Source organism: Somniosus microcephalus, chromosome 15 (assembly GCF_052327205.1).
Source record: "Somniosus microcephalus isolate GS21.2 chromosome 15, FLI_Smic_1.0, whole genome shotgun sequence".
Classification (NCBI taxonomy): domain Eukaryota; kingdom Metazoa; phylum Chordata; class Chondrichthyes; order Squaliformes; family Somniosidae; genus Somniosus; species Somniosus microcephalus.
Genome location: NC_141001.1, coordinates 101,880,645 through 101,952,733, shown reverse-complemented (window position 1 = coordinate 101,952,733; position 72,089 = coordinate 101,880,645). Strand labels below are relative to the sequence as shown.

The window sequence follows — 72,089 nt, the reverse complement described above, 5'->3', positions numbered from 1 at the left end:
GTCATGGTGGAGTAGTTCATATGTTGTGTGTAAGATGTAAGGTGTGGAGAAGTGAGGGTTGCAATAGTGATGAGAGTAGGAAGTGCAATGTGTGTGAGTAGGAGGGGAAGGATGTGGAGTGAAGTGTGGTGCAGTGATTGCAGGAGAGTGAAGGGAATTGGGTGAGGTGAGTGTTATGAGAGGTGAGGCTGTAGGTGGTACAGGTATGAACAAAGAGTTAGGGGGAAAATTGGGTCACGCCCCCTTTTGGGCGCTAACTTTGCCGGTTTAGCCCCCCGAAAAAATGAGTGCCCCCACGGGCGGAATTCACCGGTAACGCCCCAAGAGGGAGGTAGGGCGCTACTGGAAGCATCCCACCTCCCTCTTGGGGCACTGCGAGTGAATATCGTGGCACTACATGCCACAGCACCATACTCTACAGCATGTCGTGCCGCGGTATTGCAGGCCTTCCTCCCTTTTAATAAGGGGAGGGGTCTAGCGCAGCGCAACCCGGGGCTCAGCTGGTCCACCAGGGATTGGAGTGCTGGCAAAAGAGCCCAGCACTCAAGAGAAGTGCCAGGCTCACGGAGCGCAGCCGGCACTCCGCGGGGGAGCAGGCACCAAGCAACAAAAATGGCCGCCCGGCACCTCCCCTTTAATTTGCACCGCACCGGCCGCAAGTAGGCCCCCCTGACCCTGTTGGACATAGCGTCCGGCGGTAAGTCAGGGGGCATTACTGAAGATCGTGGCCGGGGCGCGAGCGGGGCACTGCGCACGGCAATGATGTCATCGCAGGCGGCACAGCACCGCGGGGCACTAACGGTTACTGCTGCTGCTAACCTACCGCTGAATTTCACGGGAGGCGTTGGCGGCGCCGCACCCAGGCGCTAGTTGCTTTGCGCCCCGTTAGCACCCTCTTAGGCCGTTAACGGGAGGTGCAAAGCAACTGAATTTTTAGGCCCAATGTTTCTTACCTTGATAACCCCTGTGAGCTCATTAAACTTTTTTCTTCATTGCAGCCTTATCCTGGGAGCTAAGATCCTAGCATTAACTACCTCAGCAACGTCTTCTGACTGGCGGACATGTTGCCTGGAGGGCTTTCTGGCCCGGGTGGGGGGGTGGCGGGGATGGTGGGAACAGGGGCCGCTTCCTGCTGTCTACCACCTGGACCAGGGCCTCCAAAGTTGCATCAGAAAAAACTGGGTGGCCTCTCTGGACCTCTTGAAGCCATTTTTCCACTTGTGAGGTTTCCCTGCCGTCTGCCGCTCGAGTGCACCTCCCCTTTAAGAAGTGCTGGCTGCCTTTAGGTGACGTCAGTCAAGCCCGATTTCCCGTAAACTGACCCCCCTCCAAACAGGCGCGCAGCCAATGAGTAACGCGGGAAGCATTGGCTGCATGCCTGAGTCATGATAATGAGCTGACAGCACCAATTTACTTCAGCTTCAAGTGCAATCGCATTTCTCGGCCCTGGTCTTGCTCCAGCACTGATCACTCTTCTCCTGACTGCAATTCCTCTCTCCCTGGCTGCGATGCAAAAATAATCTCCAGCCTTCGAAACCTTCCAGGCCTGTGACAAACAAACTCTCTTTTGTCTACGTCATCGGCAGTAGGTCGAAGCCTCACAATTTCCAACTCACATTTCTTTTCAAGAGACCTCCCATCACCTCCTAATACTGTAAAATCTGCTTGACTTCTGTTGGCTTTTTAACTTGTCTTTCGAGTGAATATTCTCGCTTGACTGACATTTTTTTTTGAAGGGGTGCAATTTCTCCTGTCAATAACTGCAGCAAAAAAGTTGGCCTGAGTACAAAAGAGGGCTTCCCATTTTGTACTCATGCTGACATTCTTTATAAAATTTTCGACAGGAGGAATTTCATTACCTAGGTTCCTGGAATAGGCCATTCTTAAAATGCAGCTCAAACCTCCGCTCCGCACTCCGGGATATAGAAACATAGCGAAATAGGAATAGGAGTAGGCCATTCAGCCCCTCGAGCCTCTTCCGTCATTTCATGAGATCATGGCTGATCTGTATCCTTTTTGTAATGCAGCGATATTACATTCTCTGCCCTGTTCACTTTTTGCGTTGCGGTTTCTTTCTCCCTGTTGTTTGAAATGAAACTTTATTCGCAACACAAACCTGCAATGGAGCAATTGCATTGTGTCTATGATAATACGTTAAAATAACCTTGAAAAAAGCTTTACAAGTCACTTCACCCTCCCTCTCAATTTTCTCCCCTTACTCATGCTGCTTTTCCCCTGCGATCACATCCCACATTTATTCCCTCAGCTCATCTGCTGCTGAAACCTTCATCTAGGCCTTGGTCATCTAAAGATTTGACTATTCCAATGCTCTTCTGGCCAGCCTCCCATCATCACCTTCCACATACTGTTAAATCTGTGAATCTTGAGGTATGGTGTCCGTTAGTAAATAAATGTAAGAAGTCACACAACACCAGGTTATAGTCCAACAGCTTTATTTGAAATCACAAGCTTTCGGAGCGCTGCTCCTTCTTCAGGTGAAGAAGGAGCAGCGCTCCGAAAGCTTGTGATTTCAAATAAAGCTGTTGGACTATAACCTGGTGTTGTGTGACTTCTTACATTTGTCCACCCCAGTCCAACTCCGGCATCTCCACACCATCGTTAGTAAATAGACAGAGACTGTGGAGGAACAATCAACAGGTGTTTACTGGATGAGGGTTGCTCGAAAACTAACAGTACAGATCCCTACTCAGGGTTTATATACAGGTGTGGTCACTGCCGGTACTACAGTATACAGTAGCTGTAAAAGTAGTTCTCCCCTTAAGGTATATACACAACAATTCCTCCCCTTTTAGATTAACAGTAACATAGCATTCATTTAACAATTAAATATCAACTAATTACAATTAACACTTTTAACATGCAACATTAACTGAAAATAGTCCATTTATAAATTCAGTCTTTGGGGCGGCTTCCTGATCCTTTCTGGATAGCGCCTTTCCTGAGTGTCTTGCTCTTGGTGCGGAGGCGATTCTGGCCCTCTGTCGTCGGTTGGTTCATCACCAGGTACACGAGACATGGGGTTGACTCGTTCCTGTGACTCTAGGATCTGGTCGACATGGCGCCTCACAATGTTCTCCCCAAACATCCACTGTGTACATTAGTGGCCCCTGCCGTGTGCATATCGTTCCTGGTTGCCATGGATAGGAGGGCCACTCCCATGGGTGTAGAGGGGCAAGTGGTGGTGCATTTTGGACCTTCTGGCATCCTGAACAGCTCTTTGTCAGGTCCTTGATTTGCTGATCAATCCCCGGCCACCACACATAAGCCCTAGCAAGGCTTTTCATTTTCACCCCTCCCAGATGGCCTTCGTGAAGCTCATTGAGCACTCTCTCCCTTAACTTGGGTGGAATTACCACTCGGGATCCACACATCAAGGTCCCCTGGCATACTGACAGCTGTTCTCTTCTGGATGAGAATGCTGGCAACAGTGAGTCACCATGTGTTGGCCATCCCTTCACCGTCAAATCATATACCCGAGACAGTGTCGGGTCATTTCGGGTCTCCTTCTCTATATCCGCGTTAGTTACTGGCAAGCATTCAATTATAGTCGAATAAAATATTTCGACAGGGTCCACTGCTGGTGCTTCCTCCCTTTGTAGCCGTTGCGCAGTCACCACCGGAACGCCCTTCTTTGGATTAAATATGGAGACAAGTGGTTGGTGGTCAGTCAGCAAGGTGAACTTCTGCCCGTGTAGATAGTGGTTGAACTTTTTCACTCCCCAGACTTGGCTGAGGGCCTCTTTGTCAATCTGGGCGTAGCTACGCTCGGCTGAGGTTAGTGACCGAGACGCAAAGGTTACTGGCCTCTCCGAGCCGTCCGGGAATTTGTGCGACAGCACCGCTCCAATACCATAGGGTGATGCATCACACGCCAACCGAATTGGTAGTGCTGGATTGAAATAAGCCAACACCTCTTTTGATGTGATCAATTCTTTGCATTTCTGGAAAGCTCGTTTACCTTTGTCATTCCACTTCCATGGTACCCCCGTTTGCAGTCGGGTGTTCAGTAGGTGTAGTACTGTAGACAAATTCGGCAAGAACTTATGGTAGTAGTTCACCAGCCCGAGGAACGACCTCTTCATTACAGGAACGACGGGTGTAGCCCACTCGCTCCCGTCCACTTTGGACAGTACTCCAGAACGTTCCAAACCTTCCAGCTCTGCTTCGACGGCTGGGCTCGCATTTTCCTCTATTTTGATTGTCGCTGTTATGCCTTTTTGTGTTCCGAGTCCCTCCTGGCACACTTCTTGTGCGTCAGTTAGCGTTTTTGACAGTCGCCCAGGTGTGACGTCGTCACCCTTTTTGGCATCTACCGTCAGTGCTTGTATGGAATGCCAATCTAATGGTATCTTCGGGATCCATTCACGTCCTAGTAGTGGTGGTCCACCAGCTGGCAATACATATATGTCCATTTTTGGTGTTTCCTTGCCGTTGTATATCACGTCCACCCTTATTTTTCCTTTGGGGTAGACTTTTTCCCCGTGTACGTCTTCAAGACAATCTCTGTATCTCTCAAGGGTATATGTGAGAATAGCCGCTTGTAGTCCCTTCGGTTTATGACTGTTAGGGCTGATCCTGTATCCAATTCCATTTTCACTTGGACTCCGTCTATCTTGAGCGTGACCCAGATAGTTTGGTGATCCTCCATTTTGGTTACATTATGTAGTTCCAGAGAACCCAGCTCCTTGCTTCCGGAGTCTGTATCACTTTTCTGTTCGTCTGAACTACTCTCCATCACCCTATGTACCTTTTTGTACTTCTCCTGTGGAGATTTCTTGCTGCTGGTTTCCTTTTCTGACCTGCAGACTCCTGCTCTGTGTCCTACTTTTCCACACTGTCTGCACACTTGGTCCTTGAACCAACAATCCTTATGGCCATGTGTTGTTCTGCCGCAGCGATAGCACTTTACTGTTCCGTATGACATTTCATTTGTGCCATATTCTTGCAGTCTCCGTTGTATCTCTGCAGCGCCCCGTGCGGCTGCTTCGTGTGATACTGCCATGCTGAAAGCCTTGTCCAGCGTAAGATCCTTTTCTGATAGAAGCCGTTTCTGGGTTCCTTCACTTTGAAGCCCACACACAAACTGGTCCCTTAACTTACTTGCTAGTTCCGTTCCAAACTGGCAGTGTTTTGATAGCTTGCGCAGTTCCGTTAAATACTCAGCATTACTTTTGTCTTTATGTTGGTTCCTTTTGTGAAACTTAAATCTTTCTGCTATCAGGAGCGGTGTGGGGTTTAAGTGGTCCTGTAGGATTGCCACTATGCTTTCAAAATCCTTTTCCACTGGCTTCTCTGGGGTTACTAGGTTTCGCAGTAAACCATACGTTTTTGCACCCATGGAATTCAACAATACCAGTGCTTTCCTGGCATCAGGCACTTCATTCGCCCTGCAGTGCACCTCTATGCGTTCTACATATGTCGCCCAATCTTTGACTTCATTGTCGAACGCTGTGACACTGCCACTCTTCTGCACCCCTGGGTGTGGTTAGACTGGCAAAGAAAAATGGCATCTCCCGTGCTCTCCCTTCTTCTCCGCCAGCTCAAAATGGCGTCTCCCATGCATCCCTTTCTTCTCCGCTGCGGCTCCAAAAGAAAATGGCGTCTCCCGCGCTTCCCCTTCTTCTCCGCTGTGGCTCAGCCTCTGAACAGCGGCTGCGCACTCTGCGCACTTCTTCTCCGCTGGGGCTCAGCCTCTGAACACCGGCTGCGCGCTCTGCTCGCCCCTCCCGTGCGCCTCTCTCTCCGACGCCGTTCGGGCCTGAACACCGGTGTTCTCCACTGGGGCTCAGCCTCTGAACACCGGCTGCGCGCTCTGCTCGCCCCTCCCGTGTGCCTCTCTCTCTGACGCCGTTCGGGCCTGAACACCAGCTGCACTCTGTGCGCTCCACCCTCTCTCTCTCTTCTTTTCTCCCTTTTTCTTCTTTCTTTTTTTTTCCCGGCCGCTCGGTCCTCAACCCTGGCTGCGCGCTGTGCGCTTCACCCTCTTTCTTACCCCGTCGACGCTGTTCAGCCTTTTTCCCAAGCCCAGCTCTCCACAGCCTCCTCTGCGATGTTGAAGTCTTCTCCGGATGGCCGACGCCCGTATTCCTGGAATCGGCCTTCTTCTACAGAGTTGCAGGTAGGTTTGAATCCACTCGTCATCGCCACTGTTAAATCTGTGAATCTTGAGGTATGGTGTCCGTTAGTATATAGACAGAGACTGTGGAGGAACAATCAACAGGTGTTTACTGGATGAGGGTTGCTCGAAAACTAACAGTACAGATCCCTACTCAGGGTTTATATACAGGTGTGGTCACTGCCGGTACTACAGTATACAGGAGCTGTAAAAGTAGTTCTCCCCTTAAGGTACATACACAACACATACTTCAGTTCATCCAAAGGTTTGCCGCCCGTATCGCATCCCACACCATGTCCCGCTCACTCATCACCCCTGCTCCTCGTTGACCTACATTGGCTTCAGTCCTCCAATGCCTCAAATATAAAATCTTCATCCTCGTGTTTCAATCACTTCATGGCCTCACCCCTCCCCTCCCTACCTCTAACTTCCTCCTACCCTACAAACCCCCTCCAAACTCCCCGTTCCTCCAGCACAGGTCTCTGTGCATTCCTTCACCCCACCGTTAGCAGCCATGCCTTCGACCGTCTAGGCCCCATGCTCTGGAATTCCCTTCCTAATCCCCTTTACCTCTCCACCTCTCTCTCCTCCTTTAAGACCCTCCTTAAAACCCACCTCTTTGACCAATACATTTGGTCACTCCTAACATCTTCTTCTTAGGCTTGGCATCCATTTTATTGATTATGCCTCTATGAAGCACGTTGAGACATTTTTCTACAGGTAATATATAAATTCCTGTTGTTATTGCTTGTCAAGCACCAGGGGGTCCTCCTGTTATACATCGAAGCAGCAAAGCTTAACCTGTGAACCTGGATAATGAGAGCCCTTTAACACAGCGCAATTCTTTAGAAACAATTGCAGATTGTAACTTGCTTTTGGTTGTGAGAATTTGGTTTCCTCATCTTTTACATTAATGGATCTTTCATTGCATTGCTTTGTATTGTTATCTCTCATTGCATTGCATTGTATTGTGATCTCTCATTGCATTGCATTGTATTGTGATCTCTCATTGCATCGCATTGTATTGTGATCTTTCATTGCATTGCATTGTATTGTGATCTCTCATTGCATTGCATTGTGATCTCTCATTGCATTGCATTGTATTGTGACCTCTCATTGCATTGCATTGTATTGTGATCTCTCATTGCATTGTATTGTGACCTCTCATTGCATTGCATTGTATTGTGATCTTTCATTGCATTGCATTGTATTGTGATCTCTCATTGCATCGCATTGTATTGTGATCTCTCATTGCATTGTATTGTATTGTGATCTCTCATTGCATCGCATTGTATTGTGATCTCTGCATTGCATTGTATTGTGATCTCTCATTGCATTGCATTGTATTGTGATCTCTGCATTGCATTGTATTGTGATCTCTCATTGCATTGCATTGTATTGTGATCTCTCATTGCATTGTATTGTGATCTTTCATTGCATCGCATTGTATTGTGATCTCTCATTGCATCGCATTGTATTGTGATCTCTCATTGCATTGTATTGTGATCTTTCATTGCATTGCATTGTATTGTGATCTTTCATTGCATTGCATTGTATTGTGATCTCTCATTGCATTGCATTGTATTGTGATCTCTCATTGCATTGTATTGTGATCTCTCATTGCATTGTATTGTGATCTCATTGCATTGCATTGTATTGTGATCTTTCATTGCATTGCATTGTATTGTGATCTCTCATTGCATTGCATTGTATTGTGATCTCTCATGGCATTGCATTGTATTGTGATCTCTCATTGCATTGTATTGTGATCTCTCATTGCATTGCATTGTATTGTGATCTCTCATTGCATTGTATTGTGATCTCTCATTGCATTGCATTGTATTGTGATCTCTCATTGCATTGCATTGTATTGTGATCTTTCATTGCATTGCATTGTATTGTGATCTCTCATGGCATTGCATTGTATTGTGATCTCTCATTGCATTGTATTGTGATCTCTCATTGCATTGCATTGTATTGTGATCTCTCATTGCATTGTATTGTGATCTCTCATTGCATTGCATTGTATTGTGATCTCTCATTGCATCGCATTGTATTGTGATCACTCATTGCATCGCATTGTATTGTGATCTCTCATTGCATCGCATTGTATTGTGATCTCTCATTGCATTGCATTGTATTGCGATCTCTCATTGCATTGCATTGTATTGTGATCACTCATTGCAGTGCATTGTATTGTGATCTCTCATTGCATTGCATTGTATTGTGATCTCTCATTGCATGGCATTGTATTGTGGTCTCTCATTGCATCGCATTGTATTGTGATCTCTCATTGCATCGCATTGTATTGTGATCTCTCATTGCATTGCTGAGAAACTTGTCTTTATTGTAAGTACTACATTTTATTTGTGTCTCTTCAAATATAATTTCTTACCTGCTACCTCCTTTGGTTTCTGCTTTTCCTTCCTTTTTTCCCTCTACTGAGGTCATTTGCATTTTTTGGTATGTTTTATTTTTCTTCGGGTTTTATTGAACCTTTCTTCACTGTTTTGTTTTGGTTCTTCATGTCTTTTTCGGGGGGTCGTCTATTGTGCTAAGGCCATGGTTGCGGGCCAACTCTAAATATTGCTTTTAAGGATATAGAGACACTGGAGAGGGTGCAGAGAAGATTTACAAGGATGATACCAGAAATGCGAGGGTATACTCATCAGGAAAGGATGAACAGGCTGGGTCTCTTTTCTCTTGAAAAAAGAAGGCTGAGGGGTGACCTGATAGAGGTCTATAAAATTATGAAAGGTTTTGATAAGAGTGGATACAGAGAGAAGGTTTCCACTTGTGGGGAAGAGCATAACTAGAGGCCATCAATATAAGATAGTCACCAAGAATTCCAATAGGGAATTCAGAAGAAACTTCTTTACCCAGAGGGTGGTGAGAATGTGGAACTCGCTACCACAGGGAGTGGTTGAAGCGAATAGTATAGACGCATTTAAGGGGTGGTTAGATAAGCACATGAGGGAGAAGGGAATAGAGGGTTATGCTGATAGTTAGATGAGGAAAGACGGGAGGAGGCTCGAGTGGAGCATAAATGCCGGCATGGCCTGTTTCTGTGGTGCATTTCCTATGTATTCCTATGTAAGTCCAGAACTAACCTGGAGCCGACACTGAGTGAGCAGAAACCAACCCATGAAGCCCAGTGGAGGCCAACTCCTAGTGCATAAAATCGGGGAGTGGGAGGTGGCTGTCTGTGGGAGAGGGTGTACAGTAGTAGCCAGCACTTAGTGAGGGAGAGTGTGTGCCGGAGTCAGTGCCTCAGCAACAGTGTGACAACAGGGAAGCAGCAACAGGAGTCAAGGCTATACAACAGGGCAGGAAGTGGTGCCAGGAAGCAGGCCTCAAGTGGAGCCAGGGAGGATGAGCAGTGATGTCACTGGGTACTGCAAACACACAGGCAACAGAGGCCTGAAAAATATTGTGAGCAAAGGGCCAGCAGAAGAAATAAAGCTCCAAGAAAGGAACAAATCACAAGCCCACACCTGAGAGGACAAATTTCCAGCAGAACAAGGGATTACATCAGATATACGGCACAGAAACAGGCCATTCGGCCCAACCAGTCTATGCCAGCATTTATGTTCCACTCAAGTCTCCTCCCATCTTTCCTCATCTAAATCTATCAGCGTAACCCTCTATTCCCTTCTCCCTCATGTGCTTATCTAGCCTCCCCTTAAATGCATCTATACTATTCGCTTCAACCACTCCCTGTGGTAGCATTCTTAAACTGTTTTCTTCATCCCCCGAAGGAACCATTCTCTTTGTCATCCCACCCTCTTCTGCTGTGAGGCGTCTCTCGTCCCATGACACACTAACTAAATTGTTGCATTTTATTCTTCCTTTTCTGCTTCCGATGTGGCAGCAGCATGGCAGCCTTTGATGATGATTCATACACTTTTGCTCCTTTTTGCCCCGTGGTCTTTTAATCTTAAAATAAAAGGCAGCGATGACATCGCCTTCTAGAGAAAATAATATCCCTTGTGTTCCCCTACCTGCAGAGCTCTCACCATTCTCTGGATAAAGAAGTTTCTTCTGAATTCCCTATTTGATTTCTTGGTGGCTCTCTTATATTGATGGCCTCTAGTTGTGCTCTTCCCCACAAGTGGAGACACACTCTGTGTCTACTCTATTCCAGTTTCATTGCAAGTAGAAAATGGACACCAATGCCTCCCCACTGCACACTAATATCTGACACCTACGACATACAGTATTTTTACTTATAACTTTTTAAAGATATTCGGTAATCTAAGTGGTTCAATTTGACACTGATCTGATATTTTATTGTACCCTACACCTCTGAAACGTTGCAAGGTCTGAAGTGTTTAGGAACAGGAGTAGGCCATTCAGCCCCTCGAGCCTGTTCCGCCATTCAATTAGCTCATGGCTGGCATGTATCTAAACTCCACTTACCCACCTTGATTCCATATCCCTTCCCTAACAAAAATCTATCAATCTCAGTTTTGAAATTTTCAATTGACCCCCCCACCCCCCAGCCTCAACAGTTGTTTGGGGGAAGAGAGTTCTCCAGATATCCACTACCACTATGTGTGAAGAAGTGCTTCCTGAGTGGCCTAGCTCTGGTTCTCAGGTCAGGAGCCCTTGTTCGGGACTCTCCTCCCCCTCCAACAGAGAAAATAGTTTCTCTCTATTTACTCCTTTAATCATCTTAAAGACCTCAATTAGATCACCCCCTTAACTTCTATACTCAAGGGAATACAAGTTTACCTGCGCTGCGGGTATGCACTGTCAAGCTTCAACAGGACGTAGCTAAATTGTGTTGGGAGAAATCAGCATGGCGTGTTTCCATGTGTAGCCACCGCAGTAAGTGAAGCCCCCCCTGCATCAGCGATATGCGTGAAAAGACTAAGTGATAAAACGTGCGAGGAAAGCATATGGGCTCCATGCACCACCGGTTAAAAATAAACAAGACAGTTTCTCGGTGACCGGAGCCGTGACTATCCTGAAACAATTACCGAGGCGAGAGAAGTTCAAAAAAATTTGCTCGGGAAGAGGCAGCCCCTGGGAGAGAGAGAGAGAGAGAGAGGGGGGAAAAATACAAGCACTGAAAAATTTGTCAATGAAATTGCAGTCAGACTTCCTGATTTCACAGGCGCGTTCCTGTTCAGCTGACCATGCTGAACCAGCGGGGAGAGTGAGTGCGAGAAACAATTCTGAGAATGAAACTGTGAGTCATGTCGAAACATGGGTCAGTAAATGGTATATCCCAAACAGTTGTGGCGAGAAAGCTAGTGTCTGACCTGAGTTTTTTGTGCATGCTGTCAGCTGGGCTCTGTAGGATATGAAACCACACAAAAAAAACCGACTGTTGCACACAGTATACAGCAAGATCTCCATAAGCAGGCAGCTTGCAGATAGATTCCTTTCAGCTATGTCAAACTCGAGAGCACCATCGTGTTTCACATATCGCTGGCGCTGCCAAGATTTTTTTTAAAATTACTAACCTTACTTTGCAGGTAGGGGAACACAAGGGGTGTTATTTTCTCTAGAAGGCGATGTCATCGCTGCCTGTTATTTTAAGAGTAAAAGACCACGAGGCAAAAAGGAGCAAAAGTGTATGAATCATCATCAAAGGCTGCCACATCGGAAGCAGAAAAGGAAGAATAAAATGCAACTATTTAGTTAGTGTGTCATGGGACGAGAGACGCCACACAGCAGAAGAGGGTGGGACGACAAAGAGAATGATTCCTTCGGGGGATGAAGAAAACAGTTCAAGAACCCTGAGTAGGAACACATAGCCATAGCACTGTACCCACAAAGCTTTTCAAATCGCATCGTTAAAGCCTCCTCACTAAGTTCTATCTTACATATAATAAATGGTCTGAAAGACTAAGGAAACAGTGCTCATCTCAGGCCACTTTAAATACTGTCAGCCCAGTGGGTAGCACACTTGCCTCTGAGTCAAGGTTGTGGGTTCAAGTCTCACTCCAGTGACTTGAGCACATAAATCTAGGCTGACACTCCAGTGCAGTGCTGAGGGAGTGCTGCACTGTCGGAGGTGCCGTCTTTCAGATGCGATGTTAAACTGAGGCCCTGTCTGCTCTCTCAGGTGGACGTAAAAGATCCCACGGCACTATTTTCAAAGAAGAGCAGGGGCGTTATCCCCGGTGTCCTGGCCAATATTTCTCCCTCAACCAACATGACAAAAACATTTTCACATTGCTGTTTGTGGGAGCTTGCTGTGTGTAAATTGGCTGCAGCGTTTCCCACATTACAACAGTGATTCCACTTCAAAAAGTACTTAATTGACTGTAAAGCACTTTGAGACATCCAGTGGTCGTGAAAGTCGCTATATAAATGTAAGTCTTTTCTTTCTTTTAAAATGCCGGCACTGACCCTTTCACTCACATTCTGCAGAGGAGCTTGATTAGAATGGTAATGAGGGACTTCCATTATATGGAGAGATTAGAGAAGCTGCATTGTTCTTCTTAGAGCAGAGAAGGCTAAGGGGAAATTTAATAGAGATATTCAAAATTATGTAGGGTTTTGATAGAGTAAATAAGGAGAAACTGTTTCCACTGGGGGGGGGGGAGGTAACCAGAGGACACAGTTTTAAAGTAATTGTCAAAACAGCCCGAGGTGAGATGAGGAGAATTTTTTTTCTGCACCAGGTTATGATCTCAAATGCACCACCTAAAAGGATGGTGGAAGCAGATTCAATAGTGGCTTTCAAAAGGAAATTGGATAAATATATGAAGGGGAAAACATTTGCAGGGCTATGGGGAAAGGGCAGAGGAGTGGGACTAATTGAATAGCTCTTTCAAAGAGCCGGCACAGGCCCGATGGGCCGAATGGCCCCTTCTGCGCTATAAGATTCTATGACTCCTTACTGATGGAAAGTTACCTTTGAATCTTTAACAGTTTTTTTTATTGAATTGTGCCTAGTTCATGGAATATTAATTTATAAGATGCTTCATAGATTCAAAGTTACAGTGGCTGCACAGCCACACACTAAAATCCAGCGCATGCTAGTTATGATGACATTCAGAGCACTGCATACCTACGATGCCTTTACTCTGCACCTTAAGTGCTGCAGCTGGGCTCCTGCCATGCAGTGACACTGAGGGTGCAGTGTTAATCTGGAATCCGGGTCTGCTCAACTCCAGGGAGAAGTAGTGCGAAACTTCCTGGATGAATGAGCCACTGCCTAATTCCAGCACGGTGTCAAACTAGGTTGAAAATAGAGGGCGGGAGATTGATTGAATACCCTGGGCGCATTTGAAACCTACCTGGAGTTGATTTGAATGTTTAGAGAGTGTAGCCACCTCCGCCTGTACCCCTTAAACTTGATCTGCTGGGAGAGAAGCACACTGTGAATATGTGGAACTGGAGCTTTAAGGCCAGTGGCCGCAGTGTTGATGCAACATGTATCTTTAAAAAAAAAGAAATAAAGATTTTATATCCTGCCTTTCATGATGTCCCAATGAAGTGTAGTCATTATTATAATATAGGAAACATGGCAGCCAATTTAGTCCCACAGACCGCTGTGTGATAATGACCAGATAATCTGTTTTATTTGTTGATGTTACACTGGGGATAACTCCCCTGCTCTACCTTCGAAACAGTGCCATGGGATCTTTTACATCACCTGAGTGGGCAGACATCTCAGTTTAACATCTCGTCCAAAAGACAGCACCTCCGATGGTGCAGCACTCCCTCAGTGCTGCATGGAGTTTCAGCCTAGATTTTTGTGCTCAAGTTTCAGGGAATGGGACTTGAACCCACAACATTCTGACTCAGAGGTGAGAGTGCTACCCACTGAGCCACAGCTGACACGTAGATACAACATCACAGTTCTAGACTGATCGCAGTCTAAAGCCTGAAGCGTTCTAGACCATGCAATGTGTTTGTAAGCATTCTGTTTGAACGGAAACTCCAGACTGTGTTTACATAAAATCTGTTTAAACGCAGAAGTTCAGTTGCAATATTCTTTGACCAAGCATGTACTTGTGTTGCCTGTGGGATTAGGAAGGAGTTAAATGTATGTGGAAACGAAGAGTGCATAGGTTTAATTTTTCTTGGTTTTCAAGCCAGGTCTATCAAACAAAAGGATTGCTGACACACTTTATTTGAGTGAAAATTTCACCATCAAGCAAATTACAATCAAGACCAGAAGACATGCAGCAATTTGTCTGCTGATCAAAATAATGATTCCCATAAAGCTGTTAAAACCGCCTCTGTGAATGAACATTGTGTTTTCATTATTCTGCTCAAACTAGGAACATTTGAAGAGCATAATCTAACATTTTAAGTGCATTCAGGTACAGGTAACCGTAACAGGAAGAGATTGAGACTGAAATTGTGCATGAATGGTACGCGAGTAAGAATTTTGTTTTGCATCCATTTATAGGCTTTAAGCGCCTGGGGGACATGAGAAATCGGAGCAGGAGTCGGCCATACGGCCCCTCGGGGCCTGCTCCACCATTCAATAAGATCATGGCTGATCTTCGGCCTCAACTCCCGCCTGATCCCCGTTTTACTATGTTAAAGGCACTATATAAAATGCAAGTTGTTGTTAGATGGGCAGCAACTTCCAGAGATCTGAAAACTCTTCATTGTTTGCAAATGATACGTTTCAGCAACTCTTCTGGATTGCGGACTCCAGGAAACGCAACTACTCCTCAGCAGGCTGGGGGGGGCGGGGGGGTGAGTTTAAAGAGAGGCTTAAACAAATATATGGAACATAAATAAGGACACTGTTTGTATTTGGCTTTTTTATGTCGAAGGATATTTCTTGTAGCTGCCGCACTGAGCACTGCGAATGTCACACAAATGAGCTGTCTAATCCTTTTACTGACGTTTGCAAATATCATTAGTTTAAAATCTAACTCGGTAAGGCTCCTCCATCTCCATTCGGCGCCAGCACCATCCCATTCCAGCATTGCTATACTTAGCCACAACAAGGTGCTAATGCTGTTCTGCGTAAGAGGCCCTTATGTCCTGTGCCACAGCCTATGCCTCGTGTCGGCTTCGTACACACGGAAGTGTCGCAGAGCACCTTGTCTTTCATTGCTGGTCAGCTCGCCAGTGAAACTCCTTCTGCATCTGATTAGTAAAAGGAGGCTCTTTTGCACCACCTAGAGACAGGGTTTGTCTCTCAATCTGCTTCACCCATAATCTAAGAGCATGGTGAAACATTGCACCGGGATTTATTTCCCCTCCAGACTGGTGGAGCAGGTAAAAAAAATAAAATGAACAATTCACTCAGCAGGGCATTTTATCTGCCAAGTCACTAATTATAACCTTGACGTTTTTGGCAAATAAATAAAAGGAATGTTTTAACAGTGCTGAAATAACATCTAATTATCTCTGAATCTAAACAATGTCTCATCGTGGAAACTGCAAATATTATTATGGGTTGCGCTCATAATGTATACATTGTGACTGGGTGCATTTGGGACAAGCTACTGTGGAATGTGCAGTATACATTTGTATTTTGTTTAAAAAAAAATATTAAATACGTTTTAAAGAAATGGAAACTTTCTCTCTTTACCACCCGCCCCCCCCAACCCATCCAAAATCTAACACACGTTGCTGTACTTATCCATGACAATACATCAAAATGGGGGCCTTTGTACTCCCCATCACATCCTGTATTTTAGCCTGTGTGTCTGTGTCTGTTTCCTACAGACTGGAGCACATGGCTGCAACCTCATCCCTTGCTGTAGCCCACAGCCTGTCAGCAGGCTCGCTTTTTATACAGTAGTTGACTCGAGATGAGGGCTCCCTTGCGCCACCTAGAGAAAGCAACCGGTTCGCCATCCACTTTCCAAGTCTTCACTGTATCACAGTTCAAGTTCAGTCTCTGGAAGCAGAAAACTACTTTGTCAGAACTATAAAGCACGTAAAAAAAAACAAAAAAATTCAATGATTTACATAGCTGTAGCGTCTTATCTGCAAAGTTGCTAATTGCAACCTTGACATGCTGGCAAGTGAATAAAGTCATTTACCGTAAGTCTTGAGAATGCAATTATCTCAGCATCTGAAAGCAATGCGCCATGGGAACTGCAAATATTATGGGTTGCTATCACTGGGGGGAAAAAAACACATGTCATGTGACAGGGCTACATTTGTCATATTGACTACATTTCCGAAATGAAGGCAGGTACAGGTTCTTACTGAAGATCAATTCATTCTGTGAATGTGTCATCGGTTCTGATAGGCGACGGACTGAAAAGAAGCAGCAAATCTAATTGTACATGAAAGCTGGAGGGAGATAACAGCTTCGATGTATCGATTTCAACAAGCTAGAATTTTCGCAGATGTGTCAGCAATTAAATGCAAAGACTATAATTGGTGGAGGTATTTGCATTACAGTAACAGACCTCCTCCACATCCACCACAAAAACAACATATTAACCTACCCAGGCGTTACACTCATTTGCATAGCTGACATGTATGAACAGGGAGTATGCAAAATGATAACAAATACTGACTCATAACAGGGCTGTAAATGCTAAAACATTATTCTGAGGGTAACAAAAATGACCCAGGCTGCCCATGCCTGCAGCCAATGATTGAGGGCATTGTCCCACACTATTTATTTTAACCGTGAATGATATTTTAACAATAAAGCAACAACCTGCATTTATATAGCACCTTTAATGTAGTAAAATGTCCCAAGGCGCTTCATAGAAGCGTAAGCAGACAAAAGACACCGAGCCAAAGAAGGAGACATTGGGACGAAAGCTTTGTCAAAGAGGTCAGGTTTTAAAGAGCGTCTTAAAGGAGGGGGGAGAGGCGGAGAGGTTTAGGGAGGGAATTCCAGAGCTTAGGGCCCAGAAGGCACGGCTGCCAATGGTGGGATGAAGGAAGTTGGGGGGGGGGGGCGCGGGGATGCACAAGAGGCCAGAAACTGGCTAGAAAATTGCTCTGCCACTGACATAGCTTGTTCCATTCTGCCAGTTACTTATCCAGATACTCAAAACAGAAAATCATCAGTCAAGGTGGCCGGCGCACCACAGAAATTTGTCCATTTTTATTTAGGTCGCACTGCAGTGCAAAAAAAAAGACGCTGCAATTATTTCCAAAATGCCTTTAACATATTCCATCTTTAAAAATAAGCTGATAAGAAATATTCTTAATGCAAGATTAAGCAACCATATGTTGCACCGACCGAAGCTGACCACACCAGCAAGGCTGTTGAATCACTGCCAGTTTGGATGATCGTAATTAGATTCAGCTCTGTGAATCCTTCACATTTTCCGCGGAGGTCCAAGTGATATTTTAGTGGATTTTCTTTTTAGAATAAGCCAACCCAACCACTCCAGTCCAGTAGGGTGCCTGCTTCTAAGTACAGTGCATTCATGTTAAATATGTAACAGATTTCCACAATTTGTTAAATACAGAGGTGCCTACTTAAGAATACTCCATGTAAGTGATGCTATAGTACAAACACTAGCTTGTTCAGCGCAGTGCTGTTTTTTATTTCAAATAATAAGAACCCTTGGTGGTAGGGTAATGGGTTAGAACACTGTGATTTAACCTCTATGGCACAGCAGTGACTGCACTTCAAAAGTAATTCATTGGCTGTGAGGGCACTTTAGGACATCCTGAGGATATAGAATGCACTGTATCAATGTGAGTTCTTTCTTTTCTTTCTCTAGGCCCTGGGCTTGAACCCAAAACCTTACTTGCAGGATAAAGTACCGTGTCGTTGGAGGTGTTCAAAATTATGAGGGGTTTTGATAGAGTAAACGAGGGAGAAGCTGTTTCCACTGGCGGGTGAGTGGATAACCAGAGGAAACCGATTTAAGATCATTGCCAAAAGAACCAGAAGGGGGAGATGAGGAGAATTTTTTTCGACGCAGCGATCTGGAATGCGCTGCCTGAAAGGCTGGTGGAAGCAAACTCAACAGTAATTTTTAAAAGTGAATCGGATAAATACTTGGAAGGAGGAAAGATTTTCAGGGCTATGGGGAAAGAGCGGGGAGAGTGGGACTAATTGGGTGGCTCTTTCAAAGAGCTGGCACAGGCACGATGGGCCAAATGGCCTCATTCTGTGCTGTAAGATTCTATTAGGGCCCCGTGAGCGATGTTCCCTGCGCTCCAGGAAACCTGCGCAGACGGTTTGCCAGCTTTTCAATGTAAAAAAAACGCGCTTGTGTGGTATTTTGGATGGGCCGCGCAGCCCCCTTAAAGGTGCCTCGCAGGGCCAAAATGAATTACAGGGAACATTGCCTGTGGGTTTGAGGCAATCTCGGACCAGTTCCCAGACGCACAAGTTTCCAGCACACTTAGAATTCATAGTTAATTTGCACAAAATGCGTATTATCACAACAGAGAGGCTAGTGTGGGACATGGAAATATCACACTGCTGCAGTAGGGAATGCTCATTTGAAGTTACGGTTATGACACATTGTTCGGGCAGAGCAGCGAGAGTGAGCTAGTCATTGTTATGCCTGATGTAATAGTGGTTTGCAGGGATTTCTTTGAAAATAACCAAAATACTGAATTCCAGCCTTCCTTTCTCTTCCCAAGAGGGGAGCTGTATCAATCAATGCTGCAGAAAGCCATTTTACAATACAGGCATCCCCTGCCTTCACAAGACATCACACTTGCTTTGTTTAATGTCTCATGTGCTCAGTTTTCTTTAAGATCAATACGGACATTTGATCAAAAAAGTGAAAGATGCTCCGTTGACTTTTACTTAAAATTAAACAGTAGGAGTAGGACAAGGGAAACATTTGGCAATTGACTGCCGGGCAGAGTGGTGGAGGCAAAAAAAACCCGGGGGTCATTTAAGAAACAACTAGATGCTGCAATGGGGAGAGTCTAGGCTTGTTCTGGATGAATGAATTAAGATGGGCTGAATGGCCTTCCTCATCCATAAGTATCTTGTGATCAACACTGACAACCCATTGTCCAGAAAGTTACTTCATAACACTACAGTTTGTTCCATGTTCAATTTAGAAATAATTGATTGTGTTGTAGGGAAATGTATTTAACTTGCCATTCATGACCACTAGTTTGTTCTGTTATTAGCCCTCTCAATCTGCCAACTAAATTTGTGTTAGTAGCTAAATGAAGCTATTAAACAGAAAGGATGAACCAAGCAGATATATTGTATAGAGCTAAGATAAGAGCATGAGAACATAAGAAGTAGGAGCAGGAGTAGGCCATTCGGCCCCTCGAGCCTGCCCCGCCATTCAATAAGATCATGGCTGATCCGATCTTGGCCTCAACTCCACTTCCCTGCCCGTTCCCCATAACCCTTGACTCCCCTGTAGTTCAAATGTCTGTCTATCTCCGCCTTGAATATATTCAATGACTCCGCCTCCACAGCTCTCTGGGGTAGAGAATTCCAAAGATTCACGACCCTCAGAGAAGAAATTCCTCCTCATCTCTGTCTTAAATGGGCAACCCCTTATTCTGATACTATGACCCCCTAGTTCTAGATTCCCCCACGAGGGGAAACATCCTCACTGCATTTACCCTGTCAATCCCCTTCAGAATCTTATATGTTTCAATAAGATCACTTCTCATTCTTCTAAACTCCAATGAGTATAGGCCCAACCTTTCCTCATAAGACAACCCCTTCATCCCAGGAATCAACCTAGTGAACCTTCTCTGAACTGCCCCCAATACAAGGATGTTCTTCCTTAAATAAGGAGACCCAAACTGTACACAGTACTCTAGGTGTGGTCTTATCAACACCCTGTACAGTTGTAGCAAGACTTGCCTACTTTTATACTCCATCCCCCTTTGCAATAACGGCCAATATTCCATTTGCCTTCCTAATTACTTGCTGTACCTGCATGCTAACTTTTTGTGTTTCATGTACGAGGATCCCCAGATCCCTGTGTACCGCAGCATTCTGTAATCTCCCTCCATTTAAATAATATTTTGCTTTTCTATTATTCCTACCAAAGTGGATAACCTCACATTTTCCCACATTATACTCCATCTGCCAAATTTTTACCAACTCACTTAACCTATCGATATCCCTTTGCAGACTCTGTGTCCTCCTCACAACTTGCTTTCCCACCTATCTTTGTATCATCAGCAAATTTGACTCCAGCACACACAGTCCCTTCATCCAAGTCATTAATATAAATTGTAAATAGTTGAGGCCCCAGCACTGATCCCTGATGCACCCCGCTTGCCAACCTGAAAATGATCCATTTATCCCGACTCTCTGTTTTCTGTTAGTTAGCCAATCCTTTATCCATGCTAATATATAACCCCTATATAAAAGTGAAAGGTGTTTCTAGAAAAGATAGGAAACAGTTAAATAGGAGCTTAAATTATTATTGGAGGACCTGAAATCAGGTTGGCCCAGCGCTAAGTTCTGAGGAGTGTGGGGCAGGGGAAAATACGCCTATGTGTAACCTCAGAGAACCTCCTTAGATCAACAACGACAACCTCTTGCTCTCTCCCAACCCAGTGCACCAAGTAAGTTCATTGCATTCTCTTCCACTGGATGAGCATGGAATTTGCAAGCATTTCTCTGCCCCCTCTCCCAGGCTTCATCAGCTCTATACCCCCTAACATTCCTAGTTGGGGGTGGGGGGGGGGAGGGAATCAAAAAACAGGAACCTGCAAAGTAATCCCTTCCAGCAGCAGCCCAAATCAGCGAGAGAAAGAGAAGGGGCACTCTTGACATGTTGTTAAAAAAAAAATCAGACTATCTTTGTGCAGAGGATGCTGTACAAAAGGTCAAAGTTCATTTTCTCTTGTTCCTGAACAACCGAATCTTGTCAATTTTGAGACACATTTGGTTTCAGAACTGAGTTTTAAGGATTCATCCTCTGTTAAAGGATTGGCTTTAAAGATCAGGTTAGTCATGCCCAGGTTAGGGGTGGGGGGGCTTTAACCAAGGGGGTGGGTGGAGGGTATTTAATCAAGTAAATAGTTGCATTCAACAGGCCCTTGATGATTTAAACAGGGAGAAGTCCTACAGAAATGAATCAAAGTGGATTTGTGTTTTCGGAGGCATATGACATAAATAAATAATTGAAAATGTAGTTACCATCTCACAAACACAAAATTAAACTTCAATAATTGAGCCTCACGTTACGTTATTAGATGTCGCCAAATGGGAATGCGGTACAATCTTTCGTAAAGGGATCCAAGCAGCAGCAGCGGCAGTGCGGACCTGGGAGGAGTGGCGACGGCGATAAAAGGCGAGCCCGAGGCGCAGGTAGGCCCCACAGTAGCAGCAGCGGCAGCACAGACCTGGGAGGAGTGGCGAGGTGGCGGCGGCGATAAAAGGAGAGCCCGAGGTGCAGGTAGGCCCCACAGCAGCAGCAGTGGCAGCACAGACCTGGGAGGAGCGGCGAGGCGGCGGCGGCGATAGAAGGAGAGCCCAAGGCACAGGTAGGCTTACCAATCTCAGAGCTCCAAGAGTGGGAAAGAGAAGTAAAAAGTAATCGAAGTGTGACGTCACCAGAAAGCAGGTAAGTGATTGGTTGGTGAGTATTTCTCTCTTTCTCCTTTTTTCCAAACTTAAATTTTGTGATTTATAGTTTCTAGGGTCTCTGTTGTGTAGCAGGGACTGCTGTTAAACAAGGGCCCTTGAGTATATCATTTAATTGGAGTGTAATTGGTGGAATTGATTTGATTTAATTTAATTTGAATTAATTAAAGGGTAAGTCATGGCAGGACAGCTCGGCACCGTGGTATGCTCCTCCTGCACTATGTGGGAAATCAGGGACACTTCCTGTGTCCCTGTCGACCATGTGTGCAGTAAGTGTATCCAGCTGCAGCTACTGACAGACCGCATTGTGGCGCTGGAGCTGCGAGTGGATACTTACTGGAGCATTCGCAATGCTGAGGACGTCGTGGATAGCACATTTAGGCAGTTGGTCACACCGCAGGTAAAGGCTGCACAGGCAGGTAGAGAATGGCTGACCACCAGGCAGAGTAGTAGGTGCAGGCAGGTAGTGCAGGGGTCCCCTGTGTCCATCCCCCTCTCAAACAGACATACTGCTTTGGATATTGGTGAGGGAGATGGCTTATCAGGGGAAGGCAGCAGCAGCCAACTTTCTGGCACCATGGGTGGTTCTGCTGCACAGGACAGGAGGAAAAAGAGTGGGAGAGCTATAGTGATGGGGGATTCTATTGTAAGGGGAATAGATAGGCGTTTCTGCAGCCGCAAACAAGACTCCAAGATGGTATGTTGCCTCCCTCGTGCAAGGGTCAAGGATGTCTCGGAGCGGCTACAGAGCATTTTGGAAGGGGAGGGTGAACAGCCAGTTGTCGTGGTACATATAGGTACCAATGATATAGGTAAAAACCGGGATGAGGTCCTAAAAGCTGAATATAGGGAGTTAGGAGGTAAATTAAAAAATAGGACCTCAAAGGTAGTAATCTCAGGATTGCTACCCGTGCCACTTGCTAGTCAGAGTAGAAATAGAAGGATATTTCAGATGAATACGTGGCTAGAGGAATGGTGCAAGGGGAAGGGATTCAAATTCCTGGGACATTGGAACCGGTTCTGGGGGAGGTGGGACCAGTACAAAATGGATGGTTTGGACCTGGGCAGGACCAGGACCGATGCCCTAGGGGGAGTGTTTGCTAGTGCTGTGGGGGAGGGATTATACTAAAATGGCAGGGGGTTGGGAACCTGTGCAGGGAGACAGAGGAAAGGGAAACAAGGATAGAAGCAAAAGACAGGAAGGAGAAAAGCAAAAGTGACAGTCAGAGTAATCAAGGGTTTAAATCAAACATGGCTACAGTAAATAATAATTCTAAAAGGTCTAAGAGTGTCTTAATGCGAGGAGCATTTGTAATAAGGTGGATGAATTAGCTGCGCAAATAGATGTAAATGGATATGATATGATTGGGATTACGGAAACATGTTTCCAGGGTGACCAGGGCTGGGAACTCAACATCCAGGGGTATTCAATATTCAGGAAAGACAGGCAAAAAAGGAAAAGGAGGTGGGGTACCATTGCTGGTTAAAGAGGAGATTAACACAATTGTAAGGAAGGATATTAGCTCTGATGAGGTAGAATCTGTATGGGTAGAGCTGAGAAATACCAAGGGACAGAAAACGTTAGTGGGAGTGGTATACAGACCCCCAAACAGTAATGCGGAGGTTGGGGATGGCATTAAACGGGAAATTAGAGACGCGTGCAATAAGGGCACAGCAGTTATCATGGGTGACTTTAATCTACATATAGATTGGGCTAACCAAATTAGTAACAATACTGTGGAGGAGGGATTCCTGGAGTTTCTATGGGATGGTTTCCTGGACCAATCTGTCGAAGAACCAACTAGAGATCAGGCCATCTTAGACTGGGTATTATGTAATGAGAAAGGATTAATTAGCAATCTTGTTGTGCAAGGCCCCTTGGGGCGGAGCGATCATAATATGATAGAATTCTTCATTAAGATGGAGAGTGAAGTATTTGAATCAGAGACTAGGGTCCTGAATTTAAATAAAGGAAACTACGATGGTATGAGCTGCGAGTTGGGTAGGATTGATTGGGGAATGTTACTCAAAGGGTTGACGGTGGATAGGCAATGGCAAACATTTAAAGATCGCATGGATGAACTACAGAATTTGTTCATCCCTGTTTGGCATAAAAATAAAACAAAAAAGGTGAATCAACCGTGGCTAACAAGGGAAATTAGGGATAGCATAAAATCCAAGGAGAGGACATATAAATAGGCCAGAAAAAGCAGTAAACCTGAGGATTGGGAGCAGTTTAGGATTCAACAAAGGGGGACAAAAGGATTAATTAAGAGGGGGAAAATAGAGTATGAGAGTAAGCTTTCAGGGAACATAAAAACTGACTATAAAAGCTTCTATAGATATGTGAAGAGAAAAAGATTGGTGAAGTCAAGCGTAGGTCCCTTGCAGTCAGAATCAGGGGAATTTATAATGGGGAATAAAGAAATGGCAGACCAATTAAATACATACTTTGGTTCTGTCTTCACAAAGGAGGACACAAATAACCTCCCAGAGATGTCAGGGAATATAGGGTCTGATGAGAAGGAGGAACTGAAAGAAATCAGTATTTGTAGGGAAATGGTTATAGGGAAATTGACAGGATTGAAGGCCGATAAATCCCCAGGGCCTGATAATCTACATAAGGAAGTGGCCCTAGAAATAGTAGATGCATTGCTGGTCATCTTCCAAAATTCTATAGACTCTGGAACAGTATCCACGGATTGGAGGGTAGCTAATGTAACCCCACTATTCAAAAAAAGGTGGTAGAGAGAAAACGGGGAATTATAGACCGGTAAGCCTGACATCGGTAGTGGGGAAAATGCTAGAGCCCATTATAAAAGATGTAATAGCAGAGCACTTGGAAAACAGTGACAGGATCGGACAAAGTCAACATGGATTTACAAAAGGTAAATCGTGCTTGACTAATCTACTATCAGGTGTCACCAGTCTTGTATTTCAGTCTTCCTGTCCTATATTTTATATATGTGTTGCATAATGTTTGATGTGGCAGGTGTTCAAATATTATTCACAATATATATTAATGATCTAGACGAGGGAACTAGATGTAATATCTCCAAGTTTGCAGACGACACAAAGCTGGGTGGGTGTGTGTGCTGTGAGGAGGATGCCGAGAAACTCCAGTATGATTTGGACAGGTTGGGTGATTGGGCAGATGCATGGCAGATGCAGTATAATGTGGATAAATGCGAGGTTATCCACTTTGGTGGCAAAAACAGGAAGGCAGATTATTATCTGAACGGCAATAGATTGGGAGAAGGGGAAGTGCAACGAGACCTGGGTGTCCTTGTGCACCAGTCGCTGAAGGAAAGCATGCAGGTGCAGCAGGCGGTTAAGAAGGCAAATGGTATGTTGGCCTTCATAGAGAGAGGATTCGAGCACAGGAACAAGGATGTCTTGCTGCAGTTGTACAGGGCCTTGGTGAGACCACCTTGAGTATTGTGTGCAGTTTTGGTCGCCTTATCTGAGGAAGGATGTTCTTGCCATGGAGGGAGTGCAGCGAAGATTCACCAGGCTGATACCTGGGATGGCAGGAATGACGTATGAGGAGAGATTGGGTCGATTGGGCTTATACTCGCTGGAGTTTAGAAGAATGAGAGGGGATCTCATTGAAACTTTTAAAATTCGAATAGGACTAGACAGACTAGATGCAGGAAGGATGTTCCTGATGGCGGGGGAGTCCAGAACCAGGGGTCACAGTCTAAAGATAAGGGGTAAGCCATTTAGGACAGAGATGAGGAGGAATTTCTTCACCCAGAGAGTGGTGAACCTGTGGAATTTTCTACCACAGAAGGCAGTTAAGGCCAATTCATTAAATATATTCAAGAAGGAGTTAGATATATTTCTTAAGGCTAAAGGGATCAAGGGATATGGGGAGAAAGCAGGGACAGGGTACTGAATTTGGATGATCAGCCATGATCTCATTAAATGGCGGAGCAGGCTCAAGGGGCCGAATGGCCTACTCCTGCTCCTATCTTATATGTTTCTATGTTTCTATTATTAGCCCTTTCAATCGCCGGCACAGGCATGATGGGCCGAATGGCCTCCTTCTGATTCTATTTTATTCTATTCTATTTATCTTCAATAATGCTTAAAATGGACACCCAACTAGCCGATATATCTAACTAATTATGTTGTGACAGTAGAAGCAATCTTGTTCAAGTCTTATTTCTCCATCAGAATAAGCAATTGGATTCAATTTGTGATTTAGCCTAACTTCAACTTTGGAAGGTCGATCATTTGGGAGTCTGTAATCTTCTAAGCCAAGGCTACACCATCATTAGACCATTTAGGATATGAATACCAGTAACACCAGCGATCATGCTGAGGAATATGATTGCAGTCCCCTGAGCCAACCACAAGGGGATACGCAGTCAATCACATGTACACGCACGGACACGATATTCAGAGAATTCAGATACAAACCTCGGTCTCTTCATCAGACAAAAGAAATGAAGAAGCAGCTGCCATTTGTATTATCTTTGTAGCCATAATTGTAAGATGTGATGGTGAGACACTGTGACAAGATTTTCAAAGTCAATGTTCAATGTCAAAAGGATACTTACTTTCTTTCTTAGATACTTTTAGTGTCATTTTTTTGGATGTCTATGATGACCTAAGCCAAAAGTTCTTCAAGTACGGACAAGCTAGGCTTCATAGAATAGACTTGAAATGGCCTATTCAAAACCCTTCTGGTCTTAATCCTGACTATAGTACTCCTCTTCGGGTCTCTCTTAGAAACACTTGACCAAAACAATGAAAAATAAGAACTTATTAGGTAATCAGGTAAATATTTATTATGCGTCAGCCTTCTGTATAAATAATAGTCATAGTCACTGAAAAGGATTTTTTTTTGCAAAAGATTAGTCTGGAATTCATTAGGTTAAGCTTCATTAATCCATCTTCAGTATAAAATAAATTCTAGCTGCTGAAAACCTGATTTATTTTCAGATCTCAGACCAAAACAAGTTCTTCAAAGTGAATATTTCCATTTACATGATACTTCCTTGTCGGAAACTCACCAAAATTGTTCTCTGAAATTCATGGGATGTGGGCATCGCTAGCAAGGCCAGCATTTATTGCCCATCCCTAATTGCCCTCGAGAAGGTGGTGGTGAGCCGCCTTCTTGAATACAACTGAGTGGCTTGTTAGGCCATTTAAGGGCAGTTAAAAGTCAACCACATTGCTGTGGGTCTGGAGTCACATATAGGCCAGACCGGGTAAGGGCGGCAGATTTCTTTCCCTAAAGGACATTAATGAACCAGATGGGTTTTTATGGCAATCTGGTAGTTTCATGGTCACCATTACTGATACTAGCTTTTTAATTAATTTAATTTAACCAGATTTATTTAATTAATTGAATTTAAATTGCCCAGCAGCCGTGGTGGAATTCGGACTCATGTCTCCGGATCATTAGTCCAGGCCTCTGGATTACTAGTCCAGAAGTTACCGATGTCCTAGGGGGTGTGTTTGCTAGTGCGCTGGTGAAGGGTTTAAACTAAAATGGCAGGGGGTTGGGAACCTGAACAGGGGGACAGAGGAAAGGGAAACAAGGATAAAAGCAAAAGATAGGAAGGAGAAAAACAAAAGTGGCAGTCAGAGAAATCAACGGTTTAAATCAAACATGGCCACAGTAAATAATAATTCTAATAGGTCTAAGAGCATTAAAAAAACAAGCCTGAAGACTTTGTGTCTTAATGCAAGGAGCATTCGGAATAAGGTGGATGAATTAGCTGCACAAATAGAGGTAAACGAATATGATTTGATTGGGATTACGGAAACATGGCTCCAGGGTGGCCAAGGCTGGGAAATCAACATCCAGGGGTATTCAATATTCAGGATAGATAGGCAAAAAGGAAAGGGAGGTGGGGTAGCATTGCTGGTTAAAGAAGGGATTAACACAATTGTAAGGAAGGATATTAGCTCTGATGATGTGGAATCTGTATGGGTAGAACTGAGAAATACCAAGGGGCAGAAAACGTTAGTGGGAGTGGTATACAAACCTCCAAACAGTAATGCGGAGGTTGGGGATGGCATTAAAAGTGAAATTAGAGAAGCGTGCAATAAGGGCACAGCAGTCATCATGGTGACTTTAATCTACATATAGATTGGGCTAACCAAATTAGTAACAATACTGTGGAGGAGGAATTCCTGGAGTGTTTATGGGATGGTTTCCTGGACCAATATGTCGAGGAACCAACCAGAGATCAGGCCATCTTAGACTGGGTATTATGTAATGAGAAAGAATTAATTAGCAATCTTGTTGTACGAGGCCCCTTGGGTCGGAGTGATCATAATATGATAGAATTCTTCATTAAGATGGAGAATGAAGTTGTTGACTCAGAGACTCGGGTCCTGAATTTAAATAAAGGAAACTATGATGGTCTGAGGTGCGAGTTGGGTAGGATTGATTGGGGAATGTCATTCAAAGGGTTGACGGTGGATAGGCAATGGTTGCATTCAAAGACTGCATGGATGAACTACAGAAATTGTTCATCCCAGTTTGGCATAAAAATAAAACAAAAAAGGTGACTCAACCGTGGCTAACAAGGGAAATTAGGGATAGCATAAGATCCAAGGAGAGGACATATAAATTGGCCAGAAAAAGCAGTAAACCTGAGGATTGGGAGCAGTATAGGATTCAAAAAAGGGAGACAAAAGGATTAATTAAGAAGGGGAAAATAGAATATGAGAGTAAGCTTTCAGGGAGCATAAAAACTGACTGTAAAAGCTTTTATAGATATGTGAAGAGAAAAAGATTGGTGAAGTCAAACGTAGGTCCCTTGCAGTCAGAATCAGGGGAATTTATAATGGGTAACAAAGAAATGGCAGACCAATTAAATACATATTTTGGTTCTGTCTTCACAAAGGAGGACACAAATAACCTCCCAGAGATGTCGGGGAACATAGGATCTGATGAAGGGGAGGAACTGAAAGAAATCAGTATTTGTAAGGAAATGGTGTTAAGGAAATTGATGGGACTGAAGGCCGATAAATCCCCAGGGCCTGATAATCTACATCCTAGGGTACTTAAGGAAGTGGCCCTAGAAATAGTAGATGCATTGCTGATCATCTTCCAACATTCAATGGAATCTGGAACAGTACCCATGGATTGGAGGGTAGCTAATATTACCCCACTATTCAAAAAAGGTGGTAGGGAAAAAACGGGGAATTACAGACCGGTAAGCCTGACATCGGTAGTGGGGAAAATGCTAGAGTCCATTATAAAGGATGTAATAGTTGAGCACTTAGAAAACAGTGACAGGATCGGACAAAGTCAACATGGATTTACAAAAGGTAAATCATGCTTGACTAATCTACTGGAATTTTTTGAGGATGTAACTGGCAAAATAGATAAGGGAGAACCAGTGGATGTGGTGTATTTGGATTTTAAAAGGCTTTCGATAAAGTCCCACATAAGAGATTAGCGTGTAAAGTTAAGGCACATGGGATTGGGGGCAAGGTACTGACTTGGATAGAGAACTGGTTGGCAGACAGGAAGCATCGAGTTGGAATAAACGGGTCTTTTTCCGAGTGGCAGGCAGTGACTAGTGGGGTACCGCAGGGATCGGTCCTAGGACCCCAGCTATTCACAATATATATTAATGATCTAGACGAGGGAACTAGATGTAATATCTCCAAGTTTGCAGATGACACAAAGCTGGGTGGGCGTGTGTGCTGTGAGGAGGATGCCGAGAAACTCCAGTATGATTTGGACAGGTTGGGTGATTGGGCAGAAGCATGGCAGATGCAGTATAATGTGGATAAATGCGAGGTTATCCACTTTGGTGTCAAAAACAGGAAGGCAGATTATTATCTGAATGGCAATAGATTGGGAGAAGGGGAAGTGCAACGAGACCTGGGCATCCTTGTGCACCAGTCGCTGAAGGTAAGCATGCAGGTGCAGCAGGCGGTTAAGAAGGCAAATGGTATGTTGGCCTTCGTAGCGAGTGGGTTTGCGTACAGGAACAAGGATGTCTTGCTGCAGTTGTACAGGGCCTTGGTGAGACCACATCTTGAGTATTGTGTGCAGTTTTGGTCGCTTTATCTGAGGAAGGATGTTCTTGCCATGGAGGGAGTGCAGCGAAGATTCACCAGACTGATACCTGGGATGGCAGAAATGACGTATGAGGAGAGATTGGGTCGATTGGGCTTATACTCGCTGGAGTTTAGAAGAATGAGAGGGGATCTAATTGAAACTTATAAAATTCTAACAGGACTAGACAGACTAAATGCAGGAAGGATGTTCCCGATGGCCGGGGAGTCCAGAACCAGGGGTCACAGTCTAAGGATAAGGGGTAAGCCATTTAGGACTGAGATGAGGAGGAATTTCTTCACCCAGAGAGTGGTGAACCTGTGGAATTCTCTACCACAGAAGGCAGTTGAGGCCAATTCATTAAATATATTCAAGAAGGAGTTAGATATATTTCTTAAGGCTAAAGGGATCAAGGGATATGGGGAGAAGGCAGGGACAGGGTACTGAATTTGGATGATCAGTCATGATCTCAATAATTGGCGGAGCCGGCTCGAGGGGCCGAATGACCTACTCCTGCTCCTATCTTCTATGTTTCTATGTTTCTAAGACCAAAATTCCACAGGGAGCTTATGATGGGAGGGGAGAGGAAGTTGATTGTGGTCAATTGGTGTCATCATAGAATTATAGAATGGTACAGCACAGAAGGAGGCCATTCGGCTCTTTGTTAGAGCTATCCAATTAACTCCACTCCCCGCTCTTTCCCCATAGCCCTGTAATTTTTTTGCCCTTCAAGTATTTATCCAATTTATCCAATTCTCTTTTGAATGTTACTATTGAATCTGCTGCCACCACCCTTTCAGGCAGCGCATTCCAGATCACAACAACTCGCTGTGTAAAACAAAAATGCTTCCTCATGTTACCTTAAATCTGTGTCCTCTGGTTACCGACCCTTCTGCTACAGTTTCTCCTTATTTACTCAATCAAAACCATTCATGTTCTCAATAAGTTGAAAAACATAGTTAATTACAAAGTTGATGGAATCTCTGAGCACTGTTCGATCCTGTTGAACAACTTTGTTCAATGTCAGTGGAGTTCTCACTTATGATTCTTGTAAGAAGTGTCTCTTTAATAGGTCAATTGAGACTGTATGTGAAAGTAAATTCTACTGTGATGCATCGATTTTTGCACGTTAGTAAACATTGGTGTCATTGTGTAGGAATGTTACCGTGGAACCGAAAGTGTTATTGCACTGTTTTCCAAAAAATGGGGAAAAAATAGCAATTATTTGCACATATGCCTCAATCCCTGTAGACACTTTCCACAATTAAAAAATGTGATAACCAATATGTCACTTCAGTGAACATTTATTACGATGTAACAGACTACTTCCTGTAGGAAACCAGGCACATGGGGTGTGTGCGGGATTACAATTGGGCCTTATACGATCATGATTTGTTATTCTTCCTTGCAGTTTGGCTATTTTCTCCAGAGGTAATCCTGAGCAAAGGGGCCAACAAAGCGCCCACACACTGCTGACTAAATGAGGCACACGTACCACCCAGGGCACTGAGTGAAGTTATTTAACTTCTTTTTTTCTACTTTACTATGAACCCTTCCGATGCCAGCCCCCAACACATCTAACATGGTTAAGCTCTTGTGTGAAACACAAACACAAACATGCCATGCTGCCCTAAAGAGGGTTTATTGACTAGGCATATTCTAAACATGAACCGGCTAACCTGCAGCACTTGGCTGCAATTAGAAATGTGGGGAAACGGAGTTGTGCTGCAGTGTAATGTGCCTCAGGGTGCGAGTTCAGACCATGATACGGGAGAGGGTTTTAGCTGTTTCCAATCTCAGCTGAAGACCCAATGGTTTTCCACTAAGAGGGGAACTCTGAGGTGAATTGTTGATCATTCAAAAGTAGGATTGGGAAAGGTATGGAAATAGAGTGCCTGGCAATCAAGCGAAGGTTCCTGGCGATCGGGGTTCCAAAGGAGAGGGGTCAGCTGTGGCTCAGTTGATAGCCCTCTCACCTGTGAGTCAGATGGTTGTGGGTTCAAGTCCCACTCCAGGGACTTCAACACAAATATCTAGACTGACACTCCATTGCAGTGCTGAGGGAGTGCTGCACTGTCAGAGGTGCTGTCTTTCAGATGAGATGTTAAACCGAGGCCCCTTCTGCCCTCTCAGGTGGACATGAAAGATCCCATGGCACTATTTTGAAGAAGAGTGGGGGAGTTATCCCCGGTGTCCTGGCCAATATTTATCCTTCAATCAACATCACTAAAACAGATTATCTGGTCATTATCACATTGCTGTTTTTGGGAGCTTGCTGTGTGCAAATTGGCTGCCGCGATTCCAACATTACAAGAGTGATTACACTTCAAAAAATACTTGCGCCATGGGATATTTTACATCCACCTGAGAGGGCCTCGGTTTAACATTTCATCTGAAAGACGGCATCTCTGACAATGCATCACTCCCTCGGCACTGCACTGGGAGTGTCAGCCTAGATTTTGTGCTCAAGTCTCTGGAGTGGGACTTGATGTTTCATATTCGTGTATATATAGCAACATTCACTGAACAAGTGCAGAAATCTGATGGTCTGGTGGACTGCCTGGGATACTATCTCAGACCACCCTAAGGGTCCAGAGACACCAGTTTGAAATCTGTGCTGTAATGTGTACTGTATATAAAGCATCAGTGGCCCCACCCATGCTGGCGCTGGCTGCTCTACATTTCAAATTACCCAAGCACTTTGAATCTGACTTCACTGCTATTGCAATGGCTTAGCAGCCAGCTAGTAACAGCTTTGTAAGGGTATTTAACTGCAGCAGTTCATTTACCAGATATTTTGATGTACCAAAGTGAAAAAGAATACAAATCAAACAATTAATAAAATCAGACTTCAGGAAAAATGGTAAGCAAATGCAGAGCATACTTTCAAAGGTTCAGGACCTCTCAGCCTACATTATTTTAATGCACCCAGGATTCAACCTCTTCTTTCTTATCAAAAAGATTATGGGGGGAGAAATTGGGCACCTTAGCGCCTCCATGGGGTGTTAACGGGGCACTACCGGCTTTGCGACCGGGCGCAGCGATAGTACCAACACCCGTGAAATTAAGGTGGAGATTTGCGGCGGCGGTAACCACTTGCGCCACGATCACCTGCGCCCGGAAATCGTGACTTCATCCGGGTGTGCAGCACTCCGACAGCTCAGAAATTCACGCTCGTCCCCCTGCCTGAGCGCCTGCCGTTCACAACGACAGGTAGAGGCGGAAGGCCCTCGGACACGCGCTGGAGCAGCGCTATATATAGGCGTCAACTTCCGTTTTTTTTTAGTCGGCAAAGATTGCTGCCTTGTCAGTTTGACAAAAGCAAACAGGCGTTTTCAGTGATTTGAGCGTTTTGAACTTGAAGGAGTACTCTGGCTGAGGAAAATTTATCACTTTCATTTGGGTTACATTTGATAGTGCAACATTTCCATCATTTAGTGGGGGCTGTACTGGCACTGGACCTCCCCCTCCAGCATCACCATCGGAGGCAGCGGAGGCAAAGAGAATGGTTGCAAAATGTTGCCCGAAGCAGGAAGCCCAACAGGGCTCTCAACAGGAGGCCTTACCCTCCCAGGGTATTCCGGCAGCATTTCTCCTACATCAATCTCACTGAGGAACAGTGTGTTAGAAGGCTCCGCTTCACCAAGGACGTGGTCACAGAGCTCTGCCTCCTCCTGCAGCCGGACCTCGAGCCTCAGATCAGGAACACGCGTCTCTCTCAGTGGCAGTCAAGGTCACCGTCGCCCTCAATTTCTACACCAGCGGATCCTTCCAGTGTGCAACAGGAGACATATCTAACATCTCGCAGTTCGCCACCCATTGCTGCATCTGCGAGGTCACAGATGCTCTCTACAGAGGAGATTGAACTACATTTCCTTCCCCATGACCAAAGAGAAGCAGCGCGAGCATGCATGTGGCTTTGCCAGGATAGCGGGATTCCCCAGGTGCAGGGCGCCATTGACTGCACCCATGTCACTTTGTGGGCAACTTATAACAATCCTGAGGTATTCCGTAACCGCAAATGCTACCACTCACTTAATGTGCAGTTGGCGTGTGACTATACACAATGCATCCTCACCGTCAATGCCCGCTATCCTGGCAACAGCCATGATGCCTTCATCCTGCGCCAGACCGGTGTGCCAGCTCTGTTGCAGCCACAACATCAAGCTAGCAGACGGCTGCTGGGAGACAAGGGCTATCCGCTCTCCACCTGTCTCATGACTCCCCTCCGCAACCCCAACACTCATACAATGAAAGCCATGCTGCCACCAGGAACATCATTGAGCAGCCCATCAGAGTGCTCAAGCAACGGTTCCGCTGCCTTGACCACTCGGGAGGAGCCCTCCAGTACTCGGCTGAGCGGGTGTCCCTTTCCGTCGTCATCTGCTGCAAGCTGCACAACTTGGCCATCATGAGGGTGCAGCCATTGTCACCAGGCATAGCCGCACCACCTCAGGAGGAGGAACAGGGTGAGGAGAAGAAGGATGAGGAGGAGGAGGAGCAGGAGCACGAACAGCAGCAACGGAGGATCCAGCCACTCCATCGGCCTTGTGGTAGGTCGGTCCGTGACTGCCTCATCAGACTGAAGTTCCAATGAATTCTAGCCAACTTCCCGGTTGCTCATCCATTCCCCATCATTCCATCAATTTCTCATTCCATACCACACCCCAAAGCTGAAATGAGACACATCACCATTTCAGCAACATTCCAATAATACATTTATATACAATCAGTAACTACATATATACAACAATATTAACGAATCACCCTTGTGCAAACCCTTACTTGCCCTCTTTACAGTCCCTTTTCCTAATCTACTGCTCCTACGTAGTGTCTCCGCAGTGGCTGCAGCAGGGCTGGTGGAAGGCTGCTGAGTGTCGGTGCCAGAGACTACAAATGGCCTTGTAGGACACCCTCGACCAGCTCTGGGCCTGGAAGGCCCGGCTGTACACTGCGTCACCTCAGGATGGGCAGCGGCAGTCTGGGCTGGCTGGATGACAGGCAGCGGCAAGGGCAATGGCGGAGTGGCAGTGGTAGGAGCAGGAATGCTGTCATCCTGAGAGAGGACTGCAGGTTCCTGCTCCACTGACACACTGCCACTCCCCCGGGACAGCATTTCAGCATCCCTAGCAATCTGCTGCAGCACAGATTGCTGGGCTGCTGCGACACCGTGAGATCCCTGGTGGACTGTGGTGGACCCAGCAACGATGGTAGCAGTCAGTGCTTTTGTGGCATCAAGCTGAGACTGCATGAGAGCAGTCTGAGACTGGATGGCATCAACCATTGACTGCTTTACAGCACTAAGATGTTGCATAGCTTCCGCCTGTGCTGCAATGGATGCTGCCCATGACATCGCCCATGATATGCAGCATGAGGTCTGGGTCCCCATGGTCTCTCAGGGAGTCCACCATCCTTTGCAGACTGCCAAGGATGGGTTCCATGGTGTGCGCAGAGCTCTGCGCAATGTTGGAAGCAGACTCCTCCATGCTCCTTACTATTGCTGACAGGCTCTCGGGCACCCTTGCCATTGCACCAATCATCTCCGTGTGCATGCCCATCACCATTCTTGTGAATGCCTCCCCATCGAGGTCCTCATTTGAGTCCTGCGCAGCAGAACTCGTGTATGAACTCACCCTCCAGGGAGCTGGCTCCCAAGCTATCCTTTCCCCCGGCCTTGCTGCAACCCACTCATCCCCGGTGCCTCACCCTGTGCAGACTTATGTTCTTATGTTCTTAGACCCGTCTACTAAACTTGCCTCTAAAGATCGCGTAGCGCTTGTATCTGAGTTGGCGCCTGTGGGTGAGGTCCTTCTGATCCTCTGCACTTCTCAGTGTCCTACCATTTATTGTGTATTCCCTTGCCTTGTTAGCCCTCCCCAAATGCATTACCTCACACTTCCCCAGATTGAATTCCATTTGCCACTGTTCTGCCCACCGGACCAGTCCATTGATATCTTCCTGTAGTCTGCAGCTTTCTTCTTCATTATCAACCACACGGCCAATTTTTGTATCATCTGCAAACTTCTTAATCATACTTCCTACATTCAAATCCATATCATTAATATGTACCACATGCCCTCTCTTTGCTTTCCTAATTTCCTTTTTAATTTCCCTCCTGCACTTTCTATACTCCTCTTGGGTTTCTGCAGTATTGAGCCCTCGGTATCTGTCATAAGCTTCCCTTTTTATCTTTTTCCTTCCCTGTAAGCCCTTTGACATCCAGGGAGCTCTAGATTTGTTAGTCCCACACTTTTTCTTTAAGGGAACATACTTGCTCTGAACCCTCACTATCTCCTCCTTGAATGCCTCCCATTGCACTGACACTGATTTACCTTCAAGTTTCTGTCTCCAGTCCACGTCTCAGCTTAGTAAAATTAGCTTTTCCCCCAATTGAGAACTTTTATTCCTGGTCTATCCATGTCCTTTTCCATAACTACGCTAAATCTAACTGAATTATGATCACTACCACCTATATGGTCTCCCACTTCCACCTGCCCAGCTTCATTCCCTAAAACTAGGTCCAGAACCGCCTCCTCTCTTGTTGGGCTTGCTACATACTGGCTAAAAATGACAACTGCCTCCAATGCTTCATCTGTGAAATGACGAGCTCTCTCCCTGGGCATGGGAGATCAGGGGATTGAGTTGTTAGCAGGTTGCCTTCACAGTCAGCACCGCTGATAATGAGGATCTGCACAATGATGCAAACTCCCCTTTATAATGTGGATAAATGTGAAGTTATCCACTTTGGTAGAAAAAACAGGAAGGCAGAGTATTTCCTAAATGGTGAAAGATTGGGGAATGCAGATGCTCAAAGGGACCTGGGTGTCCTTGTACATGAGTCACTGAAAGTGAATGTGCAGGTGCAGCAAGTCATTAGGAAGGCAAATGGTATGCTGGCCTTCATTACAAGAGGATTTGAGTACAGGAGTAAAGAAGTCTTACTCCAATTATATAGGGCCTTGGTGAGACCACACCTGGAGTACTGTGTACAATTTTGGTCTCCTTACCTAAGGAAGTATATACTTGCCATAGAGGGAGTGCAACGAAGGTTCACGAGATTGATTCCTGGGATGGCGGGACTGTCGTATGAGAAGAGATTGAGTAAACTAGTGTTACATTGTTATAGTATCACATCGTTAAATGGAACTACTTTGGTATGGAACTACTTTGGTATGGTGTAGTTATATTGCACAGTGCAGCGTCGGACATCTTGTATCACTCCGCACCATGCGACAGCACTGAAACAAAGCAAATACAGCTAAGTAAAAAAGCACTAACTAAAAATGAACTAAAAGTGTCTGTAATATATATAGTAATAAGAATACAAGGAGACACAACACGGTGGCAGCGGTATAAGTGAGTACAAAATTGTGCTATACGAACTACGAATAAGACGAAAAGTGACTTTATGAGCTGATTGAGAGTGAATCGTACGGGAAACTAAAATGACTGTGCAAATGCAACCCCTCATGAACTGGGAAGCCGACGATATAGTAGAAGCATTCCGCAAGTTCAAACAGAAATGTGAGCTTACATTCAAAAGCTTCCTGAAAGGTGCTACCAACGAGGAAAAGGTTAGTTACATTCTGTTGTGGACAGGAGAAAAAGGTCTAGATTTGTATAATAGCTGGAGTTTGACTGAAGAGGAAAAGGAAAACCCTGCGACAATTTTTGATAAATTCAGCAACCATCTAGAGCCTAAATCCAATCATCGTATACACAGATACAAATTCCAGAGTCTAAGACAGGAACCCGGTGAAACAGCTGACAATTTCCTGACAAGGCTGAGAAATGAAGCCAGCAAGTGTAAATTTAAGGAAATGGAGGAAAGGCTTGTGGACCAGCTAATATGGGGGTCAGCGCATGTAGAGGTACAAAAAGCCCTGATAGGAAAAGAAAAGCTCAGAATAACAGAGGCTATAGATACTGCGAGAGCTCATGAAGCCATGAAGCAGCAAATAAAAACGCTGATTTCTCAAATGGCTGACATGTGGACGGCTTCTGAGACGGACAACAGAGTGGATGCAGTGAGAGAAAAGTACAACACACAAAGACATGCACATGACAACGGGGGAAACGTGCAGAAATTGTGGAAGACCGCACGATTACACAGACAAGAGGAAATGTCCAGCATATGGAACAAGCTGCAATGCATATGGCAAACTAAACCACTGGGAAAAGAGGTGTAGAATGAAGAAAGACGGAACATACATCAAAAACAAAGGCAGACAGCAGAACCAGAGAAAGAAACACAATATCCATTCCATGGATGAGCAGGATGATGATGATGATCACGACAATGCACTAAACATCGAAACCATAAAGATACAGCTTCACGAGATGTCCAGAGTGGAAAATACTCTGAGGAGAGAATTGCACACCATCATCCAAATCAAAAAAAAGGTCAAAGGTCGGCCCACAACCATCAACTTAAAAGTTAAAGCTGGACACAGGGGCTCAGAGCAACATCCTCCCATTGAGACTGTACCAGCAGATCTTTCCCGAAAACCTGAGAGAAGATGGCTACCCGAAAAATGGTTGTTTAAAGGCAAGTAATGTCACACTGACAGCATATGGGGGGAGTGAGATTAAACAACTCGGAATAACCTTTATCAAAGGGACACATAAAAGAAAGAACATCAACTGCATGTTCTATGTCACCGATACTGAGGGACCAGCGATCCTGGGATTAAACAGCTGCGAGAAGTTGAGATTGATCTCAGTGCATCACGAACTGACGGAAACGCCACTGAAGATAGACAGCAACACCCCGCTGGAGAACCGCCCACAAATCAAGAGTAAAAAAGACTTGATAGACATGTATCCAGAATGTTTCGATGATACAGTGGGATGTTTCGGAGATTCCCAATACCACATCACCATCGATCCAGAGGTAAAGCCCATTATCCATGCTCCATGAAAAGTACCCATCGAGCTGAAGACAAAGCTTGAAAGAGAGCTAAAGGAGATGGAAGAAAAGGGAGTGATCGTAAAGGTCACTGAACCCACAGGCTGGGTAAACTCAATTGTGGTACGAGAAAAGCCAAACGGGCGTCTCAGAATATGTTTGGACCCCAAAGATCTAAACCAGGCGATAAAGAGGGACCACTATCCCACCCCAACGCTAGAGGAGATTACGCCATCACTGGCAGGAGCCAAGGTTTTCTCAAAACTAGATGCCAGAAATGGATATTGGAACGTGAAGTTGGATGAGGAATCAACAACACTGACAACATTCAACACACCATTTGGGTGTTACAAATTCCTGTGGCTACCATTCGAGCTAAAGGTCAGTCAAGATATCTTTCAACAGAAAATAGACGAGACATACAGAGGCTGTGAAGGAGCTATAGGAATAGCTGATGATATTCAGATCTATGGAGCAGATGAAAGAGACCATGACATGCACCTACATGAGGCCATGGAGAGTACCAGGACGGCTGGCATCAAGTTAAATGCAGATAAGTGCATAGTTAAAGTCAAAGAATGCCAATTCTTCGGTATGATTTATACACCAGAGGGAGTCAAGCCAAATCCTGAGAAGATTGCGGCGATTGCTGAAATGAAACCACCCAAAGACAAGAAAGAGCTGAGGAGTTACCTCGGCTTGGTCCAATACATTAGTTCTTTCATCCCACACATGTCGGAACATACAACAAATCTCAGAGAGCTATTGAAAGAAGACGCCGAATACCAGTGGTCTGAATCACACGAAAGGAATTTCAAACAACTTAAAGAACTGTTATGCAAAGAAACAAGTCTGTCATATTATGACAGAAGAAAACCAGTCACTCTGCAAGTAGACGCTTCTACCAGAGGACTAGGGGCAGCTCTGGTGCAGGAAGGAAAGCCGATAGCTTTCGCATCAAAGGCCTTGACGTCAGCCGAGACGAGATACGCCAACATAGAAAGAGAACTATTAGCAGTAGTGTACGGATGCGAGAAATTCCATACATACCTATATGGCAGGCGATTTACAATAGAGAGTGACCATCGTCCACTAGAACAGATCTATAAGAAGAACCTGTGCAAAGCGCCTGCAAGACTGCAAAGACTACTTCTAAGGATCCAAAGCTATGACTTCACGCTTAAATATAAGCCAGGAAAGGAAATGGTGCTAGCAGATGCGTTGTCTCGATTGTCACCATATGAGAAACACGAGGTGGAGGGCCTAACAGTAAAAATCCACCACCTAGTGAATGTTACCCCTACAAAGCTCAGTCAAATCAGAGATGAGACTAGCAAAGATGAGGAGTTGCAACTACTCACACAACAAGTAATACAGGGGTGGCCGGAGAGAATCCAGCAGGTACAGGCGACAATTCGTCAATACTGGACGATTAAAGACGATATTGCAGTAGAAGACGGTATTCTCCTTGCTGGATCGAGGATCATCGTGCCAAAGACGATGCAGACACAACTTCTCCATCTCATACATGAAGGCCACATGGGAATGGAGAAATGCAAGCTGAGAGCCAGATCAGCTGTATACTGGATAGGCATGTACAAAAATATCGAACAGATGGTCTCTGCATGTGGTATATGCCAGAAATACAGAAATGCACAACAGAAAGAGGAGATGATACCTAGTGAAATACCGTCAAGACCATGGCACACTGTTGGGGCAGATCTCTTCATGTGCAATCAAGAATGGTATCTCATAGTGGCAGATTACTATTCCAAGTTTCCTTTTGTGAGAAGGATGAAAGACTTGAGAGCCACAACTACCACCAGGATTGCAAAAAGCTTGTTTGCTGAACAAGGAATCCCGGAAAAGGTAATCTGTGACAATGGAACCCAGTTCACATCGAGTGAATTCAGAGCTCTGGCAGAAAAGTATGGGTTCAAAATAGTAACCTCATCCCCACATTTCCCAAGGGGACACGGATTCATCGAAAGACAGATCCAGACTGTCAAGAGAACTCTCATCAAAAGCAGTGAGATGGGGGAAGACCAAGACCTTGCCCTCCTATCACTCAGATCAACACCACTGAAAGCAGACATGAAATCACCTGCGGAATTGCTGAATGGGAGGAAGTTTAAGACTACCCTACCAGCAAAAATACATCCTCCCCAGGACCAGGAGGACTTCAGACAAAAGCTGGCAGAAGCACAAATCGTAGGAAGCAAACATTACGATAAACATGCAAAGACGCTACCAGAATTGCTGAATGGACAATCAGTGCATGTGCAAGACCCGGTGTTGAAAACCTGGAATCCAGCCAAGGTCATTGGAAGAGCTGATACAGGTAGACTACCCTTTATCCGGACTTCCGAAAACCGAAACCCTCTAAAAACCGAAGGTTTTTTCGTTCAGCGTAAGTCGTGCGTACGAACGAAAAAACCTTCGGTTTTTAGAGGGTTCCGGTTTCGGAAGTTCGGATAAAGGGTAAGTCGTGCGCACGACCCCCCGCTGACCACCCCCCCCCGCGGACCCCGCCGGCCCCGACAACCACCGACCCCGCCAGCCCCGACAACCGCCGACCCCCCCGCGGACCCCGCCGGCCCCGACAACCGCCGACTCCCCCGCGGACCCCGCCGGCCCCGACAACCGCCGACCCCGCCAGCCCCGACAACCGCCGACCCCCCCGCGGACCCGCCGGCCCCGACAACCGCCGACCCCGCCAGCCCCGACAACCGCCGACCCCCCCGCGGACCCCGCCGGCCCCGACAACCGCCGACCCCCCCGCGGACCCCGCCGGCCCCGACAACCGCCGACCCCCCCGCGGACCACGCCGGCCCCGACAACCACCGACCCCGCCAGCCCCGACAACCGCTGACCCCCCCGCGGACCTGCCGGCCCCGACAACCGCCGACCCCGCCAGCCCCGACAACCGCCGACCCCCCCGCGGACCCCGCCGGCCCCGACAACCGCCGACCCCCCCGCGGACCCCGCCGGCCCCGACAACCGCCGACCCCCCCGCGGACCCCGCCGGCCCCGACAACCGCCGACCCCGCCAGCCCCGACAACCGCCGACCCCCCCGCGGACCCGCCGGCCCCGACAACCGCCGACCCCGCCAGCCCCGACAACCGCCGACCCCCCTGCGGACCCCGCCGGCCCCGACAACCGCCGACCCCCCCGCGGACCCCGCCGGCCCCGACAACCGCCGACCCCGCCAGCCCCGACAACCGCCGACCCCCCCGCAGACCCCGCCGGCCCCGACAACCGCCGACCCCCCCGCGGACCCCGCCGGCCCCGACAACCGCCGATCCCCCCTGCCGACCCCGACCCCCACCGACCCCGACTGACTTACGCTGAGCGTCAGCGTAAGTTGTGCGCACGACCCCCCGCCGACCCCCCCGCGGACCCCTGCCGACCCACCTTCCGAAATCCGAAATTCTCCTTTATCCGAAACTCGGCTGGTCCCGAGGTTTTCGAATAAAGGATAGTCTACCTGTACTCCAAGATCCTACTTCGTAGAGACTGAACCTGGTAACCAATATAGACGGAACAGACTCCACATCAGACCCTCACCTGAACTGGATAAGCAGCAGACAACACCAGCAACATTGACAACACCAGCTACCACAAGCAGTACAACACCAGAAAGAAGCGCTACAAATCAAACAACCATGAGCATGCACACTCCAACTCCAAAGGCGACAGCAACAACAACAACGAGAGCGGAACACACCAAAACACCGCAGAGAGGAATGGTCACCACCAAATCCACAAGATGGAGGGACAACATCCAACCACCTGAGCGATATTGCGAATAAAAAAAACCTCACGATTCTTAGTAGTTGATAATAATAGCTTAGATATAATATTTGTTAATTTAAATTATTAAATTTTATGTTTTAGTTTTTTGAGAAAGAGGGATGTTACATTGTTATAGTATCACATCGTTAAATGGAACTACTTTGGTATGGAACTACTTTGGTATGGTGTAGTTATATTGCTATGTGGCACACTGTGCACGGGCAGTGCCCAGTGCAGCGTCGGACATCTTGTATCACTCCGCACCATGCGGCAGCACTGAAACAAAACAAATACAGCTAAGTAAAAAAGCACTAACTAAAAATGAACTAAAAGTGTCTGTAATATATATAGTAATAAGAACACAAGGAGACACAACAACTAGGCCTGTATTCTCTTGAATTCAGAAGAATGAGAGGGGATCTCATTGAAGCATACAAAATTATTACAGGGCTTGATAGGGAGAATGCTGGGAGAATGTTTCCCTTGGCTGGGGAGTCTAGAACCAGGGGCCACAGCCTCAGGATAAGGGGTAGGCCATTCAGGACTGAGATGAGAAGACATTTCTTCACACAGAGGGTGGTGAATCTTTGGAATTCTCTACCCCAGAGGGCTGTGGAGGCTAAGTCATTGGGTATATTCAAAACAGAAGTTGATAGATTTCTGACTAGTAAAGGCATCAAGGGATATGGCGATAGGGCCGGTGAATGGAGTTGAGGCAGAAGATCAGCCATGATCTTATTGAATGGCGGAGCAGACTCAAAGGGCCGAATGGCCTACTCCTGCTCCTATTTCTTATGTCTTATATTTTCTTATGTTTAAGAGCTGGAAGGAGCCAGTGTGAAGGATCATTCCCAATTGCATAGCACCTGAAATTCATTATCGCTCTGCTGGTAGCGCCCCTGAAGCACCCTACTGAGGTCATTAGCACTTGATTTAGGGCTCCAGCTCTCTCCTGGAGCGCTAACAGCCAATTTAGGAGAACCTCAGCATTATTAGTGTCTGGCGCTAATTTTTCAAGATTTCAAAATTTAGCGCCCCAAACTGGGCGATACCAAATTTCTCCCCCTATGTATTTTCTTTTGTAGCATGTAACTTTGGCGGATGGCTGATGATCCTATAGTGGTTTGCAGGGATTTCTTTAAAAATAACCAAAGTATCGAATTCCAGCCTACCCTTCTATTCCCATGAGGGGAGCTGTACTAATTAATGTTACAGAAGGCCATTTAACAATACAGGTTCATCCCCTGCATTCGTAGACATTTTAGTTCACTCTAACCTGGCTTTGTTTAACCAGGTTTGCACAGTTTTCTTTAAACGTATGCTTTAAGCAAATGCACCACAATGGGGTAAAGTACGCTGCTGGATGTATCCCATTGATAAATGGTGGTAATTACTGCCTAGAAATGACAGTCAATGATATTAGCAGATGAATGTTTAACACATTCACGTTCCTTTGTCCACTATTCTCTTAAATAGGTTAATGTTACTTTAAAATAGACGGCGGAGGAATATCGTGAATTCCAGTCAAATATTTAATTGCTCATGTTCGAAACAGGCTGAAGTGCTCTTGTGTCATATGTTTTAACAGTTCTTGTAAAATGTTAACTTGAAATATGAAAAGTTTCTGTTTGTCAAGAGCTTTAACCAAAACCCGTGCAACAAGTGCCACTTTTAAGGACTTAAAAAGAATAAAAGTCCTACTACTAAGCTAAACTATTAGCAACTTGTTTCATGTCCGTGCGTAGTTTTCCATCTGACCCCACAGCTTTTACTGACAACTTGTTATACCGTCGTATCCACTAAATTTAAGCATGACTCCCAAATTCCAGGAGACTGGCATTCACCAGCAAGATTGATTTGATGCCAGCTGTAACAATGTCACTTATGACACCACTGTCCAAATACCATGGATTTGCTGAATGCTTTCAAAAGCTGCGAAGTTTTCCCATGGGAATAAAAAGAAACAATAGCCGCTTCCTTTGAGCTGAACTCATCACCGAGCTCCAAGTAAACACTAGCAAGAAGGAATCCTGCTTGGATTTGAAGGCGAGAGGTCCGTTTAATTGTCGTAGGTGCTGAAAGTTAAGCACAGAGGGGGTGACTGCTATGGGTCTAAGAAGGAAGTAATTAAGTTCAGGTATTGAAAAGGAAAAAAGGAAAATTGGAAACAAATAGACCAAGGTATCTGCTGGCATTTTTTTTAATTTTCAGTGCTAAGGGTGCAAAACCATTGAAATTCTTAAGCCTAGCTGGGTGCAATATCCCACTGCAAAATGGCCCCATATATATTGTGCTTCCTCCCATCCACATTCGACTTAGAGGAAACTCAACCATCATTGTAAATGTGGCTCCCTAATTCTAATTCAGAAAGACTTTCACTTTGTTGTTCCTTTGTAGCTATGCAAAGATACTGGAAATTGCACATGGACCAAGATTTGTTCTTTACGTCTCGGATATGTCATTGAAAAGAAGGTTAACTATCATTTTTGCAATCATATGATGTAGTCAGCCAAAAAGCACTGACGTTGTTCCCTGTTGCATTGAAGGAGAAACAATATGATTGTACCTTTAGTGATGTACCAACATCAGTAAAGCAGATTATCTGGCCATTATCGCATTGCTGTTTGTGGGATCTTGCTGTGCACACTTTGACTGCCACGTTTCCTACATTGCAACAGTGACTACGCTGCAAAAGTACTTCATTGGCTGTAAAGCGCTTTGGGACGTCCTGAGGTCATGAAAGGCACTATACGAATACAACTTCTTTCTTTCTTTAGTTCAAAAAATGGAAGTTGAACTTTGACAGCAATAACATGGCAGAATGAGAATCTGACTAAAATGACCATGAAGTGAGTGGGTGTTTAACTCACCTTAGTAATAAAATTAGTTAGGACTACATCCACTTCAGAGACGGCTGCCACCACAGCACAAAGTATAGCTTGTTGCAACAGTTAAAAGAGTTTCTGATCAATATCAAGTCAAAATATCCATAGCAAGTGGATTTAGTATTCAACCTAGAAAAGCAATTCAGCAAATTCAAGGGCATGTAGTATGCCACAAAACAAGGAGGTTCTTAACAACCTGGTTTCCAATGACAATAAGTTGTTTTAGGATGATGACACTAAAAAGCTAGCTTTTAAAAACACATTTGTTCTCTCCATAAAGTTAATTGAAAGGTAGAACAAGGTACATGTCTAATAAGGGAAGTAAAATGTATTAATACTGGCATATCAATAGCAGATTAAACAGTAACAGCCTATTGCTACACCACACTTAATGACTCCTAAATTAATGAACACTTAAATCACTTTATTAGGAAGCTATGTTCAGAGTCTTTTTTTTTTACAACATATAGCAGACCTTCATGATCAGGTATCCCTTCTATGGTTTGCTCATTAATAGAATACTCATGTACACGCGCCACTTATAAAACACATTTTCCTCTGCTTTTAAAAGGCTTTGTAAAGGGGGTCCAGCTCAAGAGAAAACATTGCCTGTATCACCCCTCAAAAAAAGATATACTGTACTAGAACTTTAAATGAAGGAATCCTTAAATACGTCATGTTGCCAAGTGTATGCATCAAGATCTTATTGTTATAAATACATTCATATGAAACTGTACAGAGACATCTTGTATCGCTTCACAATTGGAAATTTTAAATCCATTGGCTACAACGGGCGTTACCTTAAATTTAGAGCTAGGCCGTTCAGGGGTCACGTCAGAAAGCACTTCTTTACACAAAGGGTAGTGGAAATCTGGAACTCCCTCCTCCAAAAAACTAGGTCAATTGAAAATTTCAAAACTGAGATTGATAGATTTTTGTTAGGCAAGGGTATTAAGGGTTACGGAAACAAGGCGGGTTGGTGGATTTAAGATCAGCCATGATCTAATTGAATGGCAGAACAGGTTCGAGGTGCTGAATGGCCTATTCATATTCCCATGTTCCTATGATTATTGGTGGGATCTGATGATGTACTGCATCTTTACACTTAAGTAACCATCTACTGTACTTGCTTTCAAAGCTAGATTCACTGGCCATACAGAAGTATAGTGACAACCACATTTCCCACTTTACAACTGCGACTCCACTTCAAAAGTACTTCATTGGCTGTAAAGCACTTTAAGACGTCTGTTGGTCGTGAAAGGCGCTCTATAAATGCAAGTCTTTCTTTCTTTCTTTCTTTCAACCCTGTCATGATAAACAGAAATCAGTACGATTCAAGCACACACATCTATGAGCAGATCAGACACTGGCCGCCTGGGGGCACGTGCTGGAGGATACGAAGATGCTTAAAAACGATTGAATCCTTGGCGTATTTTTTTCTTTAAGAAGCCGTCTGAAAGCAGAAGCTGTCAAGACTGCAAGCCAAAGGGCATGTTAAGAATAATATCATATCCTGGGGGGGGGGGGGCGGGGGGGGGGGGGGGCTGCTCATCCACCTCTTCTTTCTTCTGAAGAGGGGTGTGGTGCGGAATGTGATAACCGGAGCTCATATCGCGACTGAAGTTGTAATTAGGCTGAGCACATGGAAAATCTGAGAGTGTGTGTACAGCACCCTGGTTACAGAAAGCGCAACTGTACACATTGTCAAAATACAGCAGGAGCTCAGCTTCATGGATAATCCACTTTCACTGCTGCATTAATCCAATTTGACTTGAAAGTTTGGCCAAAAAAAAACCTGCCCATGCATGTCACCATGACAGCAGAGGAAGAGGCATCTCCAGCAACCATCAATCTGGATTAAACCAGGTCAGCTCTATTATGTGCTCGCAAATTGTATCTTCTGCAAATTTATTATATGTTAAAAGGAGAGTAGGAAACGTTAGGTCACATTCAACTGGAAGACACCCTCACGGTTAAAATGAGACAATCTGGAAACGTAATTCTACCGTCGGTACAATAGTCTGGTTTGGCAGACGTAAAAAAAAAGACTCGGTCTTTATCAGGGAGTTTATGGTGAACTGACTTCCATTCATTCGCCAAAGCATTCTGTGCAGCGACGCAGTTTACGCCAAATGAAAGATTGTGTCACAACAACGTTACTGTGTAGTTTGCACTCGACCTCATTTTAACAAAAGGGACAGGTGGCTGCCCGAGGCCTCCTTCTCACACAGTGACGCTAACATTACTCCTTGTAAGATCTTTACTTTATGTCTCCATGACACGGGAAATCACTGGGCAGCTGCTTGTGGTTTCACTTAGTTGCACATCATCTTCACAACCTAAGTAAAAATATTTTATTGCTTTTGTCATGTTTATGTACAGTGCCAGGTAATTTCAGGGAGGTAAATCGTGCTTGACTAATCTACTGGAATTTTTTGAGGATGTAACTGGTAGAATAGATAAGGGAGAACCAGTGGATGTGGCAAAGAGTTGGAATAAACGGGTCTTTTTCCGAGTGGCAGGCAGTGACTAGTGGGGTACCACAGGGATCGGTGCTAGGACCCCAGCTATTCACAATATATATTAATGATCTAGACGAGGGAACTAGATGTAATATCTCCAAGTTTGCAGACGACACAAAGCTGGGTGGGCGTGTGTGCTGTGAGGAGGATGCAGCGAAACTCCAGTATGATTTGGACAGGTTGGGTGATTGGGCAGATACATGGCAAATGCAGTATAATGTGGATAAATGCGAGGTTATCCACTTTGGTGGCAAAAACAGGAAGACAGATTATTATCTGAACGGCAATAGATTGGGAAAAGGAAACCTGGGTATCCTTGTGCACCAGTCGCTGAAGGTAAGCATGCAGGTGCAGCAGACGGTTAAGAAGGCAAATGGTATGTTGGCCTTCATAGCGAGAGGATTCAAGTACAGGAGCAAGGATGTCTTGCTGCAGTTGTACAGGGCCTTGGTGAGACCACACCTTGAGTATTGTGTGCAGTTTTGGTCACCTTATCTAAGGAAGGATGTTCTTGCCATGGAGAGAGTGCAGCGAAGATTCGCCAGACTGATACCTGGGATGGCAAGAATGATGTATGAGGAGAGATTGGGTCGATTAGCCTTATATTCGCTAGAGTTTAGAAGAATGAGAGGGGATCTCATTGAAACTTATAAAATTCTAACAGGACTAGACAGACTAGATGCAGGAAGGCTTTTCCCGATGGCGGGGGAGTCCAGAACCAGGGATCACAGTCTAAGGATAAGGGGTAAGCCATTTAGGACTGAAATGAGGAGGAATTTCTTCACCCAGAGAGTGGTGAACCTGTGGAATTCTCTACCACACAAGGCAGTTGAGGCCAGTTCATTAAATATATTCAAGAAGGAGTTAGATATATTTCTTAAGGCTAAAGGGATCAAGGGATATGGGGAGAAAGCAGGGACAGGGTACTGAATTTGGATGATCAGCCATGATCTCATTAAATGGCAGAACAGGCTCAAGGGGCCGAATGGCCTACTCCTGCTCCTATCTTCTATGTTTCTATGTTTCATTCCTTATTTATGCTTTGTAATGATTTAACAATCTAGGAACAATCAGAAGCTGGATATGTAACGATGTAAAGACTAAATGTGACTTTTGTACCATTCTAGTTATTCAGGATAGCTGACATTTCTGAACGTTTCACGCTTAACCTGCGCTGACATGTTTATTAACAATAGCCTAAGTATTAAAAGCCTCACATGTATCTAATACTAATCTCATGGAACAAAGTGAAGATACAAGGGTCTCTAAATTGGTTTGACCTTCTGTCAGAAATTGGGCACAGGGAATGATCCTTGTGATGTAACGGGTAGGTCCGAGGCTCACTTGATATTGGGCCACGGGCCTCATGTACAAGAGGCAGATGAACTACAGACGCCTGCAGGGCCTCCCCAGGCAGCTCGTCGACAAAGAACATTTAAATTTTGGACCACTGCATCACTGGCAACAGCTCTCAGGTATGTCCTGGGAGGGGGTGGGGAGAAGGGATCAAGGGAAGGGTGGGTGGGGCGGGGGGGGGCAACATGGAAGGGGGGAAGCAATTGGGAGGAGAATGGGCGATTGGGTTGGGGGGGGGAACCAATCGGAATTGAAGGTGAGACGATAGGGAGAGGGTGGAAGCGATCGGGAGGCAGTGGGCAATTGGAAGGGGTGAGGCGATCGGGAGAGGGGGGGGGAGAGTTTGGGATGGGAGGGGTCAATCAGGAGGGGGAGGCGGCAATCAGGAGAGGGGGGAAGTGAGCGGGAGGGAGCCGAGAATGGTCTTTGGCATTGCAGTAGACAACAGGAGGAGCACTTCTGCTCCTCCTGGCTCCACATTCAGGTAAACATTTAAATAAAAACCTTACCTTGTTGGTGGTGGCCTCCAGCGGTGGTGGCTACTTTCAAGGCCGCCCAATTTTACAAAGGTGGCCTATTTTCTTGCGCAAAGGACCCAGCGCCTCTTTGAGGTGCCAGCCCTGGACGCCTTTCTTTTTCTGCCTTAACCAATATGGCGGGAAGCGCACTTCTGGCACATGATGAGCACGCACGCAACATCAACATATTGGATGCTTAGGTGCCCATTTTTGTGCCTGAAAAACATGTGCTTCACCATCGAATTTCTAGGCTGAGCTTCCCACTGGCTGCCACTGTCCAATGGATTATCGGAAATAACTATAAAACAGGTTGTCAGGTTGCTTGACTGAACACAGGTGAATGTCAAAAGTATTGCTTTGTAGACTCCCCAAGTAACAACAACAACTTGTATTCATATATAAAACTTATGTATAAGTATAAACACCAACTTGTATTTATATTATAAGTAAAAATAAACTCATGTCAGGATATACTTTTAGGCACTAAATCAGAAGTATATTAAAAGTCCGATGTCTGCACTGCACTTCCTGTATGATTGAGAAATATAAATACCAGTAGTTACAGTATTTAACTCTGACAAAGTCCCTCTTTCGCTCTGTTGTGTCACTGGAGCTGAAATTAGCACGGAAACATTTTGTAATGTGAGACAGCCAGGAAAGAGAATGGAGGTTTCTGTACTTTACACAGTAAGTATAGGGCTATTAGCAGCTAGTGCATTTGGATTTTTTTTTAAACATATGGTGACAGCTGTGGCTCTGTTGGTCTGAGTCAGAAGGTTGTGGGTTCAAGACCCGACTCCAGAGACTTGAGCACAGAATCTCGGCTGACGCTGCCAGTGCTGTACTGAGGGAGTGCTGCACTGCCAGAGGAGCAGTCTTTTGGATGAGACGTTAAACCGAGGCCCCGTCCTGTCCTCGCAGTGGCACTATTTCGAAGAAGAGCAGGGGAGATTTCCCCGGTGTCCCAGCCAATATTTCTATCTCAGCCAGCATCACTAAAACAGATTATCTGATCATTATCACATTGCTGTTAGTGGGAGCTTGCTGTGCGCAAATTGGCTGCCACATTTCCTACATTACAACAGTGACACCACTTCAAAAAGTACTTCATTGGCTGTAAAGCACTTTGGCACGTCTTGAGGTCGTGAAAAGTGCGATATAAATGCAAGTCTTTCTTTCTGTGTAGTGGACATGTTAAAATCAATACATCACAACTACTACAAATCAACACAAGGGACAATTTAACTCAGGACACCTGTAGCTTCCACTGTTGAAGCATGCCAGGCTCTCATTAGGTCAGATTGTAATATATCTGCACTGGTGATCTGAAAAGTTTCCCCCAGCTTGTGAAGATTTCAGCACAGGCAGGCATACAGTAAGGTGATATTTTAATTCATCTTCATGCCTGAATCGCACCAGGAGTATGTACCATCACCACAATAAGCTTTAATCTTCTTTACTTTGCATATGCTATCCAATCTGTCGCCCTGTGTTGGAAGATAATAAATTGAGCGTGTAGCTCCAGCTGAAATTTAAGGCTTTATTTGCATAACTTGCAAATCTTGGCATCTCTTAAACAGAACAGGAACATATGTTGCATATGTCTACTGGTACAGTCAATAATACTTTGTCATATGCCAGTGGCTCTGTTAAAAGAAAAAAAAACTTGCATTTGTATAGTGCCTTTCACGACCACCAGATGTCCCAAAGCACTTTGCAGCCAATGAAGTACCTCTTGAAGTGTAGTCACTGTTGTAATGGTTCACTTTAAGTGAATAAGTGTTCAAAAATCACAAAACATTAAAATAATGTTACCGTATTTTCTCTCTCACTTTAACATTATTGTCCCTTCCCTCCCGTGACCCACCAAACATGTATTAAACAAGAAAGGGTGACACTTATTGTACTCTTCACTGAGGTCCTGTATCAGATTGCTAATGAAGATTGACTTCTTCCCCCTCCAGACATCCCAAAGCGTTTTACAACCAATGTGATAATGACCTGATAATCTGTTTTAATGATAACTCCCCTGTTCTTCTTCGAAACAATGCCATGAGATCTTTTACGTCCACCTGAGAGGGCAGACGGGGCCTCGGTTTAACGTCTCATCCGAAAGACGGCACCTCCGAAAGTGCAGCACTCCCTCAGCACTGCACTGGAGTGTCAGCCTGGATTTTTGCGCTCAAGTCTCTGGAGTGGGACTTGAACCCACAACCTTCTGACTCCGAGACGAGGGTGCTACCAACTGAGCCACTGGCTGACACATGGCCTTTAAATATGGTCTTTAATGTAGAAAATGTCCCAACGCGCTTCATAGGAGTGTAATCAGACAAACATTGACACCGAACCGAAGAAGGAGACGTTAGGACAGGTGACCAAACAGTTTGTCAAAGAGGTAGGTATTAAGTAGATTCTTAAAGGAGGAGAGGAACATGGAGAGGCAAAGAGGTTTGGGGAGGGAATTCCAGAGCTTAGGTCCAAGACAGCTGAAGGCACGGCCATCAATGGTGGGGTGAAGGGAGTGGGCGATGCACAAGAGGCCAGAACTGGAGGAACATAGGGCTAGATTTTCAGCATAGACAGTTTTGGGGCGCTAACCTTAGCGCCCGCCCGAAGTTAGCGCCCGCCCCAAAGTAGCGCCCCGTTTCCGGAAATTCAGTGGCTTCGCCCTAAGAGATTGGTGGAGCGCTAAAAGAGGCGTTCCACTCCTATCTTTAGGCGCTAAGCCGGCGGTCCAGAGGGATAGCGCCCAGGCGGGGCGCAGCGCGGGTGCGGTCATTTTTGGACTGACAGCAGACCCCGTGGCGCCGACCAGCTCTTAAAGGGGGAAGGGACGAATTGGTCTGCTGCCACGCCCTGCACACTGCAGCCTTGCAAAGAGGCCTCAACACTGCTGCTCAGCCCCAGGGAGTCATGGCAACGCCAGAGAAGGCCTGTCAGCGTGCCCTGCGCTTCTCAGAGGGTGATCTGGACATAATGGTCACAGCTCTGGAGGTGAGGCGCAAGATCTTGTTCCCAGAGAGTGGGAGGAATCCAACCCACCACGACTACACCAAAGCCTGGAAGCAGATCGCCCAGAGGGTGACGTTCACCGGCGATGCCCCCAGGACCCACAAACAATGTCGTAAAAAATACAACGATCTGACCAGGATTGTGAAGGTGAGTAGCCTTTCCAGTCTCCTCCTCATTCTTGCATGTACACCTGACATGATGGGCAAAGGGAGCTGAAAGTCCTATTGGCCAGCCCTCAGCCAGCAGCATTGGGACAGTCATGAGCATCACATGGCCATTCGGCACTCTACACTTTGTCCAAGCTATTCCACCATGGGAGGCAGTGCACACTACATCAGGGCTTCACTCTGTCCACGCTATTCCACCATGGGAGGCAGTGCACACTACATCAGGGCTTCACTGCGCACTTACAGCCCGTCCTTTCTCTTGCAGGCTAAAGTAGCGTTTAATCGCCAGGCCCGTGCCAGGGGTGGCCGCGCCAAGCTGCAGAAGCTCACTCGGCTGGAGGAGCGCGTGTGTGTGCTCATGGGAGCCCGTGTGATTGTCCCCACAGCGTGCAGAGTATCCGACCCTCCACTGCCTGGCAATGGTAAGGACCTCGCCTTTTGGCCCTCTCGCATCGCACTGGCCCATCCGAGCTACCTCCTTTGCCACTGTCCCACCAATGCGCTGAATGCCACCAGTCCTAACTCCCTCGCTGACGCCGTCTCCTCACTCTGAAGCTACTCTTGTGCATTCCTGCTTTCAGCTGGTGATGTCCAGGACCCTGAAGCTGCCAGTGACAGCACCTCCGACCAGGAGGAGGAGGAGGAGCAAGCCGGACCTTCGGGGGAACAGTCACGTCCCGCAGGAGAGGAGGAAATGCTTGACACCTCCTCACTGGACGAGTGCCTGGAGGAACTGTCGCAGGGCAATGCAGCTTCTGGGACCAGTGGCGTCCAGCCACCCAGGAGCCGTGCGCGTGGCCCGTGGCCTTCCCCCCAAAGGGGGGAAGGATCAGAGGGGAGTGCTGCTGATCGGCACACTCGCCGCCACCAACGCGGCAAGGGTCCCCTAGTTCGGCCCCCTCCTCCCCAGCGGGAGAGTCGCAACACCAGTCCGGACACCTTCACCTCGGAGGAGGTGCGGAAGCTGGATAAGATGGCCGAGGATTCGGACCGGCGCCACACGGAGCTCATGAGCGTGGTGGGGCGCATGCCTGAGGCCATCGAGTCGCTGGCGACCAGTGTGCGCGAGTTCGGGGCAGCAACTGCCGCGAGTGGCCGCATGCTGACTGATGCCGTCAAGACCCTGGCGGCTGTGATGTGCGCGCACACCAGGACCACAGGGGCACTCACTGCTGCCACACGCGCTGTCTCAGGCAGGCATCGCCAGGGCAGCCGCCGCGCTGGACCATCCCAGCAAGCCGCCCCTCGGCTGATTGTTGCGGATCCTGCAGTGCGGGCCCGGCCGAGTGCCACCGCGCCACAGCACCAGCCAGCGCATCCCAGACGCCAGCTGGCCCACATTGCGCCATCCGTCGCCGCCATTCCCCCACTGGGGCGTCAAGGGCAAGCGGCTGCAGCTGATGGTGGCCAGGCTCAGGTGCGCCACTCAGCAGACGGCCCCTCGAGGCCCAAACGCCGTGTAGGCCGCCCCCCAGCGGCATCTGGCGGAAGGGCATCTGAGCCTCAGGCGCCTTCCCCCAGCCTCGCAGCAGCCACTGGGCAGAGCTTGCGAAGGAGCAGCAGGCCGGGCAGGGGAGGCAAAAGGCTGGGCAAGGTCTCGCCCTCGCGGGCCACTCAGTAGAGGGTGTGGGCAGCTTTCCTTTTATATGGCGGTGGCCATCTTTATTTTGCCCATGGTTGTGTTGTTGGAGGGCTTATTTTTTGCGTTAGGCCGACGTTGAGGCCCGGTTTGAAGAAAGGTGGAGTGACTCCTCCCCAGTTTGTGGGAGTGAGTCGTTTGTTGGGCTTTTTGTGGGGCCCGCTTATTGTTTTTGGGGATTCATGTGGGAAGGGCTTTTCATTTTTGTGTAATAAAAAATTATCTTTATTCATGCAGTCTCCATGGTTGTTCTTCTTAGTGTTTGTTGGCTTCGCCGGCTGAGGGCTTGCGGAGCGGCTGCATTCATCTTCCCTCATGGCCCCTGGCCATTCCCTGACAGGGGGCTTAGAAGTACCGTGTAATAAGGTGGCGTCGTGCGGCCCTTGGCCCTGGTCGCTCCCTCCTGGGAACGTACTCCTGCTCCTCCTCCTCCTCCTCCTCATGCTCCTCCTGCTCCTCCTCCTGAGGTGCTGGTCCAACGTCAGGTGGCAGTGCCTGAGTCCTGCGGAGAGCCAGGTTGTGTAGCATGCAGCAAACCACCACAAATTGGGAGACCCGGTCCGGCGAATACTGGAGAGCTCCTCCGGAGCGATCAAGGCAGCGGAACCGCTGCTTGAGGACCCCAATAGTTAGCTCGATGATGTTGCGGGTGGTTTGATGGCTCTCGTTGTAGGCCTCTTCAGCAGCGGTCCTGGGCGCGCGGAGCGGGGTCATGAGCCAGGTGCACAAAGGATAGCCTTTGTCCCCGAGTAGCCATCCTCTTGGGGGAGGCTGTGCCTGGAACATGTCATGCACAGTACTCTGCCGCAGGATAAAGGCATCGTGGCTGCTGCCTGGGAAGCTGGCATTGACTGCCATGATGCGCTGCTTGTGGTCACAGACCAGCTGCACATTCAGAGAATGGTAGCCCTTCCTGTTGCGATACTGCTCGCCATGCTCCAGAGGGGCCCGCAAAGCCACATGCGTACAGTCAATGGCGCCCTGCACCAAGGGGAATTCCCCGAGTCTGGCAAATCCCAATGCGCGCTGATGCTGGCTCTCCAGGGCCATGGGGAAGGAGATGAATTGGCTTCTCCTTCTGAACAGTGCTTCGGTCACCTGGCGGATGCAGCGATGCGCGCCGTACTGGGAGATGTTTGCTATGTCCCCAGCAGCGTATTGGAAGGAGCCGGTGGCATAGAAGTTCAATGCCACCGTCACCTTCACTTCCACCGACAGAGACGTCCTGCACCTGAGCTTTGGCCGCAGATCTCGGCGAAGCAGGTGGCAGATCTCTGCAATCACCTCCTTTCGGAATCGGAGCCTTTTAACACATCGCGCGGCACTCATGTTTAGGTAGGAGCGCTGCTGGCGGTATAGCCTGACTGGGTAAGGCCTACGTGGCCGACGCCTGTAGCCCCCTCTGCCTCTAGCCAGGGCTGCCCCTCTCACAATGCGTCTGCGAGCCCTACGGACATGGAGCTGCAGCTCCGCGTTGGCACCCCATGCAACCCCCATCAAATCCTGGCAAACACTCTAATTTCCAAAAGGCCACTTGCAGCGCTCTGGCCTGAGTCCAAAAATACCTGGCTCTTGCTGCTTGAAACCAGTTAGCTATCCTCCTTGTTGTGTCTCCAGAAATGCGTTGCACAAGAGTGTTTTCTGAAAAAAGGCTGGCCTTTATACTGGAGAGTACGTCCCCTTTAATTTGCGCCCCCCGGGGCCCGCGCTGGTTGTGTTGCGTTCCTTTTTCCAAACGCTCCGGCCGCCAGCCGCACAATGGGGCGGTCCGACTGAAGTTTGGAATCGGGGCGCACAAAGGGCGTTGCACGAGGATGTGACGTCATTTTCTGCGCGCGCATCCGGGCGGGCGCTAAACTTTGCGCCGGCGCTAACGGGCAACTTAATTTGGGGCGGGGCGCAAACTGCGCTGCGCCCGGGCACTACACGCATAGCGCCCGAAAATCACTTCTCTTAAGGCGCTAACTGCTGGCGTAAGCAACTGAAAATCTAGCCCATAGAGTTCTTAGAAGGTTGTAGGGCTGGAGGAGATTACAGCCATAGGGAGGGGCAAGGCCATGGAGGGATTTAAACACCAGGATGAGAATTTTAAAATCAACCCCTGCTCCTACACTTGCTTAAAAATCTGTTCCATTTCCTGCTTTTTTCCAGTTCTGACGAAAGGTCATCGACCTAAAACGTTAACTCTGTTTCTCTCTTCACAGATGCTGCCTGACCTGCTGAGTATCTCCAGCATTTTCTGTTTTTATTTCAGATTTCCAGCATCTGCAGTACTTTCTTTCTGTAACTTTAAAATCTAAATTGCCTGAAAACCGAACAAACGTTTATCGGTGTGCAAGAGCTGAGCAAATTAAACAATAACAATTTGGTTTCTCTCCGCTGCTTTGTTACTCTGATAATCTTTCGCCATTTCAGTTAGTGTCATGAAGTTATTTCTGTATCCAGATATGTCCATTCCAGAAAAGAACATCCTCTTATGTTACACAATAAAATTTATCTTTAAAAAAGTATTAATTGTACATTTTGGGGAAATAAAAAAATAAAAATGGAGCAAGTAGAAACCCCAGTAAATCGAATGTGACAAAAAATTATAAAAGTAACACAAAAATAACTAGATGGATAACATTAAATAGAGCTTTTGCCTCATTGCTCATATAGACTGAATTGAACATAGTATATTCAGATATAATTACAGACAATTAAAAATGGTAAGTGGTCACAACATTTCATAGGTATTGCACCTACAGGTGGCTTTGCCAGGGTCACGGTATATGACCTAACATTACTGTGACAGCCCTACTCTTAGTCCTCTGAATTCCCCCTTTATGCAACATACAGTTTCCGCTGTGCATACCTACTAGACTTTGAACTGTGCATTGACCTTGGTGCACCAGGAGTTCATAGAAATAAAAAAGATAGGAGCAGTAATTTCTTGGTTTTCCTTCACAATATACTAATTTTAAACACAAATGGTTATCACGCTGAAATTCCATAAGCATCTTTTTCTTTGGAGGGGGTGGGGGGTGAGAGCCGGAGAAATGGACTGGATCCACCCAGCAATAACAGTTATGTTCATACACCGGCCAGCCCAAAGTACATCGCCAATTGCACAACAGACAGACCAACAAGCATGAAAGTGATTTGCAAAAGGATTACTGCACCTTGTCCACCGAAGAGCATTGTAGAGTCCATATGTGGTCCTACAGCCAAGACCCACTGATCAGAACCGTGGCAACTGTAAACCAGTGGAATGAAAGAGAAGGCCATAATTAGCAATGCACTAAACCTTCAGAAAGAAAGTGTTGATTTGTTCAAATGCAAATTACTGTAGATAGATTTCTTGCAGGAAATAGCGTTTTGGGATGCAGTATATGAGTAATTTGAGACATGACATGTGCTAAGCGTAGCCTGCTTGAGAGGAACAGGTGACTTGGACCTATGATTCCCAAATCTATCCACCAATGGAGTTTTCCTTGCCTCATGTCTGGGTCTGTTGTAGACTAATTGATAGAGATGATTGCTATGATTAGTCAACAACTCCATTATCATTGTATCATGCAACTACCAGGGTGGTAGAAAGTGAACTAGATTGACCCTGGTCTTTTTTAGTCTAGCAATTCCTAACTCCTTAAGAAATCTTGCCAGACCCCCATCCCACTGAGCATTAATGCTCACCCAGTGCTCAACCCTTACCACCCCCCCCACAAACCCCTTACCAGTGATCATCATCAGGAGAGACCTCTCCCCACCCACGCCCATGAGCAGCAATGTTGCCTCTGGACTCTGCTCCCATGGGAGGCAAGACCGACTCACCACAATTCCGTCCCAATGAGATAAATGTTCAGGCCTGCTGGAGGGAAAGGGAGCAACCACCTGCTGAGAGATTTTGCAAGCCTTTCTTCTCACCCTGCTGAGGCAGTTTTCCCGCTTTAACTCTCCAATCCCAGTTCCCACACTTCCCCATTCCTTCCTTTCCTCCAGCCCCTCCACTATCCCATTCTGCTGCTCTTCCTCCTGTTTCCTTCTCTCCTTGTCCTCCTCCCCATCCTCTCATTCCCTTTCCCCTCCCTCCTCTCCTCATCCCTATCTTTCCCCTCACCTCCTCTACCCTCGCTCTTTCCTCTATCTCACTCACTCCTCTTCATTCTCTCCTCCTCTCTCTCGCTCTCCCTCCACCCCCGCCCATCTGCGTCCTTCCCCTCTGCTGCAGGATTCCAGCTATCCCCTTGCCCGCTAACCCTGCTTGACTTGAATACTGCATTTGTTCTTTACTCCCCATGTGCAGAACCAAGGCTGATCAACACGTAATATAACATCTTCATAAAGGATGAATATGATATAATATATTCATATACAGAGTGTAATATATTCACATAGGCTGAATGTACACACCTTTTCATGGATAATAAGCATGATGGTAAGGTATCAATTAGGACAGGAGTATTTAAGCTTTTCATCTTCTCAATCTATATAGGTTTGCATTATGGAGCTTTAGGGGCCATATACAATGAAATCCATGGTTACATTAATTTTCATATATCATGAGTCACAGATACTAACAAATATTGGTGTTCTGAGTTTAGGTTTACCCACAAATGAGGCAACATTTCTAAAAACAACCGTTCCCAAACCTCCAGGTCCACAACATTGGAAGAGCACAAACTAAATCAGAAATACAAACACAAATAACAACAACTACTTGTATTTACATAGCACCTTTAACGTAGTAAAATGCCCCAAGGCGCTTCACATGAGCGTTATAAAACAAAATTTGACACCAAGCACCATAAGGAGATATTAGGGCAGGTGACCCAAAAGGTTTTAAGGAACATCTTAAAGGAGGAGAGCGATGTAGAGAGGCGGAGAGATTTAGGGAGGGAATTCCAGTGCTTACGGCCTAGGCAACAGGAGGCACGGCTACTAGTTGTGGAGCGATGAAAATCGAGGATTCGGAAGAGGCCAGAATTGGACTGAGTTATGGACTAGTGAGCTAGAGCTCGGGGTCTGTAGTTAGAGCACTCCTGAATTAAGACAATGTTAATGATAAGGGCTCTTCCACTTTTTTCAAAATGTACTTCTAACGCTGCACTGTCACAAGTGTCATTTTCCCTACTTGGATCAGGGAACTCAACAGAATTCGGTCTTTTTATACTTGGAAATGTGTCTGAAAGGAAGTTATGATCCAAGGACATTTGTGTGGAAGAAACACCTGTAGAGATAGCAGGATGCATAATTCATGTTGGCTATATATAAACTGAGGGACTGCCTCTCAGTAAGACGTTGCAAAAATTCTCAACATTAAAAATAATAATAGAGCAAGAATATCTACCTATGCTTTGAAAGAGTTGCCCAAAAACACATTGTTCACAAGCACTTGGAAAGTCAATGCCGTATCACAGTAATTAAGTTAAAATAATGATTATAACTGAATTCTGATTGGCTGATTTATTTTTCACTGACAGCAATGTTTCGTGTCATGTGGGAGATGATTCAATGGAGAATACCAGCTGGATTTTTTTTTATACACAAAACCATTTGGAAAAAAAGCAACCAAAAGTGCCTTTTAACATGCAGTTAACCCCTAAATGTTTGAACTGCCTTCCTGTGGTGGTCAAGTAAAGCAGAAGTGTCATTACACAAGTATTCCTTTTTGGTAAAAGCAACCCAGTAAAAGCCTAAGCAAAAAAGAGGGAACTCTAATTTTACTGCATTTTTTAAGTTAAAAAGCCACAAATTTCCCGACAAAACAAAAGCCAGAAATAACGCCCCACTTGACTTAGGCCAACGCTTTACTCTAATGCACAATCCTACAGCGTGAGCAGATATGGATTGTTGTATGGTTTCACACAGAATCACACAGAAATCACAGAATCACAGAAATCACAGTGCAGATAGAGGCCATTTCGGCCCATCGAGCCTGCACCGACACATATCCCACCCGATCCCCGTAACCCCTACATCAACACATATCCCACCCTATCCCCGTAACCCCACGTATTTAATCCCCCTAACACTAAGGGTCAATTTATCATAGCCAATCAACCTAACCCGCACATCTTTGGACTGTGGGAGGAAACCGGAGCACCCGGAGAAAACCCACGCAAACACGGGGAGAATGTGCAAACTCCACACAGACAGTCACCCGAGGCCGGATTTGAACCCGGGTCCCTGGCGCTGTGAGGCAACAGTGCTAACCACTATGCCACCGTGCTAAGGTTTCGTAAGCCTTAGAGCAACCAGATTTAACGTGGAAGGAAATGCTACCAACATAATTAGCAACTGCATCCCTTAATCCTGCAGTAACGTTACATCCAGCTTCAAATGCTCATGAGTCACCTGCTCAATACCAAACATGTCAGTTCTAACAGTTTGGATTTGCAGAATGAGTCATACACTTGTTTACTGTACCTCAGAGTGGGTGTGAACAATGTGTACAATGCAACTCTTTACCCAACATTAGTACTTTCAGTGTGGTGAACCTAATACTGCTTTTTAATATTGCCCCCACCCTAGATTTTCAAAGGCCAAACCACAACAAACTGACTTGTGCTTTCACAACCAATTGAATTAGATGCACCGTAATCTTTACTGTGCGAGGTAGCAAGCATGTGGGATGGTAAAGTAAAATGCCTTTCAAACAATGTAGCATTGAGCACAACTCTTCAAAAGTTAGCTTTGTGGGCTTTAGAGAAATAACCGTATTGAAGGAGAGCAGGTGTCTCATGCTGCGATTGTCTGCAGACTTTTCATCTTCAACATCCTTGAACAGATTCCAATGCAGCTTCCAAACGATGCCACAGAGAGTCACTGAGGGTCCTTCTTGCCAAGAAGTAAGAATTACATGCACTTTTAATCAAATAATGAATTGTTCCTCAACAAGTATGGAATTTCCTTGCAGTAGAAAAAAAAATGACCATTGCGAATAGGACACCCTGGAGTCTGTTTGGGAAAAGCTGAAATATCCATATTTTAGAAAGCATTGAGATGGATTAGCAGCATTCATTTAGCATTTGGAGTGCGGGGGTGTGCACGGGATGAGGCGTGGAATATGAGAAGAGAAGTGATATGACTTCCCCAATGTACTTCCTAACGTGGTACTGAGCCCATACAAACCATGAAGGCGTGGGTTTAATTCCACATCTCGCTGAGTAGATGGTGGCATGCAACAATGCCCTTATCAACTTTGGGCTGTGGAAGGAAAGCAATTGATCAAAGTACCTTCTCCTGATAATTATCCAATCACTTTTGTTGGAAGTTTAAGTTCCAGGATCAGGCATGTTTCTGATAACCCTCAAAGTCAACCAGCCTGCAACACTCACCGTCCAACAACAACAACAACAACTTGTATTTATATAGCACCTTTAATGTAGTAAAACGTCCCAAGGTGCTTTGCAGGAGTATTATAAGACAAAAATTTGACACCGAGCCACATAAGGAGAAATTAGGGCAGGTGACCAAAAGCTCGGTCAAAGAGTTAGGTTTTAAGGAGCGTCTTAAAGGAGGAAAGAGAGGTAGCGAGGCGGAGAGGTTTAGGCTTAGTTTAGGGAATTCCAGAGCTTAGGGTCTAAGCAACAGAAGGCATGGCTACCAATGGTTGAGCGATTATAAACAGGGATGCTCAAGAGGGCAAAATTAGAGGATTCCAGATATCTTGGGGAGTTGTGGGGCTGAAGGAGATTACAGAGATAGGGAGAGGGTGAGGCCATGGAGGGATTTGAAAACAAGGATGAGAATTTTGAAATTGAGGCGTTGTTTAACCAGGAGCCAATGTAGGTCAGCGAGCACAGGAGTGCTGGGTGAACGGGACTTGGTGCGAGTTAGGACACAGGCAGCCAAGTTTTGGAGCAGCTCAAGTTTACGTAGGGTAGAGTGTGGGAGGCCAGCCAGGAGTGCATTGGAATAGTCAAGTCTAGAGATAATAAAGGCATGGATGAGGGTTTCAGCAGCGGATGAGCTGAGGCAAGGGCAGAGACGGGCGATGTTACGGAGGTGGAAATAGGTGGTCTTAGTTATGCTGCGGATACAGGAAACTTTGGCTTATCTGGAGGTTAACTGTCCGGAATGCTCGAGCCACTGGCAAAAATCAGGAGCCGTTTCGTTAGGTTTTCTTTCTTTTCGTTGCTTTTTTTTCACCAGTCAGGCTCTGCAAGGTCTCGCTGAAGCTATTGCTAAGCTACAGAGACGCTTGCAAGGTACGGCCGACTGTTTAGAAGCAGGGTTTGTTGCCAGATACGGAGCTCAAAATCTCCGTATGTTTCAACATTAGCGCTGGTTTGTCCGGCAGTTTTGATGGGACAGCAACAGCTCGGTCCCGTCGGTGCCGGATAGCACAAAGTTTCCTGTATATGGTTGGAAGCTCATTTCAGGGTCAAATACGAGACCGAGGTTGCGAACAGTGTGGTTCAGCTTCAGACAGATGTTAGGGAGAGGGATGGAGTCAGTGGCTAGGGAACGGAGTTCGTGGCGGGAACCGAAAACAATGGCTTTGGTCTTCCCAATATTTAATTGGAGAAAATTTCTGCTCATCCAGAACTGGATGTCAGACAAGCAGTCTGACCATTAGAGACCATGGAGGGGTCGAGAGAAGTAGTGGTGAGGTAGAGCTGGGTGTCGTCAGCGTACATGTGGAAACTGACGCTGTGTTTTCGGATGATGTCGCCAAGGGACAGCATGTAGATGAGAAATAGGAGGGGGTCCAAGGATAGATCCTTGGGGGACACCAGAGGTAATGATGCAGGAGCGGGAAGAGAAGTCATTGCAGGTAATTCTCTGGCTACAATTAGGATAAGAATGAAACCAGGCGAGTGCAGTACCACCCAGCTGGACGACGGTGGAGAGGCATTGCAGAAGGATGGAGTGGTCAACCATGTCAAAGGCTGCAGACAAGTCAAGAAGGATGAGGAGGGATAGTTTACCTTTGTCACAGTCACAAAGGATGTCATTTGTGACTTTGATGAGAGCCATTTCAGTACTATGGCAAGGGCATAAACCTGATGGGAGGGATTCAAACATGGAGTTGCGGGAAAGATGGGCACGGATTTGGGAGGCGACAACACGTTCAAGGACTTTGGAGAGGAAAGGGAGGTTGGAGATGGGGCGGTAGTTTGCAAGGGCAGAGAGGTCAAGGGTTGGTTTTTTGAGAGGGGTAATGACGGCAGATTTGAGGAAAAATGGGACAGTACCTGAGGTGAGAGAACCGTTAACAATGTCAGCTAACATGGGAGTCAGAATAGGAAGTTGGGTGGTCAGCAGTTTGATGGGAATAGGGTCGAGGGAGCAGGAAGTGGGTCTCATGGACAAGATGAGCACGGAGAGGTCATGAGGGGCGATCGGAGAGAAACTGTAGAAAGATGTGAGTTCAGGGCTAGGGCAGGGGGAACCTTAGAGGAAGTTTAGCCTGGTGGGCTAGGGGAAGTGGCAGAGGCAGCTGAATGGATGGTCTCAATCTTAGAGACAAAGAAGTCCATGAGCTCCTCGCACTTGTTGTTGGAGGTGAGGGTGGAGGAGACAGGGGAGAGGTGTTTAAGAAGACGGTTAGCAATGATTTATCTTTGCATTCCAGAATAATTCCAGAATAGTGAGCAATTTTGGCAGACGAGAGCAGGACCCGATAATGTTTTATGTGGTCCAGCCAGATCTGGCGGTGAATGGCTAAATTAATTGTCCGCCATATCCATTCAAGTCTGCGTCCCTTGGACTTAAGGGAGCAAAGATGAGGGCCGTACCAGGGGGAACAGCCAGGGTGAGAGAGAGTAATTGTTTTAATAGGGACTAGGGCATCAATGGTGGTGGTGAGGGTGTGGTTGAGCAGATCGGTAGCTGCAGAAATGTTGTGGTGAATGGAGGGCCAAAGGCTGGACAGTTGGGATTTCATAAGTGCAGTTGTAAGAGAGTTGGGAGAGAGTTTTTTTCCGGGGGCAGATACAGAAGGAAGTAGGGTTGGGGGTGAGGGGGGAAGGGGGATGTGGGTGGAGAGCGATACGAGGAAGTGGTCAGAGATGGCCTTATCTGCGATTGACACGACGGGAGTAGTGAGACCAGGCTTACACATGAAGAATAGTTACTTAAGAAAGGTACTAAAGGGCTGGCAGTGCCTCTAGACATGTAACCCTGCATTTACCATCTTCAGGAGAAGAAAACTGAAGATGGGAAAGAGGTATAATAGCAATAGCTGTTAGTGAAAAGCAAGAGCTTGGAAGACAGAGAATGAAGAATGCTGCAAAGCTGATGTTCTAGACAGAGGTGTATGCTGGAGAGAGAAAGAAAGCTGAAATCCGTGCAACTAGAACTTTATCAATTTATTAGTCACTTCAACTAAATCAGAAGTTATTCCTATTAAGGGTACTTAACCGAAAATAGACTTTTTTCTCCCGTTTATGATAAAGATATATTTAGTATATGCCATTTTTGTGCTTTATTTTGCTGTTTTTTATATAAAGTTGTCAGTTGCTTCCATCTATAAAAGCTCTAGTTCGTGTGGTAATAACTGCCATTTTAAAGTGAATTCCCAGCATGACGAGGAACTGTTAAATCTAGTAAGCAGATTACTGCAAATGGGCTCATGGTTCATCCCTGGGAAAAGATTTCTATCAGGGAAAAGTGCAGGGAAGGACCAGCTTGTAAGGGGTAAAGTGCAAACTGGTCAAGGTCTGCTTACAGGGTTGTTGTTATTCTGTTGAGAGAAAACAGTTGTCAACACCTCAAAACTGTAATACAGAACTTTTGTGCAAGATCCTCTAAACTCAAAACATGTTAATTGGCAAAAAGGATCATTGTCTATGCAGTGTCAGCTGTGGCTCAGTGGGTAGCACACTCACCTTTGAGTCAGAAGGTTGTGGGTTCAAGTCCCACTCCAGGGACTTCAGCATATAAAGCTAGGCTGATACTCCCAGTGCAGTGCTGAGGGAGTGCTGCACTGTCAGAAGGTGCCATCTTTCGGGTGAGACATTAAACTGAGGCTTCGTCTGCTCTCTCAGGCGGACATAAAAGATCTCGTGGCACTGTTTCGAAGAAGAGCAGCGGGGTTATCCCCAGTGTCTTGGCCAATATTTATCCCTCAACCAAAATCACTAAAAACAGATTATCTGGTCATTATCACATTGCTGTTTGTGGGAGCTTGCTGTGCACAAATTGGCTGCTGCGTTTCCCACATTACAACAGTGACTATACTTCATTGACTGTGAAGCGCTTTGAGACGTGCAGTGGTTGTGAAAGGTGCTACATAAATACAAGTCTTTCTTTCATTCTAACCCTCCAGGAATCTTTAGTAACCTTCATGCACTACCTAGTGACTACATATATAGAATAACAACAACTTGCATTTACACAGCATCTTTAACGTAGTAAAACTTCACAGGAGCGTAATCAGACACAATTTGAGATATTAGGACAGGGGAACCAAAGGCTTGGTCAACGAGGTAGGTCTTAAAGGAGGAGAGGCTTAGGGCCCAGGCAGCTGAAGGCCGCCAATGGTGGAGCGATGAAAATTGGGGATGTACAAGAGGCCAGAATTGGACGAGCTCAGAGGATTGTAGGTCTGGAGGAGATTACAGAGATAGGGAAGAATGAGGCAATGGAAGGATTTGAAAACAAGGATGAGAATTTTACAATCGAGGTGTTGCTGGACCAGGAGCCAATGAAGGTCAGTACATAGGTTGGAGTGTGTTGCATGCATAACACATATGAGGGGTTCCAATGATAGCAAACTATAAGAACAAATCTTGAATGCTTTACTGGATTATCTGAATGCAGCAATGTGTTACTCCTTTTGTAGTATTCAAAGTTATAATGGCAAAAAGTATAGGCAGAAATGTATTTGGCTTTTGATAGATACTATTACAGCCTATTTAAGCGAAAGATATCTAGTTACAAACTAAAGTGAAGGCTGTGGAAAAAACAGAGGACCAATTGAGGTGTCTCAGCGAGTGACTCACCTCCTGACTCTCCAAAGCCTTTCCACCACCTACAAGGCACAAGTAAGAAGTGTGATGGAATACTCTCCACTTGCCTGGATGAGTGCAGCTCCAACAACACTCAAGAAGCTCGACATCATCCAGGGCGAAGCAGCCCGCTTGATTGGCACCCCATCCATCACCTTAAACATTCACTCCCTCCACCACTGGCGCACTGTGGCTGCAGTGTGTACCATCTACAAGATGCACTACAGCAACTCACCAAGGCTTCTTCGGCAGCACCTCCCAAACCCACGACCTCTACCACCTAGAAGGACAAGGGCAGCAGGCGCATGGGAACACCACCACCTCCAAGTTTCCTTCCAAGTCACACACCATCCTGACTTAGAAGTATATCGCCGTTCCTTCATCGTCGCTGGGTCAAAATCCTGGAACTTCCTCCCTAACAGCGCTGTGGGAGTACCTTCACCACATGGACTGCAGCGGTTCAAGAAGGTGGGTCACCACCACCTTCTCAAGGGCAACTAGGGATGGGCAATAAATGCTGGCATTGCCAGCGATGCCCACATCCCATGAACGAATAAAAATAAATACAAAAATTCTTCTATTAGATCCTTAAGAAGACAGAAAAACTTGGTGCAGGAAAAATATTTACAAAGCTCACCTTGAAGGTCATATAAGAAGCTTTAACTTACCTCACCAAATTGGATTTTGGCATTTACCTTTCTAATTCCAGGGTTTCATAACTGCGCAAAATGTTAAGAAAGAAAGAACTTGCATTTGTATAGCGGCTTTCATGACCTCAGGACATCCCAAAGTGCTTTACAACCACTGAGGTACTTTTGAAGTGTAGTCACTGTTGTAATGTAGAAAACAGTCTTACGTCAGGTATGGACCAGAACAGCCAAAGTACTGTGCTTCCTCACTTTTGACTTTAGCTGCACATTTCAACAGCAATCCTTGAACAGTGCCAACGCTTCACCAGCGCAGTATTTTGATTACGGTCTAGGCTGAGACACGCAAACTCAATCAGTGCATACTGGCGAGAGGACATGTTCGTCTCTGCTGCTAAGTAAATCCAAATGCATATTCCATAAAGTCAAAGGCAAGAACAAGGCCAATACACCAGGCTGTATCTGCGAACGCCAGTTAATAATATCTCTATTAAAATCAAAACTAGGTTCTAAATTGACTGTTTTTAAAGTTACCATTTCATTTTTTGAGAGGGTTGATAGAGAGAAACTATTTCCTCTGGTGGGGTAGTCCAGAACAAAGGGGCAAAATCTAAACATGAGAGCTAGGCCATTCAAGGGTGATATCAGGGTGCACCTCCTCACACAAAAGGTAGTGGAAATCTAGAACTCTCTCCCCCAAAAAGCTGTTGAGGCTGGGGGGTCAGTTGAAAATTTCAACGGTATTAAGGATACCGAGGCGGGTAGATGGAGTTAAAATGCAGATCTAAGCCATGATCTAATTGAATGGCGGAACAGGCTCGAGGGGCTGAATGGCCTACTCCTGATCCTATGGTCCTACAGTCAGATTCAGAATTTTCTATAAATCTTCCATTCAGTACAAGAGGAAATACTTTCAATTCAGTGGGTAAAACATGGGAGTTCAAATTTAATACGAAACAAGCAGGGACATTCGAATGATGTCAGTGGCTCTGAAAAGGAAGCGATGGTCAGGAGGTAGGAAACCCTGGGGCTTATGTTGGAAGATCACTGTCAACGTTTCAATGTAGGCAGATTCCAGTCAGAAAAGTGCCAAACCCGAAAAACAGTTCAGCTGCAATGTAATAATTCCAAAAACACTGGACTTTTACTACGACTTTCTCAATAATCTGAAAGACGGTACAAATTACGAGAGCGAAGAAAAAAATGTAACAAATTAGCGTTTTGAATTGCTAAAAGTTATGAGGTAAAGGGCGCAGTTACAACTGAAGATAGGATGATTTTAATTCTCTGAGGCACTAATCTATCAGGAAAGGGGAGCCTTATTTAGCATATCAGGCAAGCGCATTCAATCTGTGAGCTCTGATGCACGGTAACATTTTTAAAACTATTTACTTTGTGCTTGTTTTTATTCCACAGTATCATGTAATGTTTTTTTCGCCATGACAACCACTACGCTTTGGAAAGCCCTTAGTGTTATTGCAGATGGTATTTATGAGTTCTAATTCTGCCAAGTTTAAAAAAAATACAGTTTAAAAAAAGGTTCCCATTGTCAGTTTGATGTTTAAAAACAAGGTAAGTGTACACAACAGTACTTGGCTAGAACTGAAGTTTCCCGCCTAGGGCACCTCCCAGTCAAATCCGAGGTGGGGAGGAATGCTAATTGATGTTGCCTCCAACAGTCACATTCATTGATGGAGCAAATAGATGATGCCAGTCCTAGGCCCCCTCGCTGAGTGTGGTCGCCCAAAATGGTAGCTCTTTAAAAGGTCTACTGTAGCTAAATAGGGTAGTGCTCCACATAGACCCCCACATTTGCTTTGCGCTGTCAGTAACGTTAAATGTATAAAATTCCTTACTGCTGTAAATGTAAGTTCTCACAGATTTGTACAGCAGCCAGGATCAATGGCCTGTCCTCAGGCTTACCTCTCTGTCATTCCTTTTAATGACTGTACTTGTTTTATAGCAGTACTGTAAAAGGATGCACTCTTGATCCACCTGTGCATATGCAAACAGATGATAAAATCTCTTAACTGGAAAGTCAGCATTGCTTTGTGTGGGAGTTACAGTATTTGCACTGTCTCTCATGTAACCAATACGATTGGGAATTTGTTCTACTAATCTTTGCCCAGTAAAGAGGAGGCTTCTATTCATAAATCATCTCTGAAATTCAAAACGCCTACATGTAATTCCCTTTTTTATCACAATCACCATCAGATATGAGTTCAGGCTACATCCAAATTTGAACAACTAATCACTGAATTAACCTCAAACTTAATCAAAGAGTTGTGTATATGTGTATATATATATACATATATACGTATATGGTTCTTAAAACTTGACCATATCAAAGAACATTTGAATGGCACAGTATCATTGCACTAATCCTGCTGTCTTACATAGAAACATAGAAACATTCGGCCCCTCAAGCCTGCTCCGCCATTTAATGAGATCATGGCTGATCATGCAAATTCAGTACCAGCTCCTGTACTCGAAATCTCTCGCTATGAAGGCCAACATACCATTTGCCTTCTTAACCGCCTGCTGCACCTGCATGCTTACCTTCAACGACTGGTGCACAAGGACACCCAGGTCTCGTTGCACTTCCCCTTCTCCCAATCTATTGCCGTTCAGATAATAATCTGCCTTCCTGTTTTTGCCACCAAAGTGGATAACCTCACATTTATCCACATTATACTGCATCTGCCATGCATCTGCCCAATCACACAACCTGTCCAAATCATACTGGAGTTTCTCTGCATCCTCCTCACAGCACACACGCCCACCCAGCTTTGTGTCCTCTGCAAACTTGGAGATATTACATCTAGTTCCCTTGTCTAGATCATTAATATATATTGTGAATAGCTGGGGTCCTAGCACCGATCCCTGCGGTGCCCCACTAGTCACTACCTGCCACTCGGAAAAAGATCCGTTTATTCCAACTCTTTGCTTCCTGTCTGCCAACCAGTTCTCTATCCAAGACAGTACCTTACCCCCAATCCCATGTGCTTTAACTTTGCACGCTAATCTCTTATGCGGGACCTTATCAAAAGCCTTCTGAAAGCCCAAATACACCACATCCACTGGTTCTCCCTTATCTATTCTACCAGTTACATCCTCAAAAAATTCCAGTAGCTTAGTCAAGCATGATTTACCTTTTGTAAATCCATGTTGACTGATCCTGTCACTGTTTTCCAAGTGCTCTGCTATTACATCTTTTATAATAGACTCTAGCATTTTCCCCACTACCGATGTCAGGCTTACCGGTGTCTAATTCCCCGTTTTCTCTCTACCACCTTTTTTAAACAATGGGGTTACATTAGCTACCCTCCAATCCATGGGAACTGTGCCAGAGTCCATAGAATTTTGGAAGATGACCAGCAATGCATCTACTATTTCTAGGGCCACTTCCTTAAGTACCTTAGGATGTAGATTATCAGGCCCTGGGAATTTATCGGCCTTCAATCCCATCAATTTCCCTAACACCATTTCCCTACAAATACTGATTTCATTCAGTTCCTCCCTCTCATTAGACCCTATGTTCCGCGACATCTCTGGGAGGTTATTTGTGTCCTCCTTTGTGAAGACAGAACCAAAGTATGCATTTAATTGGTCTGCCATTTCTTTGTTCCCCATTATAAATTCCCCTGATTTTGAACTGTCTTAAACTGCAAAGAAAGGAAGTAAAGGTGGATTAGAGTGAATTTTAATACATTCTGCACGTGTATCTTCAAATATTGATGAACTGGTTAAAAAGTCTCAAATAATTGCATTCATAAGAACATAAGAATTAGAAGCAGGAGTAGGCCATTTGGCCACTCAAGCCTGCTCCGCCATTCAATAAGATCATGGCTGATCTTCTACCTCAACACCATTTTCCCGCCCGATCCCCATATCCCTTGATTCCCCTAGAGTCCAAAAATCTATCGATCTCAGTCTTGAATATACTCAATGATTCAGTACCCACAGCCCTTTAGGGTAAAAAGTTCCAAAGATTCACAACCCTCTGAGTGAAGAAATTTCTCCTCATCTCAGTCTTAAATGGCCGACCCTTTATTCTGAGACTATGGGGGCAAAATTCCCATCGGAGGCGCTAACGGGGCACAAATGGCTTTTAGCCTCACTGAGGCGATAACCACGCCTCCCGCAAAATTCTGTTCAATAGATGCCCATCGCTCCTCAAGAGATGTCATTCTATTATGAACACTCACCATGTTTTCCATACCCTGGTGACTTATCTCCTCCATGGCGGTTGCCATCCTTTCCATGGTGATGCGTCATGCGCCAATGACTCCACAAAGGCTTTGCTCATGTTCGCTATGGACTCCTCCATTCGCTCCACAGTCACATCGACCCTGGAGACAAAACCTGCCAGAGACTCCTGCATCTGTTCCTGGAGTTCCAGCCCCACTGATCTTATGGATGGACCCAGAGGCAGAGGGTCAACATGCAGCTGAGCCAAGCTGGCAAAATCCTGTGCCCTCCGACTAGCACTCTCCACTGCTGTTCCTGTCTCCATAATCTGCTGATGCTCACTTGTGAGCTGTAATACACCAGGTGACAACACTACTCTATGTCCCGAAGGTCCCACCAAGGTGTGATTGTCTGTGCTGGTGTTGGGTGCGCTGAATTCTGCTGACGCTGCGCCCTCAGAGGTTGCAGATTCCTCTGAGGAGTCTGGAAGCTCAGGCTCTTCCTCCTGGACAGTGGGGACGGGGCTCTCGATTGTCCTTCCTGTGGGGGAGTAAAGGAAAGAGTTAGAGATGTGAGGTCAAGGTTACATGCACATTGCATATTGCAGATGATCATAGGTCCTTCTGTTATAGCTTCAGAATCATTATCAGCGACTCATGCAATGTCAATGAGAGAGATGGAAAACTATTCTGTCACCAGCTTGCTGTGATGCACCCGTCTGTCCATCCCCCACTTGCGCCTCATCCTCCAGTCCTACGATCTCCAGGACCGCCTCCTCCCAGGGGGTGAGGTGGGCTACTGATGATGGCCCTCCTCCTGTCCTCGCTCGTTCTCTTTTATTGTGAGCTCTCTTTTCCTGCAATGAGGGAGACAAGTGGAGTTTGAGTGAGAAT

At 45.9% G+C, this 72,089-nt stretch overlaps 1 long non-coding RNA gene across 1 annotated transcript; it reads right to left on the bottom strand.

Moving 5' to 3' along the window:
• Window positions 1-14,213: 14,213 nt before the first annotated feature.
• LOC147107116 (uncharacterized) lies at window positions 14,214-71,683 on the bottom strand. The gene is made up of 4 exons (XR_015081035.1): window positions 71,214-71,683; window positions 57,581-57,654; window positions 16,114-16,193; window positions 14,214-15,968 (listed from the first exon to the last, which is right to left on the bottom strand). It is a non-coding gene; the product is annotated as an uncharacterized LOC147107116 (long non-coding RNA).
• Window positions 71,684-72,089: the final 406 nt, after the last annotated feature.